The 72089-nt window shown below is 37.1% G+C and overlaps 1 protein-coding gene and 1 long non-coding RNA gene across 6 annotated transcripts; one reads left to right on the top strand and one right to left on the bottom strand.

The window, feature by feature from the left end:
• Positions 1-9107: 9107 nt before the first annotated feature.
• Positions 9108-11724, bottom strand: LOC118480575. 5 transcript variants are annotated; one of them, XR_004863367.1, is made up of 6 exons: positions 11400-11724; positions 10936-11062; positions 10448-10838; positions 10275-10350; positions 9627-9765; positions 9108-9425 (listed from the first exon to the last, which is right to left on the bottom strand). It is a non-coding gene; the product is annotated as an uncharacterized LOC118480575 (long non-coding RNA). The 5 variants fall into 5 exon arrangements; XR_004863366.1 differs by having other exon boundaries at positions 9627-9804; XR_004863368.1 differs by lacking the exons at positions 9108-9425; positions 9627-9765 and having other exon boundaries at positions 9811-10350; positions 10448-10596; positions 10674-10838.
• A 15950-nt stretch (positions 11725-27674) lies between these two features.
• LOC110894586 (phytoene synthase 2, chloroplastic) lies at positions 27675-32391 on the top strand. The gene is made up of 6 exons (XM_022141810.2): positions 27675-28712; positions 29331-29381; positions 30523-30695; positions 30829-31064; positions 31458-31650; positions 32065-32391. The coding sequence occupies exons 1-6, from the start codon at positions 28289-28291 to the stop codon at positions 32248-32250; spliced, it is 1263 nt and encodes a 420-aa protein (XP_021997502.1). The 5' UTR covers positions 27675-28288; the 3' UTR covers positions 32251-32391.
• The last annotated feature ends 39698 nt before the right edge of the window (positions 32392-72089 follow it).

The following is a 72089-nucleotide window of genomic DNA, read 5'->3' on the forward strand; positions in this document are numbered from 1 at the left end:
CATTTTTTTCCTCTTGTGATATTAATGATTTATTCAACGGACATAAATATAACTGGACCAGCCTTAAACTGTATTTGGGTATTATTATTGTTATAACTTTGTAAATATTTAGTAGTTATATACGTAAGTATCTAAATAAGATCACACTTAATCTAAATAGTATTGAGTTATAATTAACAAATTATATACCTAAATAAGTTTATAATCTAAATAAGTTTATAATTAACAAATTCAAAAAATTAATGCAAGTCTAGAAAAATTATATACCTAAATAAGTTTATAATCTAAATAAGTTTATAATTAACAAATTCAAAAAATTAATGCAAGTCTAGAAAAATTATATACCTAAATAAGTTTATAATTAACAAATTCAAAAACTTGATTTTGGACTGATCTAGCAACTTGAATCAAACCTCAGGGACGAATTTAGCAGTTTTACCCATTTATTAACTGAGGTTCTAACGGTGTTAATTTATTGGACTGAAATAGCAACAGAAACTAGGCTTAGGGACTGTTTTAACAACAAAACTTGATTTTGGACTGATCTAGCAATTTGAGTCAAATCTCAGGGACGAATTTAGCAGTTTACTCATAATAATAATAATAATAATAATAATAATAAGAAGGATAACAATATAATATTAAAATTGAAATTAAGAGATTTATAGATAATAATAATAATAATAATAATAATAATAATAACAACAAAATATTTTTAAATAAAAATATAATTGTGAAGTTGAAGAAGAAATTACCACGTGACATTAATTGTAGTTTTTTATTAATATTTTAGATTAGATTAGAACAAATGTTGTAAACATATAAGATCCCACTATCAAAGTTCGATCTTATAGATGTTAGCATCTCGATGTTACATGTTAAAACTTGTTTTCTTTGCTAAAGTACTTAATCAGAGTGGGACACCTCCATGTACACATATTCATGAAGGAGGGGGCAGCCGCCCAAAAAATAATGTAGTGTATTCTTTTAGGAAAATACTAGCCTAAGATCCCGCGAGTTTCGCGGGTGGCTTAATACAAACATATAATATCTACTGGCATTGAAGCCCATGTAGATCGTCATTTTTGTTCTAGGCCTTTCCAAACCTAGGCGTCACGTCTAAGGGTTAAAACAGGTCCCAAACAGACAATACACGACCCTAACCGGTTGATAAAAGCAAATATCTTTATTATCACTGTTGATATAAAATTATGATTTTATACACGTTAAAACACAAGGGAATATATTAGAGTACATAAACTTTGAAATAAAAGAAAGTTCCATTACTTATGTAGATATTAAACTAAAATGAATCGGAAAAAAAAATGAATACAAAAAATCACAAACCCTTAAATCTATCTCTTATATTAAAGCAAAATAATGTTGACCATTTGACCATGATGTGGCAATGGTCTTTGGCCAGATAATTGTGATTTAGGCGCCATTTACCTCATTCTCTCAATTCTCAATCAATTCCTTCATTCTTCTTTCAAAAGCTTCTTGAATTATATATGGAAAGTTGAATAATTTATCAATTACCGGAAGATCTTTTGCGAAAATATGGAAGCGTTTCCATTCTTAATCTATTAAAGATAGATTGGTTCCTTTTCTTCATTCTATCTAAAAGTGGTTTGTTATTCATCTGTCTCTGAGTTATGGTTTCTTTCAATCGGCATTACAGACTTACAATCATCGATCGTTTCTTTCAATCGGTGTTTCAAACTCTTTGATCGTACCATATACAGTTGATTTCAACAGGTATGTTTATCAGACACACTAATTTTAGGGTTTCTGATGTAAAATTGTTCATCAGACACACTAATTTTTTGTTGAAGAAAATACAAATTGTATTTTTTTTGTTGATTCAAGCATAAATACGGATTCCTCAGGAGCGGGTTGGATTAGTCCCGTGAGTTCATCTCTCTTGCTTCTTATTTGATTGCTAAAACTAGGGTTAGGATTTTGATTTTTGTTGATTTAAGCACCTACTAATTTTTTTTTGTTCAATTTGTGTGGTTTCAGGAGACAAGAACGATTAGATATTCTTGTACGATTATGGCTTATCTGTAGGAAAGGGAAATTCTGATTGGATATTTTTGTTCAATTTGATAATTTATTTGTTAATTTCTAATTCAAGATACACAAAATATGAGATTATATGTTTATTTTTTAATTTTTGTATTTGATGTGATGTCTTCTAGGTGTTTGATGAAATGCTACATATGATCAAGTGGAGCAGTTGTTAAAATTCTCATTGTTTTATGATTCTTATGTTTTCCAATTGCCTTTTTTTCTACTAATATAATTATATAACATGTACACTTGCAGACAGTTTGTGCGTATACAGAATGCACCAACAACAGAGTATGTCTTTCTAACGCGTCTCGCCTGGCTATTAAGGTAACCACCATATCCATTATTCATGATACCAGTTAATTTTGTATTTGGTAAATGTTGTGAGTCACACATGATTGGTTATAACTAGATACATGATGTTTGATACTTTGATGTAATGCCTCACTGATCCGCTAACAAGTGTGGCTGAGTTTTAGTATTCTTCATAAGAAATATGTCAACTGATAATGATCCAAAGGTACGGTTGTAGTCGAGTTTATAAATGATAATTTATATATTGTGGATTTTTTTGTGTTATGATGTTTGTTTGATGATTTTTTGTTTTCTTCTTTCCACTAGCTGGTGGTTTAGGTATCAATCTTGCACACCAGATATTGTCATCATTTTTGAATCAGATTGGAATCCTCAGAATGATCTGCAGGTTTGGGAGTGTATGATATCTATCTCTATTTATAGTCACTACATACTAATTTCATGACTTTTGTTAGGCAATGTGTAGCGCTCACAGAATTGGACAACAAGAAGTCGTTATAACATATTATAAAGTAGTATAGATTATGTATGATTATGAAGGCTTCAAACTTTGCATTGACATTTGAAAAGTTCTTATTTTGTTGGCTTATCGCCATTCTCTAATTTACTAATGCTATATTATTACAGCAAGCTGCTATTGCAATTGTCATGGATGTAGATGCCACCTTGGGGAAGAAAAAAATTGCAGAGCAGATGGGTTTTTCATGGTCTACATTGACCTTTTGAATGAGGACCTTCATGAACATCAGGTTTGGTTTGGTTAGGTTTGATTCTTATTTCAATTTTTTTTCGTCTGTTACAGGATTATTTCGTTTGAGTGTAAGAAAACCCTTATACTATTGCTATTGGGTTGTGTTTTATGTATTTTGAATTAACTTGATAGTTTAATTATGTTTAGTTTTGTTTCTTAGTTCTTTAATTTTAGTATGAAGATTCTGCCCACCAGGTCTTCAGTTATGTTAAAGTTGGCATTTTGAAGCTTATTTGATCTATTGTTTTTACTTATTTCTGATTTGAAAAAGGTAGTGGGGCTTGATAGTTTGATTACGTTCTATTTCTTTGTAAGTTCTTCAATTATAGCTTGAGGAGTTTGCCCATCAGGAGCACCAGGTGTGTGTCAAAAGTCATCAGTTATGTTAAAGTTGACATTTTAGGCTTATTTGTTCTAATTTTTACTGATTCTGACTAAAAGGGATTTGGATATTAATAGTTTGATTCTGCTTGGTTTTTTGTTAGTTCTTAAACTTTAGTACGTAGAGTTTGCCCACCAGATGTTTCAAAAGACATTAATTATGTTTAAATTTTCATTTTAAAGTTTTTTTGGTCTAATTTTTTTACTAACTTTTTCAATGCAGTGCATTCTGATTGCTTTGAACCTGCTTCTTAACCAGGTATTTTTCAACTCGATCCTCTCAGATCGTTATTGATGTTCTCGATCATATATATCTGTAATGTTTTTCGTTTATTTCTTCTGAAATAATTTATCGCGTTTGAGATTTTTCGTGATTTTAATTTATCATTCATTCATACATATGTTCATCATTTAGGTTTTAAAAAATTAAACCCTATTTGGTGATTTTGATAAGATATGGAAACATAATTTTGGTGTTTTATTGGTGATCTTATTTTTTATTGATTTCAATTATTGTTTTGGTAAATATCTCAGTAAATTTTTTGAGCTTTTATTTCAATTTGCTTTCTATTCGTTGATCGAATGAATCATTCCTTTAATATAATTCCATGGATCCAAATGAAATGATTTAATTATACCTTTGAATGGAATAAACATTTACATTGTATTTTATTATCTGAACCTAATTGATCCTTTGGTATACAAGGTTCATTGAAATTAACCTGGTCACAAGCATGTTTGCTTGGTAAACAAGCCCGACGTTCGATGCAATGATTCCGCTCTAATTAGTGCAGGTACCTCATCTATTTCAATGACTGAAACAACCATTGAATCTTGGTTTATTAAGATAAAAAAAACTCAATCCATTATGTGTCCTCAATTTTTTTTGCTGTTTAAGAAAAAAAAAATATGGATTGCATTACTATTGTAATATGAAACCTATTGTAATGTTTTTTTTGGCTAAATTTGTTGCATATAGGAATTGTTTTAGTAACATAAACATCATGGTAAAGTTCATAGTTTATGATAATAAGTTTTCCTATTTATATTATATGAGTTTGGAGGATAAAAACAAATTAGTTTTGAAAAAAAAATGAAAACAACGCGTATATTTGAATTGACAGTTTCACTATTGTTAAGATATGGAAAGTATTGTGGGATATTATAAAGTGGATGCCCAATAGAGAAGCCTTGTGATGAACTTGATGCAAGTTGTATGAAGCATGATGCCTTGCATTTCAGCAAACAATAGTGAGTATCATCACTCTTTTAATGGTTTTATATAATGATTTTAAATAACCATTACCGAATTTAAGATGAAATTGGCCATTTGAAAAAAAAAAGTATCCGCTAAGTGCTGGTTAAATTGTAAATATCCTTAGAACTTTATGCAAAAGTTCTCATTATTATTGGTAGAATCAGTGTCTTAAAAAATTCTAACATTTTGATTTTTTTTTAGTATACTTAAAACTAATTTATATGTAATTATTGGGATGATGGCTATTAAACTAGCAAAAATAATGATATTAAGGCTTTTGTTATGGTCCCTTGAAAGACAGCGATGTTAAAGGTGTGTTTCTCCTAGATGTGGTCAAATGGGCGAATTGTATACTTGGTCTGAGCTGTTCTGCCCGTTGACCCATTTTGATATAGTTTTTTTTTTTTTTTTTTACAAATATATCATTTGGTTTGACTCGCTAGAGATTAAACATAAACTTTGTCAACCCATTCATAATTATATAGGTTGAAAATGTCACTTTTTAACTTTAACTTTTGTTTCAAAAATTAAGGTTCCAACTGCCATATTAGAAGGCAAGCTTGACCAGTTACACCCAGAAGAAGATGTCAAACATGGAACCTTAATTAGAAAATCAAGAAGTAAGTTCCATGATTTATGGTAAAAGATATGAAGGGTTATATTTTTCTCTGTTTAGGGTTAGGGTTTTAAAGTTCAGTGAATAAAATAGTTTTTGACAAAAGCTAGATTGAGAGCTTTGTGAAGATATTCAAAGGTGTTGGTCATGGATGGGCTTCAAGATATAGCGAGGATAATGAATTTGTTGAGAGGAGTGCTGAGGTGGCCAAGCATGTGATTTTTTAAGCGGGTCGAGTGATTATTTTTCTTATCTCACTTATGAAGGTGTAACATGATATACTTGAAGCCAAGAACCTTACACTCTCATTCATCATTGTAAAGCATTGTGCTTTGGAGTAGAATGTCGAGTTAGCTTCTGAAGTTGGAGACTTTACTTAATGATAGCGTGGGGCAAAATGTCGAGTTGGAATTTGAAAGGAGTGGCACGTCTTTGACCGTTCAGTTGGTGGTGAGTGACCGACCTTTACATCTAGGTTATATGCTTTACATTTATCATGTGTTCTTTATTTCAGGCTGAAGATTTACACTCAATAACTCTTTTGGAGTTAGGAGTGGCACGTCTTTGTGATGTACATTTTAGATGTGAGATTTTTAACCTGTTTACCTACAAAAGTGTTGACTTAAGTTACGTTGTATGTCTAATTAGTTTAACGATTTCAGGTAAAAGCTTTAACCGAATAGGAAACCATTTGAAAGTCTCTATAAGAGTACGCCTAGCTGAGTAGCCGTAGAATAATCATTTTTGTTACTTGAACGATTTGATAAACTTATGTCTATTTTTTTATTGCCAGCAAACTTGATCAGATATTGATGGTAGTATGGTACGTTGTCAATTCATAGGCAAGTGCTAAGTGATATGGTGGGTTTACTTTATAAAATTTATATTTTTCAATTTGTTGTTATGATCCTTGTGTTGGGCGTTTTTTGGCAGCGGAGCCGCCAGTGAAGGCGGCTGACCATACGGGACAGAACTATATCAGGTTTGGTCCAACTCTTTAGCCGCGTTTATTTGATTATACGTCAAGCCGATCTCTTTGAAGAGCGGTGGTTCATCAATTGCTTTGACAAATTATATTTTTGGTTTCATTAAAACATTAATAGTATAGTTTCGACTCAGTTTTTTTAATCTTACTTTTGATCTTTTCCTTATCTAGCCTTAGGAGGACATGCTAAAGAATGCAAATAATCAAGGAACAACCATCCTCCATAATCTGAAGGTAGATTATACTTTGGGAGATTTCGAGGTAAATCAAAATATTCATTTGGTAGAATATTTCCAAGTTTTGTATTTAGTTATAACAAAGTTATGCCATAATGCAATACAATACTAACAAAAAAATGAAAGATATCCTCTAAGGTGGATCTTTTACAGTGGTTATTTGCTATGTTTTAATTTTCTTGCTTTTGGTCAATTAAAGATGCTAACATTAGTTAGCATGAATTCTCGGACCCTTTGTGATCTTTTACAGTGATTATTTGCTACTACCCCCGTCCCATTAAAAGTGTCCTGTTTTGAATTTTCAAAGTCTTTATTTATACACTTTGACTTTAATTATATATTTTTGTGTTATATAAAACTTGATGAAAATTAACCCGATAAAAACATTTGTAAAACACACTCTAATCATATAACTTTCATCAAGTATTATCTAACACAAACAAAATTATTTAAGGTCAAAGTTTATAAATAAAGACTTTGAAAATTCAAAATAGGACACTTTTAGTCGGACGGAGGGAGTATAATTTAATTTTCTTGCTTTTGTGAATTAAAGATGCTAACATCAGTTAGCATTACACGTTTTGTAGGTAATTTTATGGAGCTACACATATTGGTGGTTGTTTAGGGGAGTTAACGGGCTCTCATATTCATCGCTTTTCTTTTCATGGAGGTAAGTTGATTTCTTATATCATTTCATATCATTTTTTGTTGAGCTGGGTAAAAGGTCAAGATGGGTTGAGCCAGGTTGGTGACCTGTTCAGTACAGTTGACCCGTTATAATATATATTTGCATTAAAGGCATCATGCAAGCTGGTTGGATAATCGTCTTTTTTCAAATAATTTGACCCGTTATAATTAGTTTTCCAGTTGAGGATAACCATAATGTAGTGAATGTAGAAAGCATATTGTTATCATTCTATAGTTTTGTTTGGTGCTTTAATATTTGGTGCAGAAGGTATCTATCCGGCAACCCTTAGACGTGAAGCCCAACTTTGGAAAGGTCTAGAACAAAAATGATGATCTACACGGGCTTCAATGCCGGTAGATATTATATGTTTATGCATTTTTGGTTTTCCTATAGCTTTCTACTTTGATTCATGATTTATTTTGTAAATGAAATCACTTAAAGTTTCAACCAATTGTTTAGTTTTTGGCATGAAATTTGTGGACTTGGGATTAAACTCACATTGAATGTTTATTTACTGATAGGTAAATGCAGGTTATTGGACTTGGGTTTGACTTGGATGATGGCTAGAAGCTTGAAGTTTGTTGCTGATGCGTATGAAAGACGATAGAGTTTTGAAGATTGATGTTTTTTGTTTGAACTGTATTCAATCTTGATTTTGGTTGTTTTCGTTTATTTTTTGTTTGGATTTTGAATAGGTTTTATGTTTGTAATACTTGGGTTGTGTATGGTCGCGAGTAGAGTTAGAAGTAGTAATTGTTATTGGTTAGAGTGGTTGGGGTAGGGATTTGTTAAAACCCGTTATGTAAGGCCTTAGGCGTTTTTGAGGTTGGTGTTCTTGGGGTATGTCTTGGAAGACCCAATGCTCTTTAGGTGTAACTATTATTTTCTAATTTTATTAATAAAGTTTTGACGGGGTGCCGTCCCCGTTTAGAAAAACAAAAGATTGAATTAATTACTTTAGTTTTATGCCTAATTTGAGGTTTTCTTTGTAAATAGGCTTCCTTGATTTTTTTTATGGTATGGGATGAGTCGGGTTGGTTTGACACGCAAACACAACTCCGATCATCGGATATTGCAACTAGATACAATGTTGGGGCCTTTTTGTTTCTACTCTCAGGGGAATTATTGCTTATGTAATGTGGAAGACCTTCAGCACTAATTCGAGGTTGGATCATTATTTATTTTATATCCATGGTAAAATTATGTTTACGATCAATATACATAACTTCAGGATGTCAAAGAGAAGCACTCAGTTACTCTCTTATAGCTCAATATCATCAGGATGTAATAAAGTATTTACGTATTAAAGTATAATTTTTTTTTGTTGTCTACCCACCCGTGTATTACACGGGAACTTAGACTAGTATGTAAATAGATGATAAAATATATAAACAGATGATATGTAGGTTTAAACATAATTAACCAAAAAAGCTAAAAAAATTATAGTACTCTTGTAAAGTGCAAATCAACTATTAAAAAATTATAGACCTGCATATACATGTAATATCCAATGCGATCAACCACTGCTCTAGCCATTAGCATGATAAAGGGTCGAAATTGTCTTCTTCCATCAACCATTGGATCAAGTTGGTGCACTTGATTTTTGTTTCAATAGAACCATCATTTAACATGTCTACAACCAATCACACTTTTTTCAATAGAAGTAGGAAAATAGACCTGCATATGCACTTTTTAAATTTTTGATTAACACATATGTAAAATATCAATTTTACTATTTATGTAATTAGATGGCCTGTTTGAGAATTTACATATATGTAAATAGTGTGATTTGAAAAGTAAAGGATTAGCATGAAATTTACATACATATATTTCTAATCTATTTGTCTTAGAAATATATAATTCAACCAATACAAATATAGAATTGTTCAAGTAATACTTTAAGCATGAACCATGCACAGGGATCTCTTGCAAGTATTCCAAACAGTGGGAGGGAGAGATAGATAAAGGACCTTGGACAGTGCAAACAGTTGAGAGTGCATGCCACTCTGATCACGGTTGAAATTTGGCCCAAGTCGTTCCAATAGAGAAACAAAACACCAGAATGCTTCTGATTCATCCCGCATTATGAATAATATATTGGAGATAGGAGATCAGTCATGCCCTAACAAAATTATGATATTTATTAGCAAAAAGATTGTGAATATCTACGGTGAGTGAAAGCATATGCTTTTACATAGGAACCAACATATCTAAAACATAAGCATAGTAAATCAGTTGAACAAAAAACTTCAAAAAGTAAATCAAAATAGTAAAGACCGATATCAGCTATTTACTTATCAACGGGTAGGTCAAAGTAGCATACCTTAGCAAGTAAATCCTCAAATAGACTACAGAATCCAATCCAGCATGATCAATGAGCTCCAGTTCCAGCATCTTTAGCGCGTCCGGCATCCAGTTAAGGAATAGTAAATACGATCGATAATCCAAATTCACAAACTTGCCTGCAAATGCCCCAGATGTTGCAGGGCTTGTTCTTAACCCTTTAAGATACCATTTTGGAAAATAAACTCTATCATTAAAAGGTCTATTCGTAAGACACTACACCAAACAAAACGTTTACATTATTTATCTTTAATGTACCCTTTGAAAGAAAAAAAGAGAGCTTCCAGCACTCTTGACGTTAATAAAAGTTTTTTTTTTCTTGAATGAGCTCTCAAACCTGGGTACATTATTTATCTTTAATAATCTCTCACAATTTTCTTATATTTCAATCACCAAATCAGATATGAAGCATTATACAAATATATACAATACATACATGACTAAAACCAAGTAACTCCTACGACCATCTAAATCGTACTCTGCTTATGAAAATTCAGACAACAAAATTGAAAACCCAATAGTTTAAACTAACAACATAGTTAACTTCAATTCAATTTGTGAAAAGGTTCAAATTAGGTCAATAAAATTGAAAAAAAATGCAAGAAAAAGAAACTGATTCTTTGCATACATCAACAGCTTCATCTTTGACCATGACCTTTAAATCTTTTGAATTCAAACCCATGAAATCCCTTTCCATCTTTCAACTACAAATAACAATTAAGATCAACATTAACGGATTAAAAACGCCCAAAAATCTTAAAAGAATTGAAACCCAGAGATCTTGAAGAACCTTTGAATTACCTTGAAATTTAGAACCCGGATTACAGCTCAACGCTTGAAATCCTCGGTCAGAACCCTAGATGATTGATCTGACATCACTTTAACCCCTGTTCCTGGCCACTATCGCATCTCCTTCTCTCTTTATTTCTTGGGTTGTATACTCATATATTCTAAACTGTAAGACGCACAATTGGAATGGACACGTGTGAATGTATTTGTCCTAATATATTAAAGCAACGAAACTCACCAGTTGACTCATTCTCCAAGAACTCCTTAGGTTAGCAAAACGGAAAAACACTATGTAGTTACCATCTGATTGCTTCTCTTGTAGCACCACACCAGTTACCATGTACCACCAGAAGCCTTTCAAGAACCAAAATTGTCCGATCGCAAAGTTACCTGCCATCGTAGCCTACATAAATAACATCAAGTTTTTAAAGCCATTTTTACTCAACAATTTCCCACTCAAAACAAATTTTAGAAATCAATGATATGAAGAGACGGTGCACATTTTCATAATATGACAAACATGTATCCCTTCAACAGCACTTTTTCCAATGCCAATATATGCGTCTTGAATCATTCCAACATCATTTGCACCATCTCCAAAGCGCTTTATTTCACCAATCTTGTAACCTTATTTTAAAAATAATATCAATTATAGTATACCAGAACAAAAATAAAAGAAATCAAAAACTGATAACAGATTAAAATCGAAGCAGCTAACAATAACCCTAACCCTAATACGATAGTGAAATCGAAGGTTACAATCGATGAATCAAAGATATATAGGGTCTTATAAAAAAATATCATCAGAATGAAAACCTAAATTCAGAATTAATGAATGAAACCCTATGAGAAGACAAAATGAAATCAGAATAAAACCCTAAAATTAGAATGAACCCTTAAAATCTTATAACAAAAAAAAATACAAAATTAACATCAATTAATCATTAATCTGATGGAGTAGTACCTATGAGCTGATAAGTTGTTGATAAGGAACAAACATGGATCAATGGAAGAAGATGAAAGAAGATGAAGAGAGAATAACGAACAGAAGAACGAAGTTGATTGTTGCCGAAAAAACCTTCACGGTGATGAGAGAAGATGAGAAAGAATTCTGGCTAAATCGCAAATGTGGAAGATTGAGATTTAGGGTTTGTGATTTGAAAAAAAAAAGTTTGAAAAGAGAGGGTTTCATAATTATGGAAACAACAATTACATTGGAAGAGAAAGCGTGTGATTGAATAGTATGTGAGGGAAAAGAGAGTAGAGCAACCCCTCCTTGAATTGCCGCTCAAAATTGCTCAGGAAGGAGTATCACATTGCCAGGTGGCAATAAAAGGGATAAAAATATGCCAAGTGGCATAAGTTTGTTTTGTTTTATTATAAGGTATAGATTATCATTGATACCCTTAAAAGTTTGGTTGAACTCTTTGATTTCCCTCTTTAAAAACAAATCATGGGTCCGCCAAGTGTCTATCTGAACAGATTTTTATAAGAATAAAAATCTAATCATAAGCAAATTAAGTATAAAAAATAGTCTATTAAGGGCATTAACCTAAACTATGCCACATAATATTTTAGGAAATTAATATACAGTAGTTGTATCTTCTTATGATCAAGGTTTTATTCGTTCTACTTTTTATTTTTCTTTTAACTAAAGTGTAATTTGCATCTTAGGGGTATGATGGCGGGATCAATTTGGGTCTCCAATGTGAAAAAAAACGGATACCGAGCCTCCGTGGTTTGTTTTTCGTTACACTATGAGTCCTTTTGTCAACTTGTCGTTTGTTTAACCGTCAACGTAATTCAGTATCTTGCAACTAGGTGTGCCAACAAGCCGAGCCCGAGCTCGATTAACTTATGAGAGCTCGAGCTTGGCTCGTTGGTAGTTTCTCAAGCTCAAGCTCGTCTCGTTTATAATATATTAAGTAAAGATAATATAAATAGTAGACTCGTTTAGTCTCGCGAGATCGATAAGTGAAGCTCATGTTCGACTCGTTTACTCAGGGCCGACCCAAGCCCAAGTCAAATGAGGCTTGGGCCTAGGGCCACCAAAACTATAGGGCCTCCACGATTTGATGAAACCACAGTCCATTTATAAAAGCTTTAGAGTATGGGTTATCAATAGATTGATGGTTGGTAGTGTAGTGGCTTTGTGTATGTATGGATGTTGGTGAGACCCGGGTTCGAATCCCTGGTTCATCATTTTCTTCCATTTTTTTTTCTTGTTTTTAAATTTTAACACAATCTTTCAAATAATTACACTTGGACCCTTCAAGTTTAACTTTCAATTACATACGTTTTTTGGGAAAAAGGCCACAAGCTTTTACTTCGCCTTAGGCCACCAAAATGGTTGAGTCGGCTGTGTTTACTAGACAACTTTAAATAAGGGGTAAATGTTATTAAATATTAATAAAAACTAATATTACACTAAGGCTTGATAAGGCTCGACGAGCTTCACATGTGAGGCTCGAGCTCGGGCTTGATAAATAAACGAGCTTTATTTTAGACTCAAGCTCGGCTTGGGCTCGATAAAGCTTGGTAAAGTCCAAACCCTAAATTTGAAATCTACATTCACTCATTCAGCCCCTCTTTCCACTCTCTACGATTTACCGATGTCCATCCGAATCTAACCATCACCGCGGTAAGGGCGTCATCACTCATTCAGCCGCTCATTCCATTCTTTCCGATTTGTAAGTTAGGAACTCTGTTAGTGCCCCCTTGTAAGTTCATTTTGTTTGACAACAATGGTGGACCTAGAAATTATTTGTTGGGCGTGCGGATGAGGCGTTCAATCTATTTTCAAGGTGCGGTCAGGTTTTTGGCTATAACACTAATTTTTTTTTTCAAGGGGTGCGGCCGCCTACCCACGACTGTGGGTAGGTCCGCCACTGTTTGACAATGCGTTTTGTTTTGACTACTATTTTCATTTGATTTTAAAATTTAAAACCATATGAGCTTATGTGTTACTGTTAGTTTGATATTAGCTTATTAACTGTCTGGGGTACCTCCTACGGTTGTTCAACCATGTTATCTCCATTTTCAAGTAACTTAATGTTTAAATGCGGGATGATAATTGAAGTTGTGAGATATGAAAATGTTATTTTCACAAGTCATACTTAACATGTTCCTTAATGGCTAAATATCAAATATGTAATAACAGGTCGTGTTTGTGTCTTAACAGGTCGTATGATAACGCTAGTAAGTTTTTGGTGTCATAACATGTTGTTTTCATGTAACCTATTTATTATCAGGTTCGTGTTCATGTTTTTGTTTGGAAAAACTGACACAATAAGATTTTGTGTCGTGTTCGTGTCTTATCGTGTTTGTGTCTTAAAAGGTTGTATCTAATAGTGATGACGGGGGTAGCCCAAGACTAAATAAAGTGACTAAACATGCAAGTTCTTAAAGGGTTAAACGGTTCAATGGTTGAAAAGCTGTGAAATGGAAAAAGCGAGGAGGGAACAGTAATCAATCACATCCAAGCTCGCTTCACCAACCCACGCTCGCAAAAGCAAAGCAGGTCTGCACAATACATGCTATTATCCAGGGGACAAAAGCCTTCAACCCCAAAAGGGGAAACCCTCCACTGCAAACAGGTTTTACTAGTCTTGTACATACTATTTGAGGAGATGTCTTCCCCTATAAGAAGACAGCTCATTCACCCCAAAAGACATTCTTCGATCAGTTGAGATTCCCTCATTTCTGGTCATTCGTGGAGTACTTGCTCACTCTCAAGTTACTCCTTATCACATCCACCACACACATTCTGTTTGCTTTCACTTCTGGATTCGAGCACGTCTCGGAGAAAGAACTCTCAGCAAACAACAATTACATACTAGTGAATCTCCTTCCACGTTTTGCAAACGTGGGGGGACCCCGCGACCTGCGTTAGGCAAGGTTGAACCCTTCAACCTCTTTGCCTAACCAACTCAGCTACCATCTTTGGTCTCGTGTTTGTTGCATCAACAAGTTGGCGCCCACCGTGGGGCTACGCCGCTATTTCTTCTCAAAAAAGACCTAGTAGTGTAGCTCTCTTCACTCAAAGTCACCATGTCTGAAAATGGATCTCCGGGAGAAGTGAACCAGATCCCTAACACTTCCACCCCGGGTAGTGGCCAAGCTCATACGACTATAACAACACCTTTCTCGACTCCGGGGAGCACACCCGAGTTCCTTACCTTCAACACCCCAACCCCATCCAGATCCGGGGCTCCATCCCCCAATGTCGGTGTATCTGACACCCCGGCGCGTGTTGAACTTACCCCCGAGGGGGTCGCTAATAATTTCCTCGAGTTAAGGTCACTTCTTAACCAACATGTGAGTAAAGAAAGGGAAAAGGGTATAAGGATTCGTTTAGATTATGACGAACCTGAGCCAACGCTGTCTCCCGGGCCACCCCTACCTCCTTTTACCACAAGAAGTGAGGCTGGTCCCAGCAACCCTCCAAACCCTCACCCCTATCTGTCCACTATGACAAATCCTACGGTACATCCTATCCTCTCTTCCCAACCAATTACTAGTGGTACTCCTCTGGGACATGAGCTAATGCTTGACCAGCTCCTACAGTCCCCGGTGACAAGCTATCTAGCTTCTTTAACAACCACATGGGAGCAAGCTCTGTCCGTGCTTCCTTTAGCACGAAGTGCTGTTACTAGCACCCCTCTTGGAATAAACTGCTCGGGTGGTCCAGGAAGCCTTCAAGGCTTCAACCTCATACCCAATATGATGTCCCAGATGATGGCCAACTTCCCGTGGCAACACTTCATTAATCAAGTGCTAGCCACTCAGGGGAATCATGGCAATAGTAACAACGTGGATACAAGGACTGAAGAGGACTTGGCTAAACCCTATAAGCCAAGCAACCTCTCATGCTTCTCAAGGCAGATAGTCGATTATGATTTTCAATCAAAAATCAAGATGCCAACCCACATCAAGACGTATGATGGGACTGAAGATCCTGAGGACCATCTCCAGATCTTCACCGGTGCAGCTCGAATAGAAAAATGGTCAAACGTTGAATGTTGCCTAATGTTCATGCAGACTCTTGTTGGATCCGCCAGAATCTGGTTCAACGACCTACCTGCTCAAAGCATTCGAAGCTTTGATGATCTCAGCAGGGGTTTTCTGGCAAACTTCTCCCAGCAAAGGCGATATGTCAAAGACGCAACAGTAATCTTCCAGATAAAACAACGTGATGATGAAAGTCTTCGAGCCTTCATTGAACGATATAAGAAGGAAGGTCTGACCTATGTAGGGGCAGATGAGAAAATGAGAGTGGCTGGCTTTATGAATGCCATAACCTCTAAGTACCTCACACGAGATTTCAACAAGTCTCTGCCCAAAACCCTGGAAGAAGCCCTTGAAAGGGCCGAAGCTCACATTCGGGGAGAGGAAGCTGTAGACATCAAGGAACAAAGGAAAAGAGGGTCCGGCTGGCGAAGCAATAGCCCGGTTAGAAAAAGGGGAAACTTCAACTCCTATGACAGGCGCCTAAAGGGTTCAGACTCACGAAGGACTGAAGGTCGAAACCTTCCAAGCAGAGACAAAGGCACAAGTTTCACTCCCCTCACCAAGACCCCTCAGGAAATCCTGGCAACAGAAGAAGTTAAACAAAGCTTTAGACCTCCCAGGCCTCTCCCCAAAAGCAGAAAAAATGAGAACTCCACACAATTCTGCGAGTTTCATGAAGAAAAGGGACACCACACCAACGATTGCTTCCAACTAAAAAAGAGAATTGAAGAGGCTGTTAAGTCAGGAGAACTCGCCCATTTGGTAAATGGAGTTCGAGACAGGATGGCTGAAAGCAAAGGGAAGGAAGTCAATATGGTGTACTCTGATGAGAAGTTCCTCACAAAAGGCAGCGGTTGGAAGCTTGGGAGCTTCAGTGTGTTTGCTTCCCCCCTACGAAGAAGAACCCGCTTCCCAGTCCCCTTATGGTAGAAGCCACAGTGGGAACACTGCAAACATGTAAAGCATACATAGATATAGGGGCAGCCACTGAAATCATGTTTGAAAAGTTCTTCAACCGTTTAAGCAATGAAGAACGTTCAAGGCTTCAACCTTCCGGAGCCTCCATAAAAGGTATCGCCGATATACCCCTCAAGCCTCTGGGGCAGCTAACCCTTGATGTTCGTTTCAGCGAAGGATCGAAAGAGAGAACCCAATCATTAACCTTTGTGGTTATCAACATCCCCTCAAGTTATGACGTAATCATAGGGAGGCCCGGACAATGTGCATTTTACATGGCAGTGTCTGTTGGCCATGGCACAGTCAAATTCCCTACTGAAAGGGGGATAGCAACCCTTCAACCCTCGCAGGAAGCTTACATAATTGAGGGCGAAAGCTCGAACAGTGAGGAAGACAGGCAAGGGTTGGTCATAAACCCTAAATACCCTAAGCAACGAATAAGGGTCAACCCAAACCTTTCCCAAGAGACCCTTTCATACCTTGAAAAGCTGCTAACACATCACAGTGATGTATTCGCTTGGTGTCCTGAAGATATGACTGGGATCCCTCGGAACATTGCCGAGCACGAGTTAAGAATACCACCGGATGTCAAACCGGTGGTCCAAAAGAAAAGAAGCCTGGCACCCGAAAGAAGCCTGGCAGCTTGCCAAGAAGTTGAAAAACTTGTGTCGGCCGGCATTCTCCGAGAAGTCAAGTACCAATCATGGGTTGCAAACCCGGTTATGGTCAAGAAACCCGACAACTCTTGGAGAATGTGCATAGATTTTAAAGATCTTAACAAAGCTTGTCCCAAAGATTGTTACCCGCTACCGGAAATTGATCTCAAGGTCGATTCCCTCACAGGATATTCGTTTAAATGCTTTCTTGATGCATACAAAGGGTATCACCAAATCCTCATGAAGAAGGAGGATGAAGAAAAGACAGCCTTTCACACAGACAAAGGTATCTTTTATTATCAAAAGATGCCTTTTGGCCTCAAAAATGCAGGTGCCACCTATCAACGACTCGTCGACAAGGCCTTCGAAAACCAAATCGGCAAAAACATGGAGGCATACGTTGATGACTTGGTTATTAAAAGCAAGACGGAACACCAAATGCTTGACGATATTCAAGAAACTTTCAAGAACCTCAGAAAGGTAAACATGAAGCTCAATCCGGAGAAATGCTCGTTTGGATTTGAGGAAGGAAAATTCTTGGGTCACATCGTCGGAAAGCAAAGCATCAAGGCCAACCCTAACAAGGTAAAAGCTGTCCTCGAAGCTAAACCACCAAGAACCAAGAAAGAGGTTGAAAGCTTAAATGGGAAGCTTGCAGCCTTGAAGCGTTTTACCTCAAAATTGGCCGAAAGATCTCTGCCCTTCTACAAAACGCTCAAGAACTGCTCAGACAAGAAGGATTTCAAATGGACTGATGAAGCTGAAGAAGCTTTCAATCAAATGAAGCAGCACTTGGCCTCCCTACCAGATATTGCAGCACCAGAAACCGGGGAGGTAATATCGGTGTACCTTTCAATTGCTGACGAAGCCATCAGCGCAGTCCTCACCATTGAAAGAGACAAGGCTCAGGTACCCGTTTATTTTTTCAGCAAAACTCTAAAATTAGCTGAAACCAAATACCCTCCCCTCGAAAAACTTGCCCTAGCTCTGGTTCAAACAGCTAGAAGGCTTAGGAGGTACTTCCAAGCACATCCTATACAAGTGGTCACTGACCAACCTGTCAAGAATGTGCTTGAAAAACCTGAAAACTCTGGAAGGCTAGCAAAATGGGCAGTGGAACTAGGTGAACACAACATCACCTATGTCCCACGAAAAGCCATTAAAGCTCAGGTTCTGGCTGATTTCCTGGTAGAAGTCCCAAGCCAAACAGTTGACGAAGTAAACACCACAACCACTGAACCCTCCAACCCTGAAGCCTGGAAATTATTCACTGATGGAGCTTCAAGCGTTGAAGGGTCAGGAGCCGGTTTAGTTCTAATCAACCCTGAAGGGTTAGAATTTACATATGCCCTCCGTTTTAATTTTCAGACCACCAATAACGAGGCTGAATACAAGGCATTGATCGCTGGTCTAAGACTGGCCAACGAAATGAAAGTTCAGAAGCTTGAAGTGTTCACAGACTCATTGCTAGTCTCAAGCCAAGTTAACGACAGCTATATTGCTAAAGAACCCAACATGAGGAGATATAAAGAGAAGTCCAAGGAGTTAAGGAACACCTTCCAAACATGCAGCATCAAGCAAATTCCAAGGTCTCAAAATAAAAAGGCCGATGCCTTGAGTAAATTAGCATCCCTCACCTTCGCCCACCTCACTAAAAAGGTGTTGGTTGAAGTGTTGAAGGCCCCATCGATCAATGAATTGGAAGTACAAGATGTGGTCACCGAGGAAGATCCAAATTGGATGACTCCCATCAAAAAATTCCTCCAAAGTAATGAACTACCCAATGATCAAATAGAAGCCGAAAGGGTTAAAATCAAAGCAAGACAATATGTGTTGCAAGGAGAAACCCTCTACAAAAAAGGTTACCTTGCCCCCTTGCTAAGATGTGTTGGTCCCGAACAAAGCAAGTATTTGATCAAGGAAATACATGAAGGAATATGCGGAGCTCATTTTGGAGCTAGGTCGGTGGTCGCAAAGCTCATGAACCTTGGATATTTCTGGCCGTCGATGCATCGTGACACCGTTGAACAATTAAAGAAATGTGATGCTTGTCAAATCCATGCCCCAATTCCAAGAAGTCCCAAACATGATCTTGTTCCAATAACCTCGGCATGGCCATTCCATAAATGGGGAATGGACATTGTTGGGCCATTCCCTCCAAGCAAAGGGGGAGTAAAATTCTTGTTAGTAGCAATCGACTACTTTAGCAAGTGGCCAGAGGTCAAACCCCTTGCCAAGATCACAGGAAAACAAGTCATAGACTTCGTTTGGGAAAACATCATCTGCCGCTATGGGTTGCCGGGGGTAATTGTCACCGACAATGGAAAGCAATTTGCTGAGAAACCTTTCAGCCTTTGGTGCAAGGAATACAGAATCAACCAGATCTTTAGCTCAGTGGCTTACCCGCAGTCAAACGGCCAGGTCGAAAGAGCCAACCGAAGTATTGTGGAAGGCATCAAGACGAGATTGGGAAGATATGAAAGCAATTGGCTGGAAGAATTGCCTAGCGTTCTATGGGCAATTAGAACAACCGAAAAAACAAGTCACAAGAAAACACCTTATAGTTTGGTATTTGGATCCGAGGCCGTAATCCCTGCTAAAATAGGAGTTGTAACCCAACGAATTGTCAACATGGATCCCGAAACAAATCAACATGAGACCATGTTGAAGTTACAACTCCTAGAGGAAGCCCGAGATCAAGCGGCAATACAAGAAGCCAAATACAAACAAAAGATGGAAGCCTACTAGAACAAGAGGGTTAAGAATGAACGATTCAAACCATGGGATCTAGTCCTCAGAAACAATGAAGCTAGCAAAAAGGAAAATCAAGGGAAGCTAGGCCCAAAATGGGAAGGTCCATATACCATCCTCGAAGCACACAAGGGCGGATCCTACAAGCTAGCAGACTCAGAAGGCAAAAGGCTTCCAAGGCATTGGAACGGAAAAACCCTGAGAAAATTCTATATGTAGACAGAAAGTTTAGTTTGTATCAAAATGAAAACCTTTTGTAAAAAGCAGGTACTGCTTGAATGAATGAAGTTGATTTATCAAACTTGTCTTTCTATCCTAATATCAGGTTGAGAACCTAGCAACAAACTCCATGGCAAGGGCCATGTAAGGGGATGAGCTCCCAGGCCATATCGCTCAATAGGTTCAAGGGTTGAATGAACCTATATAAGGGGTGAGTTCCTAAATCAATACAACTCCATGAGACTTATTAAGCGAAAATAACAATGTCTCATAGACAGGTTTGAACAGCCTACACCAATCGTTCCTTAAGTCTTAGAAATACAATCAACAAATAGGCTTACGAAATCAAGTAAATCACAAAGAAATAATGAAAAGGATAGATACTACGTCTTCTTGTTCATAAACACTAAGGCTAAGTGTCTGCAGCACTGAACCCTTTAAAGTGTAAAAAACAAAAGACAAAGTAAACTCAACAAAAGACAAGGCTAAGAAAGAATGATAATTGACAAAGGGAAAATAAGCAGGACCATCAATAAAACATGCAAACCAAACCAAAAGCTATCAAGGCTTCAAGCCACCCAGATAATAAGCTCGAAACGTTGAAGGCTTCAACCCAAAAACAGCTAACCAAAAGGCTTGAAGGGTTAAGAGCCTACTGAACAAATCAAGCAAAGCAAGTAAACAAACATAACACAAGTAACATAATAACCATCATACCATAACTAGGAAGGTCATAAGAGACCTTCAGAAAAGAGTTAAAGCAAGTTCTAGTAACTTGCAAGAGAAACTATTGTTCAAATGGCCATACAGGCCCAACAAACCACCAACAGGAACCTTAAGGGTTCCTGAAAACCTAATATTGTTTAAAACATTACAGACATAAAGTGTTTTGCTAAGAAAGCTACGAATAAATGTCAGATGGCAGAAGGCTTGGAACCTTCAGCTTTGGACTTCTTGGCTTTCTTAGACTTCTTGGCCTTAGCGCCATCACCACCACCAACCGCGGAGGCCTCTAAACCAACATCCTTTGAAGCATCAGGCAGACTGGAAAGGGTATCATCACTATCTCCGGAATAAGATCTCTTCTTTGAAAGGGAGCCCAAAACCTCAGCACACACCTTTTCATTCAGACCCTCAGGTTTCATATCCTGTAAAACAGATAAAGGCTTACCAAAGCAAGAGGAAACCTGATGAACATAGGGATAGGTTAGCCTCTCCATTTGTTCAACTGAGCTCTTGAATACATCAGAAGAATCCGGGCGAAATAAGGGAGACTTTTCCAGAGCATGCCCAGCTTCATGCAGTTTATAACCAGCAATAAGACCTTGGTGTTTTCCCAAGTTGAGCAATTTTGTATACACTTCACCAAGAGCAGAATTAAACTCAGTAGAGTGAAGTAGGTAAGTGACAACCTGTTGAAAGCCCTGCTCAATCAACCACTGGTTATCGCTAGTGGCACGAGACACTGAAGCCTTCAAACTCTTTTTCTCCTCATCAAAGGCTTTCTGGGCAACAGACAAAGCCTCCCTGTCCGCCTTTAGCTTCAACCGATCAGCCTTGAAGTTCTTCTTAAAATCAGTCATTTCAATTTCATGCTGCCTGGATAAGCCTTCAACCTTCTTAGACCAAGCCTCCTCCTTCTCAGCAAAGCTGCTTATCTCCTTTCTCATTGACGCCATTGAAGACTTCATTTTATCTTTCTTTTTGGAAAAGTCTTCATACTCTCGCATCCTTTGGCGAAAACGAGCAACCCCCTGAGGAAGCATGGCTGCAAGGTTGCAAGTACTAAGAATCATCCGGGATAGCATCACATCATCGTCCATCTCAGAGATAGTCTTGTGAACCGAAGGAGGAGCAATATGACTAAGGGCCTCTTCACAGACAGAAGCATCTTTAAAGCTATCATCAACCTTCACCGACCAGCTTGGCACATAAACGGCATCAGGATTCAACCCTTCAACGTCCATACTCGAAGAACCTTGAACAGGTGTAGCAGCAACCTTTCTGGCCGAATCCTTTTTGTCACGAACAACTAAGTTCCCTTCCCTTTCGGAACCCGCCTCAACACCTTGGTCCTCAGACTCTTCAATATCATCACTCAAATCCACCGGTTCAGTAGAGGTGGATTGAGGAGCAGCTTTCAAACGACGAGTAGATCGTTGAGTTGAAGCCTTGGGAGCAAGAGGCTTAGAGAAACCTTTCACAGTCGACACACTAACATACCCACCACCCTCAAACCTTTGCTCAGCAGTCCTAACAACAACATTCTCACCCGGAACAGATGGAGCATCCTCAAACACAACGTCAGAAGTGTCATCACTCTTGATGAAATCCAAGGCAGACATAACTGCAAAGAACAAATGGACAAAACATGAGACAAAAATTTGAAAGATAAAAGAAAAAAGAAAACAAAAATGCATACCCGTGCCATCTCTCATCAGAACCGGATCCCGGTCAGCTTTTTCCCACAACTTACTAACCCCTAATAGAACCAGCAAATGCTCAGGAAAGGGACGAACCCTCGCAGGGCATTTACGAATACATTACAGAAAAACATCGTTTAAATCAGACTCAAGGGGTTCCGGTTCATTGAGAACAGCATCCGGGTGACGCCACACAGTTTTAAACGGAACAATAGTGTCTGAAACCCAGAAAAAACGATTCTTCCAAGTTCCAAGCGTGGTAACCATCGATGAAATAAGGCCAGAATCAACCTTAGATGCTTCAAAAGTAAACCAATCACCATTCTTGGCGAGTCGGAAAAAGCGACGGAATAACAATAAAGAGGGATCATATCCGAGGGCACGACACAAAACCTCGAAGTGTAAAACCCTAGCCATGCCCTTCGGATGAATCTGACCAAAGGAAACCCGATAATACTCTAACAAATTCAAAACAAACAGAGAAAACGGATAGCGAAGGTTTGAAAATTCAAAGTGACGGCAATAAAGGGCGATGGAACCAGCCGGACATTTATCAATCGAAGCATCACCCGCAGGAGCAGTAGGTGTAAATTCAGTCCCAATGCCATAATCTTTACAAAACAACTCTACTTCCTCTTGGGTTAACCGGGAAAAGGATCTTGCTAAATCCTTAAGGGCACCCATTTTTGAAAGAAAATTATGAAGCAAAAGTAAAGCAAAGGATGAACAAACACTAACCTTGAAAGAAAGGGGAGAGATTTGTAGAAAACACTTGATGCAAAATGAAACGTTAGTAAAGGAAAATATAAAACGAGTTAATATAGGGGCAAAAAAGTAATTAATGTCTTCTGCAAAACCGCCACCCTATCTACTGCCATACATCAATCAAATCAACTGTCAATCATTTAAAATTCAAATTCAAATATTAACTGCCTTCAGCCTTTCAACCCATCAAGCAACGAACCATTGAAACCTTCAAGCAATAACACACATGCATAAAAGTCAGAAGTCTTTGAGTATACTACCCAAAAGCCTCTGACTTGGGGGGCTGATGACGGGGGTAGCCCAAGACTAAATAAAGTGACTAAACATGCAAGTGCTTAAAGGGTTAAACGGTTCAATGGTTGAAAAGCTGTGAAATGGGAAAAGCGAGGAGGGAACAGTAATCAATCACATCCGAGCTCGCTTCACCAACCCACGCTCGCAAAAGCAAAGCAGGTCTGCACAATACATGCTATTATCCACGGGACAAAAGCCTTCAACCCCAAAAGGGGAAACCCTCCACTGCAAACAGGTTTTACTAGTCTTGTACATACTATTTGAGGAGATGTCTTCCCCTATAAGAAGACAACTCATTCACCCCAAAAGACATTCTTCGATCAGTTGAGATTCCCTCATTTCTGGTCATTCGTGGAGTACTTGCTCACTCTCAAGTTACTCCTTATCACATCCACCACACACATTCTGTTTGCTTTCACTTCTGGATTCGAGCACGTCTCGGAGAAAGAACTCTCAACAAACAACAATTACATACTAGTGAACCTCCTTCCACGTTTTGCAAACGTGGGGGACCCCGCGACCTGCGTTAGGCAAGGTTGAACCCTTCAACCTCTTTACCTAACCAACTCAGCTACCATCTTTGGTCTCGTGTTTGTTGCATCAACAAATAGGATATGCCAACCCTACTTTCTAAACAAATAAGTAAGCACTAAAACAATTCAACACAGGGAACCTTACACCCTCCTATAAAAAAAAAGCCATAAATCTATTCATAACTTGCAAGTAACTCATTTGACGAACTTTCACGAGTCAAAAAAGGTAATAAAAAACTAACTCTAAAAAAATCATATGTTAAAAATAAAAGAGTTTGCAAGAAGGGTCTTACAATGAGTTTTGCTTTTCTTTTAAAACAAATCTTAGTTATCTACGTAAAAAATTCTTAGATTTGATAAGTAAAAAAATGTAAATAACTAGGTAAACTTTTTAAAACCTTATGGCTTATACATGAAGTTAGGTGGTGCGTATCATTGCCTGCCATAACCATTCTCTCTTTCAGACAAGTGTTACATCAAAAAATGCTACATAGAGGGTGTGGTATAAAGCCTCTAGTGGCTTTATCACGTCATGTCAGATCCATCTAGACGTCACGTCATATGATATGGGGGACTTTAAAGCCCCTCTCTTTAACTTGCATGGTGTGGTATAAAGCCCCCTATTAAACAAATTAAAAAAAAAAAGATTTTATTGGTCGAAAAGAGGTGAGCCGCACCTGCACACCCCTTTTTGCTCTTTATCACGGTGGCAGACAAGGGTTGGCGCCCCCCTTTTAACAACCTGGGGGTGGTCGCTGACAGACAAGGGCGCTAAACATGGCCGATGTGGCGGGTGGTGCTAAACCACATCGCAGAGCCTTACAAATCACAAAAAAATGCTACACACTTCATACACCTTTCTTGTCACAATCAAACCAAAATGTGATTAATTAGATTTTGAAACAAGCCCACCTCTCCCTCAGAGTTTTATCAACACACATACCACCAAACATGATATGCTTGTTGACGAGTGGGTTTGTCAAACCCACTCGTAGCAGCAATTACAGTTCTACACCTATATATCTTTATAAAACTAGTTTTTTTATTAGTTTTTATACACATGAGTTTGTTACTTTGTTATATAATAAAATAAAATAAAATTTCATCAATTGTCTCAAAACGATATTTTAATGTGTTTAATCTGATATTTACTTTTGTAATTACTCTAAACCAATATCTATTTAATTAAGCCCCAAAAAGCACCGTCCTTTGCGCTTTTCCGACATATAACTTTGACCTTATTCTTTTAGTGGGTCCATCACTTAAACTTGCTTTTTGTACTTTTTTACAACCAATGGGAAACTGCCACGTGTCGGTAAGATCCACGTCATCATAAAATGGGATCTAACTTTGATAATGTTATCGTTCTCTCATTGGTTGTGCTGTCCACGTGTCCATATCCACCCAGATTGTGTTCACATGCTCAAATGGATTTACTACCATATTAAATAATATGGTCACATGTATTACAACAAAATATATTTGTCATTTTATTATAGAATTTCTTTTGTTTTTTAATATTTGTCATTTTATTATAGAATTTCTTTTGTTTTTTAATGAATGTTGGTTAGTTCTAGAAAATAGACACTATAATTAAATATTCCACTTATGAACAAAGAAACTTAAGGCATCATGCGATAAGTACATAAATGTTTGATTCAAAATAAAGTTGTAATATCAAATTATGCATGCAAATATTACAATTTAGTCTCAAACACCTTCACGTTGGTTAACTATACTCATTAAAATGATTATAAGTTTAAATTTTGGTAAATTACTAAAATGTTAATTGTTATGAACGAGGGAGCCAAAAATTGAACGATCTTTTTTTGAGCAAGCATAGCGAGTTACTTAGACAACTCTACTCACAACCCGATTTCCAAAAAAAAAAAAAAAAAAAACTATATCAACATGTAGATAAAAATTGGCACGTCGCAACTACATACTTGGAATTTTATAAAATATCGTACCTTAAGAATTATAAGAGAAACAAAAAAAATATGCTCAAAGTTATAATCATAAAATAACAATAACAAAATTTAAAACTTGATAAAAAGTTAAATAAAATACATAAATTGTTCACGTCGTTGGAAAAAATGTAGATAGTATATAATATTTGTTTATAAGTGCTAAAGAAAAACACATCTTTAGATGACCGACGATGACCAGATTGAACAAAAGGAGTTAACCAGATTTTTGGTTTTTTGGTCCTGTAGATCGAAACTCTTTGTAGCAAGAGGCGTTTCTGAAAATTCACGTACCATGTTCGAGTCTGAGAGGATGGAGAATCACACTTTGTTCTTTCTCTTGAACCTAGATCTACAATGGAGAAGAGATAATAGTGGGGATGTAAAGACAACCGGAGAAGAATCCCATTTCCAACTACAAAACGTGTGTTTGCCCCATATCTCTTACCCTAATAATGATGTGAAGACATCCTTATATAGAAGACATGAAAAACCCTAACCTCAATGGGTCACACCCAGTTAGGGGTTGTCTCTACAAGCCCACAGCCTAGTGTAGTGAAAACTACCACGCGCTGGGTTTGGCGGGTTAGTACGCAATAATAAATAACATAATATAAAAGGCGATAAGTGACGGAAATGTCCGGTCGTTCGGGCCGGGTCAAATATCATACCCCATCAGATGCTTTAGGACAGAATACTACGATTTATGTTACATATTTAGTTTTTAGTTAAAATAAATAGTGAGGGCTTATAACTTGCTATTTTCACCCAATTGGTATAAAATGACATAAACACCCCTAATTTAACGGTAAAAATCAAATGAGGTTAACAAAGTATATGAAAATAGCAAGTTCTGGATTCTGGAAACCATGAGGATAGTCAAGTCACAAATATTTTGTTGGATGAAAATGATGAAATTGACCAAACCAGTGGAAATGATAGTTTACTCTTAAAATAAACTAAAAAACATATAAAGATTTTTTTTATGTCCACACACCTCAAAGTAATATTTAGAACAATGAAACATGCAATTCCAAACACCCCTTATAGGCGCTCATGCAACTAACCCCTCAAGAAAGGAAATAAAAACAAATAAGTCTTTAAAGCAAGAAGGCAACAAAAATGAGATTGTACAAATCCCATGAAAACAACTAACAACTAAACATTTTTCACACGAAAGGAAAACAAAACTTTAGTGCCATAATAATCCCTACCAAAGAAAAACAATGTGTAAATCTTGTGGTGGGTGCTCTTGAGCGGAAGCATAAAAGAAAGTATACAATGTTTTAGCACTATGCATATGCATATCCATATACATACACATACACACATACGTACACACGTAAAAAAAATTCATATTGTTAGAATTTTTAAAATCAAGATTGACGCTCAAAGATGAAAATTAAATGGCTAAATAAACGGGCATATTAATGAAATCCATAATTCATGTGGTTTTACAATCAAAACAGATACTCAATCAAAGTCATAAACAAGTTAAAAGTAAATCTGTAAGTTGGTCATCTTTCTAGCGGTTAAAAGTTAAACCGTTTTAAATCGGTAATCATTCTAGCCCACTTGCTTTTATCACGGTCTAGTTTCGTCACCCATATTTACGATGTTCATCCATTTGTAGTTTCTATTGAATGGCTCACACCCATTAGAACAAGTTGGCTACCTTATTTGTATTTTTCCATGTCCTTTTCTACCCGTCCAAATTTCCATAAAACAATTTCACAACATTCTTGTAGAATATAAAGCATAAACCCTCTTTTTATGCTTCTTTTATTTCATTTTTATTAAAAGTTTTTCCCCTAGAAAGATCATGAAACAACCTAACATGTGGTGACTGTCCAAATCTAGTCTTTTTTAATGAGTGGCCCAAAAATAGGCAGCACCCATTCCTCAAGTAGAATGAATTTGGGGGGGTTTGTCCCACTTGTTTTAATCTTTGTTCTCATTTAGTTGTATACTCTCATCCATTTAGATCCACAGTTTCTTTAAATTTGTTATCTCTTCACTCTGCTATTTTTGTTAATTTTTAACCTCAACCAATTGATCATCAACAAGAACCCTTCATTTTCACCATTTTCAATCATAAAGCTTCAATCTTTGTGGAAAATTCATCATCTTTCCACTGAATGTGAAGTGGGGTTTCAATATTTTTTTTAAAAAAAAACAAGTTTTTTTTAGTGGGTATTTCTAGTATGTGCTTTCTACACCAAAATCTTTATTGAAAGCACAAAACTTTTATCTTTTTTATCACATTCAAGTACCCACCATGTCTGTTGCTCTGATTTGGGTTGTTTGCAATAGATTTGGATTCTTGGAGACCACAAAGTTTGAAACTTTATCAAAATCAAGAACCCTTTTGAGGAGTGAAAGAATCAAGAATCTTGGTAAGAAACATGAATGTAAATCCAGCTACATGAATGCAGATTTTATGGGATTGAATTATGGGACAAAAAAAGAATTTGTTTCAAGGGTGGTGGCTAACCCAAGTGGGGAATTGGCTGTTTCATCTGAACAGTTGGTTTATGAAGTGGTGTTGAAGCAAGCAGCTTTGGTTAAAGAGCAGATGAGAGAGAAGGAAGATGTTGAGGTGAAACCTGATGTTGTGCTTCCTGGAACACTTGGGCTGTTGAGTGAAGCTTATGATAGGTGTGGTGAAGTTTGTGCAGAGTATGCTAAAACTTTTTATTTAGGTTGGTTTGTTTTCTTTTTTATTTTATTTTTTGAATTAGTTTGCTTGAATTGTTTGGATTAACTGATTTTTTTTATATTTTTTGCTTGAATTGTTTTGGATTAACTGATTTTTAAATTTTTTTTTGCTTGAATTAACAGATTTTTTTTTTTAAAATTGCTTGAATTGTTTGGATTAACTGATTTTTTTTGAATTAGTTTGCTTGAATTATTTGGATTAACTGATTTTTTTTGAATTAGTTTGCTTGAATTGTTTTGGATTAACTGATTTTTTAATTTTTTTGCTTGAATTAACAGATTTTTTTTTTTAAATTGCTTGAATTGTTTGAATTAACTGATTTTTTTTTTAATTAGTTTGCTTGAATTGTTTGGATTAACTGATTTTTTTGAATTAGTTTGCTTGAATTGTTTGGATTAACTGATTTTTTTTTATATTTTTTGCTTGAATTGTTTTGGATTAACTGATTTTTTTTTTAATTTTTTGCTTGAATTAACAGATTTTTTTTTTTAAATTGCTTGAATTGTTTGAATTAACTGATTTTTTTTAATGTTTTTGCTTGAATCAATTGATCTTTTTTTGCTTGAATTAATTGAATTATTTATTAATATAATGTTTACAGGGACACTGCTAATGACACCGGAGAGGCGAAAAGCGATATGGGCAATTTACGGTGAGGATTATCGTCGATTATGTCTACGACCTATATAGATTTTTTTAGATATTTTTTATGTTGATGTTGTTATGACATAAGAACACTAAGTATGATCAACCTGGAAAAATATCTTGTGTGTATGGTGATAACTCGGAGATTGCGGGTCCCGGTATCTTCTCTGTTTGCAGATTCAAGAGAAGAGATTGGTGTAGCATACACCTTTTGGTGACTTTATTCTTAAAAATCTTAATGTTTGGTTGTTAGATATGATCATGTGAACATTTTTTTAATTTGTTTTTAGTCATTTTCAAGAAAATTACCTACTTTCTTGGTCAACTTAAAGTCTACTTGTGCCATGATACCAGTTTTCCACTAATTGGTAGATTGTTCACTACATAATCCTTGATTTCAGCTTTGACTTTTGTGCTTTTGGCCTAACTATTTCATTAGAATCTTTGATTTGAGTCTAATAGTACTTTTTAAATGCAAAAGTGATATGGATTCTATTGATCCGAATCTTTTCGCGCATATTTGTGTATCGAAAGGAAAGGCGTAAACTACTAATAGAATTTCGAGTAAAGTACATGGATGGTCCTTGTGGTTTACCAAAAATTTAGATTCGGTCCCTAGCTTTTCAAAAGTACACGGATGGTCCATGTAGTTTGCACTTTGTAACGCATTTAGTCCCCAACCAACACATCTAAAGGTTACAGAAGGTCCAAGTTAGAGACTAAATGCGTAACAAAGTGCAAATCACAGGGACTATCTATGTACTTCTGGAGAAAGCTTGGGACTAAATGTGTCACCAAGTGCAAACTACACGGACCATCTTTGTACTTTTTCAAAGCTTGGGACCAAAACCAAAATTTTTGTAAACCACAAGGACCATCCGTGTACAGTACTCTCAAGAATTTTACTAGATTTATTCTGGTTGATTACACCAAAAAGAACATACAATAAACTTGTTTGACTTTGACCCCATAAGTCAAAGTATATATATTATAAGAAGGAAATGAAGTAGGCTCTTTGATTCTTAATAATCTTAAACTTCTGCACACTTAAATACACATGAACTTAATTATTATAGATAAAGTGGATATGTTAAATAAATTGGGAAATGGTCAACAGTTTTCATGTTATCCTCTGTTGTTTGAAACAGTGTGGTGTAGGAGAACCGATGAGCTAGTTGACGGGCCAAACGCGTCACATATAACACCGAAAGCTTTAGATAGATGGGAATCAAGGCTGGAAGATCTTTTCAACGGTCGCCCTTTTGACATGCTCGATGCAGCTTTATCCGATACCGTCTCCAAGTTCCCAGTTGACATTCAGGTCAAAATTAACAAATTTAATAAAACGGACAAAAAAGTGTTACAAGTCAACCCGACCTTCATATCTTGTCACTTTTGTTTTTAATAAATTGTTTTGTTGCGTATGTTGTTGACGGTTTTTAAAACGTTTGCAGCCTTTTAAGGATATGATTGAAGGGATGAGGATGGACCTTAGAAAGTCGAGATACAAGACTTTCGATGAGCTTTATTTGTATTGCTATTATGTGGCTGGTACAGTTGGATTGATGAGCGTTCCTATAATGGGAATTGCTCCTGAATCTCGAGCATCAACCGAAAGTGTGTACAATGCTGCTTTGGCTTTGGGGATTGCTAATCAACTCACCAACATCCTACGCGATGTGGGAGAAGAGTACGCGCTTTTTATCTATTTTTTTTATTTTTTTGGAAAAATTTTTTGTTTGGGTTTTTAGATCTAGGAGACAATATTCAATATGAGTTAGAAACATTACAACAAAATCTTGATTGTTACTTGATATCTATAGCAAATACCGTAAATAGTAAGTGTTCGGTGTCATCGTGTGAGAGACTTTTAGTGTATATCAAAACAATTTGTTATGAATTTCAATATTTTCAAGAAAATCTTGATCACAACATTGAAGTTTGAAGCAAATACATCAAACAATTATCTTTGCATGCTAAAAATTTGACTTTTGGTCAAACAGGCTAATCTTTATATAGCAAATACTATAAATAGTAAATATATATATGCATGGTTCTTATGATGTGGTTGCTTTTGGTATAGTGCAAGAAGAGGAAGAGTGTATCTACCACAAGATGAACTAGCACAAGCAGGACTATCAGATGAGGATATATTTGCCGGGAAAGTAACCGATAAATGGAGAAACTTCATGAAAAAGCAGATTAAAAGGGCAAGAGCTTTCTTTGATGAAGCACAACAAGGCGTCACACAACTAAGCTCGGCTAGTAGATGGCCGGTAAGTAACTAACAACTTAATCTTATTATTCGGGTAATCATCCATTCCTTCAAAACACATGCTTAACCTGGTAAACACTTGAGTCCCTTTGGCAGAGGTCTTAGGTTACCAGACCACCTGCCCAACGCAAGTTGCGTTTTACCTGATCTCATTGGTTAGCAGAGTATTGGTGTGGTCCCATGAGTTTTCTAGTAACAGATTCTCATGGTTACTTGAAAAAAATAAAATAAACACAAGCTTGGTTTAAGGGGTGCTTGGATTTGTGTTTCGAATTTGATTATCACAATGATCGGTTTTTTAATCATTATTTGATTATTATAACTTCAAACAACAAAATCTTGTGATTAATAAAGTTGCTTTAAAAACGAGTGTTCAAACATTTTTTTTAACTAAATATGATCTTGGTGTTATTAGGTGTGGGCATCGTTGTTACTGTATCGTCAAATCTTGGATGAGATCGAAGCGAATGATTATAATAACTTCACTAGAAGGGCATATGTAAGTAAACCCAAGAAGCTGGTTTCTTTGCCAGTTGCTTATGCCAAGTCACTTGTTCCTCCATCAAGAAATGCAGCTCTTTCAAAGGCCATTGACTTGTAGATATATGATATCATATTTATATACACAATATATGTATGTATTAGGATATAGGGTGAATATCTGTAAATTTTATGTTAAATGTTGTAATATGAATAATGGATATTGATTATATCAGATGTAGAATAGCCTTTGCTTTCTTAAGTTACAAGTAGTAACTGAAAACCGAAACAAACCAAATTCAAATTTTACAAACCAAACCATAAACATATCAATTCGAATATGACGCTGAGCGAAAGCAGAAATAAACAAAGAGAATACTTTTGAGGTAATATGATAATAGTATCTATGCTAATACTGTTACATCAAATCCATTTGACACGATTCTAATCTTGTCATAGTATAAGAGGTTAACTAGTAAGTTTTATTTATAGAGTCCTATTTTAGATAAAAATATGGAGTTTTTATTTAGCTTCCTATTTAAGTGGTTAATCAGTAATGTTTCTTGTTTTCCAAGATTTTAGTTTAGTATAAATAAATAGTTAAAGTTATTGTAACGGATGGGCTTTTTGGTTTATTAATAAAAAAGAGTCGATCAAAGGTTTTGATCAAAACCGAGTATTATGTGTTTTGTTCGTGTGTTATTTTGTTCCGCATTCAAGTTCTATACCGTTAAAGTCCACATTTGGTAGGTCTAGCTAGAGGTGCACAAAAAACCCAGTTCCGGACCTGACTCAAAACCGATTCCTACCCTACCCGAGCCAAGGGTACAGACCCGTTCCAGACCCGACCGAAGAAAAAGGAACCAAAATCGAACCACCGGAACCGGTTCCACCTCTACCCAGTCAAAAACCCGGACCCGAACCGGCCAAAACCCAGAAAAAACCTGTTTTGTGCACCTCTCGTCTAGCTAAACTATAAAATAATTAAATTAACCTCTTAAATAAACGCATAAATTACTCAAATAAAATATTCACGTATATTAGGCCTTGGAAACCGAGCCCATGCAGGCTGAAGATGGGTCAAACCCAGGAACTGTGGGCTTCAGGCCCAATGTAGTTGATGATTCATAGTCAAGATGGGAGTAGAAATGGGCATAATAACCGGTTCCAAACCCGACCCGGTAAACCCGACCTGGAACCGGTTCCAGTTCCTACCCGCTTTATTGAAGAACCGGTTCCGGGTTTAAAATACCCATAGGTTCTTATCCGGTTCCACCTTTTATCAAAAAATTTGTCTGTACCCGGTTCCTCCGTAACCAAGCAATATATTTGTCTTTTTTTTAAAATTACATAAAATTAGATAAAACATACATAAAACATACATAAAATTAGAACCGGTTACATTACATAAAACACTAAACATTTATTTAACAACTAAACATAACTTAACTCCTAAACATTCGAGGAACCGGTTCCAGATGCTTCACCGACTTCATTTTTCTTCGCCGTTGTAACCGGACAATGACGATCGGTGTGTTTTTTTAACGTGGAGTTGGCCGTAGCCTTCATGAATTATGCTTTGCACCGTGCCATCTCGTGGCTATCGCTCATTAAGCACAAATCAAAATGCTTCCAAACTGCAAGGTTTCTCTTTGTTTCCAAAACCATAACGACCTCATCGTTGCACACCATTTTAATTGTGGAGCTTTGAAAATATAGGTGTTTGAAAATGAAAGGTGTAAGTGAATATATATAGAAAAAAAAATCGATCATAATTAAACATTATAAAGAAGCAACAACTTTATGCATATAAGAGTTGTAACTTTGGTTTAGGGTGTTTTTCAAAAAAAAATTGGAATTTTTCTTTTTTAACCCTAAAGTTTTATTCTTTGACAATTTAAGTTTAAAGTTTTAATTTTAATTTCCTTTTTAACCCTAAAGTTTTAATCTTTGACAATTTAAGTTTAAAGTTTTAATCTTTGATAATTTAACCTCTTTGATTAATTTGATTTTTCACTTCTAATTCAAAATTTTCCATCTTATACAATTTAACCCCTTGATTAATTTGAGTTTTCACTTCTAATTCAAAAGTTTTCATCTTTTGCGATTTAACCACTTTGATTTTTAACTTATGTGTTGTAATCTTGGCTTTGGGGGTTTTTCAAAGGAAAAATGGTTATGCATATGGTTGTTGTAATCTTGGCTTTAGGGGTTTTAAAAAAAATGATTTTTTTTACTTTTCACACAAAAGTGTTTCATAAATTATTTTTAACTAAAACTATTTGTTTTTTTTACTTTAAACACAAAACTTTTTAATCTGTCCTCACAACTTTTCTTACTTTCAACTTTGTCCTTTGTAGTTTTCATTTTCCGTAAATTTTTCGCTTTATGCTTCGTTCTAAATTTTGTGACTTAACACATCGTAACATGCGTCTTTGGTTTAACGTTTTTACGTTTCGTTCTAAATTTTGCAAGTTAATATGACGCAACGTGCGTGTGTGGGCGAACGTTTTTACATCGTCTATTTTTTTCCTGTTTGACAGGTTCAACATAATGTGCGCGTCCTAAATCAACTTAGTTATAACTAAAGAATACCCGCCGCAATGCGGCGGGTCGTAAATCTAGTTGCCATTAATCGGTTCTAACGGCATTATAGCCGTTGGAATCGATTCCTACAGGCTTTGCAGCTTTTTCATTGAATTACCCGAAGGAACCGGTTCTTCCGAGGAAACTGTTACAACTCTAACCGAAATCGGTTACTATCGGTTCTAGTATTAATGGTCTAAAACCAGGTAGGATCTGGAACTGGTTCCTACAAGAACCGGTTCCATTCACATTCATTTAAGAACCGGGTATGGTTAGGAACCGGTTCCGGGTGTAAATAAATACCGATATTCCCATCTTTAGATGGGAGAATTCAAAGTTGGCGAATGGATGATGATGCTAATGGATATCTACAATGTTTAGATTTTAAAGTTATAGGAGAATTCAAAGTTGGAGGGATGATGCGAATGGATATCTTCAATGTTTAAATTTTAAAGTTAAATCCTTTTGTCCTTTTTATTTTTATTTTGGCTATTTTATAATTGGTACTTGTCTTTTTTTACTAGTAAAAGGTCTCGTGCTTTGTGACAGTCAGTCGCAACCACTTGATTTTACATATCGAAATGTAAATAACAAAACACAGCTCGTGACATATGTTCGCAAAGCACAAAATATTTACGTCGTAGTTTGAACTTGATAAAACCGTGACCTATCCAAATTTATTATAATTAATTACAATCTTTAGAAAGACGACGGTCCTTGAGAAGATGATGCCAACAATGTTAGGTGGCGATGAGAACTTTTTTAAAACTACGATTTACGAAGGTTGTGAAGCCTAAATTGTTTAAAGGTATGTAATATACAATACACTAATATTTATTAAGAGTTAAGTTCCTGTACAAATAAAGTAAACGTACTAAACGTACGAATGACAGTTTTTGGCGGTAGCATTTTAATAATTAAACATACTCGTACAATTTGTCTTATTTCGGTATTTCCTCCATTTTTTCCACAAAAACCATCATTTCAAAAGCTCAAAGCCCTAAAAAACTTCCAAACGCTCTGATTCAAAGTCTCCAAATCTTCAAAATACTCTTTGATTCTACCATTAGTCATGTCTACAAAAGGTAATTTCAACGACAATCAAGCATTTGTAGGGTAATTTTGAATTAGTTTTTCCTCAAACCGCTATTCATCTGATCTTCTTTTTGGTTTTTTTACAGATGCTACAATAACGTTGAAGGATAATTACGAAAAAAAGGCGAAAACTGTTGATTCTGGTAATTAATATTCATAATTTTGTTGCATTTGTAGGGTAATTTTGAATGAGCTGTAGCCTGATGCACTAGTAGGGTTATTTTGAGTGATATTTTGATTTAGTGTACAGTTGTTTTGGTTGTAGGGTAAATGTTTTGTACTTGTAGGGTAATTTTGAGTGTTATTTTGATTGAGTGTAATTTGTTCTGATTGTAGGGTAATTATGAATGAGTTGTTGTTAAGGCACTTGTAGGGTTATTTTGAGTGTTTTTTTTATTTAGTGTACTATTGTTGATGTTGTAGGGTAATTCTGAGTGTTATTTTGATTCAGTGTAATTTGTTCTGATTGTAGGGTAATTTTGTTCTATTGCAGGGTAATTATGAATGAGTTGTTGTCTGATGCACTTCTAGGGTAATTTTGAGTGTTTTTTCGATTTAGTGTACTGTTGTTGATGTTGTAGGGTAATTTAGTTGCACCTGTAGGGTAATTTTGAGTGTTTTATTGATTTATCGTACTGTTGTAGTGGCTGTAGGGTAATTTTGTGCAACTGTAGGGTAATTTTGAATGAATTATTGCCTGATGCACTTATAGGGTAAATTTGTTCCACCTATAGAGTAATTTTGAATGAGTTGTTGCCTGTTGCACCTGTAGGGTAATTTTTGTGTGTTCTATTGATTTATTATACTATTTTTGTGGTTGTAGGGTAATTTTGTGCACCTGTAGGGTAATTTTGAAAGAGTTGTTGCCTTATGCACTGGTAGTGTACAGTTGTTGTGTTTGTAGGGTAATTTTGTGCACCGTACGGGTTGTCATGCACATATTGCATTATCTTCTGATGATGGCGAATCGTATAATCTATACATGTTTGTAGAACAACATAATCATACTTTGATTTCTCAAGAAGATATGCAATTTGTTCCGTCATCAAGGAATTTAACGGTTATGAAACAAAAGAGGATATATTCTTTGTCAACGTTAAACCTAGGTCCTGTAAAGTCATTTCACATTACGAGGACCGAATATGTTGGTTTTGAAGAGGTTGGTGCAACTGTACACTACCAGTGCATAAGGCATCAACTCATTCGTAATTACCCTACAATAGAACAAAATTACCCAACAAGTCCTACAAAATTACCCTACAACCACAACACAGTACACTAAATCAATATAACACTCAAAATTACCCAACAAGTCCTACAAAAGTACCCTACAACCATAACAACTGTACACTAAATCAAAATAACACAAAAAACAACCCCTACAAGTGCATCAGGAAACAACTTATTAAAAATTACCCTACAACCACAACACAGTACACTAAATCAATATAGCACTCAAAATTACCCAACAAGTCCTACAAAATTACCCTACAACCATAACAACTGTACACTAAATAAAAAAAAAACACAAGAAACAACCCCTACAAGTGCATCAGGAAACAACTCATTAAAAATTACCCTACAACCAAAACAACTGTACAGTAAATCAAAAATAACACTCAAAAAAACCTTTAGACATAATTACTCTACGTATATAAAAACAAAAACTAAATAAATTACTCTATAAAAATTCCTCTACAGATGTAAAATTGCAATACATATGTGAATGTAGGTGTACAAAGAAAAATCACTCTACATATTCCAAAAAAGAAACATGTCTATATGCATAATGTTAAAATTACTCTACATCAGCGACGTTGATTTGTAGCTGATTCTTCAAAATACAATCAGCTGATGTGAAATTATATCAATTCCAACAATAAAAACAACACAAACCTTCAAAATTAGAGTTCAAATGTTCTTCAGCCATTGATGATAAAAACAACGAAACGATCAATAGAATAGAATTAGGGACGTTGATTTGTAAGTTTGTATGAATTGAGATGAAGGAGAATCGTAATAAACCCTAAATATAAAATGGGGCAACTCAATCTGATTAAATCGTAGATGAATTTAAAACAGAATCAGGAGCGTTGTTTATAGGAGAAAAAAGATATTTGCATAATTACAAGATTGCCACCGCCCCTTTTTTACTTTTCCCCCAATGCGTACGTTTTGTATGTTAATTTTATTTGTATTTCATCTTTTGTCTATTTATTAAATATTATATTAATAGGAATTTTGAAGTATTTAATAAATACAAAAGTTTTGAAACACTAATGAACTATCGAACACACATTCGAACATAAATGAATGAACACATTATCGAACGTTCACGATCATAAATGAACCATTGTGGCTATGTTTGTTCATTTAGTTAAACGAAGGAAATTTCTTGTTCGTGTTCATTCTTTTGTTAGACGAACGAACACAAACGAACTTTTCGTTGAACGGTTCACAAATTATTCACTGAATGTTCGATTCGTTTGCAGGCCATGTTTTCTATGCTTTCAGATGATTTTTTTATTTGTAATTTAGGAAAATTTTTTATTTTGTATAAAAACAAATTCCTAAAATAACCTCTATCTTTGAATTCAATCATTTACAGTAAATTCAAAATGCTTTACCATCATCGTTTTAGGTTTATCTAACACCTCTTTTTTAATGATCAATGAATACTATACAAGCGCGGCTATCCGGACAAATCCACTGGCCAAAGGTCACTCATGCCCTGCGTATACAAACAACGTTGGTGATCAGACCCGCCATCATTACAGGAGAAACTCACTGTCCTAAGGTCCACTGTTATAAAATCCCTGGCCCATCCAGAAAATATTGCACCAAGTGGGACTCCAACCCATGACCTCCACATTGGAAGGCCATGGGGTGTCTCCTCCCAAACCAAATAATCTAGGACTCATTGGCGGTTTATCGAAATCTCTATTTGCCCTTATTATTCATATTGCATAAATAAGTGTATATATTGTTGGAAATATTAAAGAGGCAAACATACAAGTTGGTATGTTTCCTTCATCCCACATTGGTGGAGTGAGTGAAGTTTGAGTGGTTTATAAGGTAATACCCCTTATGGGCCTCCATAGTGTTAAATGGGTTGAGAAGTGGATGAAGCCCACACGCGCGCCGAGCCGCGAGCTCGCGAATGGTCGCGTTTGAGGCGCGAATGAGGCGCACTTTGCACTTCGCACGTACGCATCGTCGCTAGGAGCTAAGGAGCTTTTATTTTTAGCTAAGGTCTGGTCAGGTGGGTCAGATCTGGGGATCGAATCAGATAGGGAGATAGAGATGAGTTCGAAACCAGTGGGGGTTATCTCATTATCTCTAGTGAACCAAATTCGTATGAGATATATATCCAGTAACATGAATTCGTTTGGGATTTTCATCCAGCAACTGAATTCGTATCAGATATATATTGAGGAACTCGAATTGGTTATGGATTGGTATATCACTCCCTATTTTTCTCATTCTCTGGTATAACCAAACCTATAAATAAAAGCTTCCTGCTACCTATTCTACACACCAAATTTCGCAGCTCTCTCTCTCTCTATTGTGTGTTCCTGTTTTCGTTCCAGCTTCTGCGTTTTCTGGTTTCCATTGCTGTTGGAATACCAGATCAGTTCTGCATTAAATCCTGGGAGTTTACGCTGCAGCTCACAGCAATACGAGCGCGTAAAATCCTTTAAGGACGGGAATCATCCGTGCAGTTCAAGGCTTTCGTTCAAGGATCTTCGTTCTCACTCGCCAGGTTGGTTTTAGTTTACATGTTCTTTAAATTCGTCTGACAACGGGACAGTCTCCTTCTACCTTTCTTTAATCAGTTTGCTCAAGTTGGAACAAACTGGTTTGGCTGATAACTCGGTAATTAATAAAGTAATATTAATTTATTGTTGATTAATTTAATTTTCAACAATCTTGAAGGATTTTATTTTTTGTGTTTTAATCAACAGAACAAATGGACTCTGAACTACCAACAGCCAATCTGAGATTCATGAATCAAGAGTTTGTCAAGTTGGACAGATTCGATGGTCAGAACTATACCCGCTGGGCGGACAAGGTTAAGTTCATGCTAGTTGTGCTGAAACTTTACTATATCCTTGATCCTGACTTGCCTGCAATCCCTGATGACCCTCCTGGTGAAGCAGGAGAGCTCCCAAATGAAGATTTGGCAAGGCAAAGACTTATCCGTAAGGAAGCTGAAGATCTTTGCCTGGGCCACATCAAAAATTCCCTTTCGGATCGTCTCTATGACTTGTACGCGCCGATAAAAAGTGCTAGAGAATTGTGGAAAGCTTTGGAAGATAAGTACAAGGCTCATGAAGAAGGTACTAACAAATACCTTATTGCCAAGTACTTAGACTTCCAAATGGTCGATGACAAGTCAATCCTGGAGCAGGTGCATGAACTCCAAGTTCTTGTTAACAAATTGACTGCACTTTCTATTCCGCTGCCAGAAATATTTCAAGTAGGGGTCATTATTGCAAAATTGCCTCCTAATTGGAAAGATTTCTCAAAGAGAATGATGCACAAGTCTGAGGACTACTCTTTGGATGAACTGTTGAAGCACCTTCGAATTGAGGAGGAAACGCGCAACAGGGACAAAAGAGGTAAAGTCGGATCGAGTGTGAATCATGTTGCTGGAGGATCTGGTCAAAAGGGAAAAGGGGCATCATCAAAGAATAAGAAGTTTACAGCACCAAGGAATTCAAGAAGTCACAACACACTAACAACCATCAACCAAAGAGGTCTGGTAAATGTCATGTTTGTGGAGAAATAGGGCATTATGCACGAGAGTGCTCTCAGAGGAAATCTGGATCTACGGTTGGTTCTACAAGTGCTATTGATGTTGAGAAAGTCACCAATCTAGTGGCCAGTGTGGGTATTGGTGAAGTTAATATGCTTTCTCAATATACACGCATTGTGGCATGTAGAGGATGGTTCTTGGATTCTGGAGCCACTGTTCATGTTTGTGGGAATCGTGGCTCGTTTCTTACTTATGCTCCTGTTCCTCAAGGAACAGTGGTGGTATGTGCTGATGGACATCGTGTAGAAGTACATGGTAAAGGCATGGTGCGACTAAACTTTAGAGATGGTCAAGTGGTTACCCTTCAGGACGTGTTGCATGTTCCTGGTGTCACCAAAGGTCTGGTTTCTGCTGATCAGTTCGATCGGAATGGTTACAAGATGGTTATCAAGAATCTTCGTGTGAAGTTTTCTCTTAATGACATCTATGTGGGTCAAGCAAAGAACACGGGTGGAATGTATCGTCTTGACTTAGCTGAAGATGGGATTGATGAAGAAGAAGATTCGGATGAAGGGGGCGTTTCAGTGATTGATGGGTTTGGGAATGAAAGTGATAGTGATAGTGGTGGTAGTGATAGTACTAGTATTGGTGAATGTAATGAAATTGGTTTTGATTTGAATGAAATTATGTCTTCTGATTATATCGCTTGTTAAATTTCTTTATGGCATAAACGTTTAGCTCATACAAATATTAAAATATTGAAAAAATGCAAACTAAAGGTTTATTAAAATTAAAAGATAAAGACTTTGAAAAATGCGAAACTTGTGTGAAATCAAAATTCACAAAGAAACCTTTTCCAAGTGTCCATAAACGCAATACATCACTACTAGAACTAATTCATTCAGATATTTGTGAACTGAATGGAGTTCTTACTCGTGGAGGTAAGAGATATTTTATCACTTTCTGCGATGACTCGAGCCGATACTTATATGTTTATTTGTTGCATTCAAAAGACGAAGCTTTTGAGGCATTTAAAATATATAAGGCTGAGGTTGAAAAACAAAAGGAGAAACGCATTAAAATTCTTCGCTCGGACAGAGGCGGAGAATACTTTAACCGAAAGTTTGATTCATTCTGCGAAGAAGAAGGCATCGTACATGAGAGAACTGCACTTATACTCCCCAACAAAATGGTTTGGCTGAGAGAAAGAACCGAACCTTGGTAGAGATGGCTAACTGTATGTTAAACCAATCGGGTCTACCTCGTAATATGTGGGGGGAAGCTGTGTTAACCGCATGTTATGTTCATAATAGGATCACTAGTCGTGTGATACCTACGAGTCCATATGAGTTATGGAAAGGAAGAAAACCAAACCTAGAGCATTTGAGGGTTTGGGGTTGTCTTGCTTACTATCGCGTACCTGATCCAAAGACACTCAAACTGGGAGAACGAGCTTTCAAGAGTGTATTCATTGGATATGCTTCGCATAGTAAATCTTACCGATTGTTGGATGACGAATCAGGTATAGTTGTAGAATCCAGAGATGTGGAATTCTTTTAGAACAAGTTTTCTAGAGATGATGAAAACTCAAATGGCACCACAACTTCTAGTACTTCTGAGAAAAGGGTTCCACCCTCACCAATAGTTGAAGAACCAAGGAAAAGTACTAGAGTTAGAAAAGAGAAAAGTTATGGAGATGATTTCTTTTCTTACCTGGTTGAAGGAACTCAAAAGAAAGTGACGAGAGAGGTCATTTTTGCTGTAAATTTGGATGATGATCCTAAAACTTTCAACGAGGCAATGTCATCAAGAGATGCTCCTTTGTGGAAGGAGGCAGTCAATGATGAAATGGATTCCATTATGGGAAATGGAACTTGGGAGTTAGCTGATCTACCCAAGGGAAAGAAACCTATTGGATCCAAATGGATTTTCAAAAGGAAGTATCATCCAGATGGATCCATCTCTGCCTATAAAGCGAGATTAGTTGCTAAAGGGTATAGGCAGAGAGAAGGGATCGACTATTTTGATACCTATGCACCTGTGGCTAGAATAAGTTCTATCAGAACTCTAATAGCGGTGTCTGATTTGAAAGGGCTGTACATCCATCAAATGGATGTAAAGACAGCATTTCTAAATGGGTATCTAAATGAGGAGATTTATTTGGAGCAACCAGAAGGGTTTGTGATGCCTGGACAAGAGAACAAAGTGTGTAGACTTATTAAATCTCTGTATGGTTTGAAGCAGGCTCCTAAACAGTGGCATGAGAGATTTGACACCACTGTGACTGCTTTCGGGTTTCGACACAACAGTGCTGACAGATGTATTTATACTAAATGCGAACCCGGTTATACAGTCGTGATTTGTCTCTATGTTGATGATATGTTGATCATCAGCACTCACCTTGAAGGTATTTCTGAAACTAAGAAATATTTGTCCTTAAACTTTAAGATGAAAGATCTAGGAGAAGTTGATACCATTCTTGGGATCAAGGTGAAGAGAACTGGAAGTCAGATTTCTCTTAGTCAATCTCATTACATAGAGAAAATTCTGACTAAGTTTCAACACTTAAATATTAAAGAGTTTAATACTCCGTTTGATCCAAGTGTGAAACTTAATGTGAACTCTGGAAGAGCAGTGGCTCAACTGGAGTATGCGAGTGCTATTGGAAGTATGATGTATGCAACGCATTGCACTCATCCTGATATTGCTTTTGCTGTAAGCAAACTGAGTCAGTATACTGTTAATCCAGGGACAGAACACTGGAAGGCAGTGGGTAGAGTACTTGGATACCTGAAAAGGACCAGTAACTTAGAACTAACATACACGTCTTCTTCCAGAATACTTGAAGGTTATTCTGATGCAAGCTGGATTGATCGCACTAATGATTCAAAATCTACAAGTGGGTGGATTTTCACTCTAGCAGGAGGAGCAGTTTTGTCACACCCCAACCGATGGCGGAAACATCGGGATGAGATGAACAAATTGCTCAAAACATCATAACACTACATGTGACAATATAATTAAATTTCATTTATTAAAATTGCAAAGTTTCATACATTGTCATAAAAGGAAATAACAAACATTAAACATAGTTTATTTCAAAAGTGGGTTTCTAGGCCATCCTATTCATTTCTTCAAATCTTGACTTCCTCATCCTGCAGTATGCATTTAAAATAAAGTCAACAAAACATGTTGGCGAGTACACAAGTTTGAATATAGTATAATATGTTTGAAATAGTTTAACATGCTCAAATCCACGTGACTATATGAGTTCATATTAACAGTTATACTCGTAACGATGATATCTATGTGTTCAAACCAAAGTTTAACGCAATTAACATAGCCTAACCCTAGAAGGGTGGTAACATGAGTAACATAGAATAAACCTAACAATACCCATAATATTATGGGAGGGGCGTTTCTCAACCTACAGCGCTGCCATTGTTAGGGGAGGCTTACAAAGTTAATGAACACACAGTCATAAATGTTTAACAGTAGCATAACGTGATTAACATGAGTCAAATAGATTCACATGAAATGTGGATTGAGGGTGCAAAATGTTTAACATAGTGTGTTTGATATAGAAATGCATACAGCACCCAAAATGTGATAAAATAGAAAATGGGTCATGTATACTCACCTTGGAGTGCGTTGCGTGTTTCTTGGTAAAGAATAAGAATTGAGTCCAAGAGATTTGCAAGAGATTTACCCTATTTGATTTGGGAATTCGTTAAATTGGTAAAGTGATTAATGTGATAAAAAGGATTTAGTGGAAATTAATAATAACAAATAATAATAAAAATGGAAATGTTTAAAATGAGAAATGATAATATAATTTTTGATTTTATAGTTTATAATATATAGTAATAATAATACTATTTTGGATAAAATCCTATACACATTATTAATAAATTTGATTAATATATAATGTTTATATTATATTTGTATAAAAATATTAGTAAATCTGATCAATATATATATTTATGTTAATAATAATGACTTTTGGTTAATAATAATATTAAATCTGATATGTATATATACTAATAATAATAATAATGATTTTGTAAACAATAAAAAGAAAAATTCTGATAATATATATATTAATCTGAAAATGATATATATATATATATATATATATATATAGATTCTGAAATAATAAATAGTAATAATAATTTGTTTATAAGTATAATATTATATATGATATATATATGTACAAAAATTATGAAATAATAAATCTGATTATAGTAATATTCCGGATTATAAATTTATAAAGTAATACTAAAAATTCTGAGTTTTATGATAATATTAAATATAAAATTAATAAATCTGATTATAATAATGATATTTAATAAAATAAATTCTGATTTATAACAAAATTAATAATAATCTTGATTAATAATAAAATTCTACTTTATAAATAAAGTAATAATTCTGATTATATAAAATAATTTAAATATTAATATTAATAATACTTCTGTTATATATATATATATATATATTGTTAATAATATTAATAATGATAATACTGATTTTATATATAATTATAACTAACAATTCTGAATAATATTAATAATAATGATAATAATAATAATAATAGTAAATATATAACAGTAAGCAATAAAAAAAAAGAAAGGAAAGAAAGAAAGAACAGAAACCGACGATACCGGTGATTGAAACGACTCCGGTGACGTCTTCAGCGGACTCCGGTGATGGGTTGTCTTCTCCGGCGAAGGTAGTGGCTCCGGTGGTTCGCAGGGAGCTCCGGCGGTTGGCCGTGAAGGAGAAAGGTTGTGAGCGGTTTCGGTATTACGGGTTAGTCGATGTTCGTTTCGGTGATCTGGTGTGAAAGGAACGAACATGGAGGTTTAGTCGGGTTATATAGAGAAGTAGGACGTCGGTTTCAGACATGAAGGGTCGAGAGTTCCGGTCATCAACTCAACAGTCGGAGAAGACGAACCAGTTTTACGGTTTCTGATTTAAATTCGCGCATTTAATTTGATGTTAAATACAATTCGGTTTCATGATATGCCGGATGTGGCATGCCCGGCCGAGTGGTTGAGTTGTTGCTTGTTAACCGAGAGGTCCCGAGTTCGATCCTTGTTCCACGCGGTTCAACCCCCTTTTTTATTAAAAGTTAGTCTGACTAACTGGGTTAGTCACTAACTAAGTTTTCTAACTCAGTTAGTGCTGCCCTTTGATAAAATTAACCTGGTTAGCTGATTTAACCAGGATTAGCTAACCAGGTTAGTTTAACTAACCAAAATGATCAAAAATCATAAAAAAATTCAGTTTTAAATATTTATTTATTAAATTTTAATTATTAGTTTACTTATTTAAAATATTAATAAAATAATATAAAAATTATTTTAACCCAAATTTTGATATTTTTACCGAATTAACGTATAAATTCCCGATTTTTGTACGGTTTAGGGTAATCTCTTGGCAATGATGAATTTGAGAGCTGAGATTAAGATGTATTTTCACTGTTTTTACGTGTTTAACATAGTTTAACATGTTATCAATTGTTTTGACAATACATAGTATTCAAACACAAATATGAATAATATAATGCACTTTCATTATGATTTCAAGTCTCGAGTACAATTTGGGAATAAAACCAAATACCACAAAGGTACAACTTACAAAAATAGAAAGTACAAGTAGACTTGCCAAAAATGGAAAGATCGAAAATACGAGGTGTCACAAGTTTCTTGGGCGAGCAAGAAACAGACGTGTATTGCCCACTCAACTATGGAAGCTGAGCTCATAGCGCTAGCTGCGGCTGGTAAGAAAGCAGAGTGGATTAGAGATCTACTTACTGACATCCGTCTGTGGGATGTTCCAATGCCGTCTATTCCCATGTATTGTGATAGTGAGGCCACACTATCTACAGTATACAACACAGTGTATAATGGGAGATCAAGACACATAGGTCTTCGGCACAATTATGTGAGACAACTGCTTGAAAGTGGTACCATCAAGGTTGTCTATGTCAAGACAAGTAAGAACTTGGCAGATTCGTTTACTAAACCTTTGACGAGAGATTTGGTTGTGAATACCGCGAGAGACATGGGTCTAAAACCACAATAGAATCGTTTGTGATGGAAACCCAACTTGAACTTAGTGCTCCTATTTCTCAAGTTTAATGGGTAAAAACGAAGTCACTTAACGATAGAAGGTACTATCAAATTTGATAGATCCATGTGAGGTATGATAGTACGTCGTTGCCGAGAACAAGGGTGAGCTTATGCTCTTAACAAAGTTTTGGAGGCATCCAAGCAACGTGGATGATGTAAAACTTTGCCTATATGATCTAGGGGTGGTGCCGCCTCGAGTGAAGATTAGTGGTTTATCTTCTAAAGGGTCATGAAAAGGATTTATAGCGCACGACCATATTCACGCTCAGTAAGAACGCAAAGTCAGCTGGTGATGTGTGGGGGTAAACCGAAGGGGGCTATCAGGTTAATGGTTTAATTCCATAGGACACCATCTAATATGTCTCTTCTTGTTTATCAACATAAACTGGGTTTAATCTTCGTGACAGCTAGTGACATCATTAGTGTAAGTGAAAGGAAACATTCCAACTTGGTGGGGGATTGTTGGAAATATTAAAGAGGCAAACATACAAGTTGGTATGTTTCCTTCATCCCACATTGGTGGAGTGAGTGAAGTTTGAGTGGTTTATAAGGGATTACCCCTTATGGGCCTTCATAGTGTTAAATGGGTTGAGAAGTGGATGAAGCCCACACGCGCGCCGAGCCGAGCCGAGCCGCGAGCTCGCGAATGGTCGCGTTTGAGGCGCACTTTGCACTTCGCACGTACGCATCGTCGCTAGGAGCTAAGGAGCTTTTATTTTTAGCTAAGGTGGGTCAGATCTGGGGATCGAATCAGATAAGGAGATAGAGATGAGTTCGAAACCAGTGGGGGTTATCTCATTATCTCTAGTGAACCGAATTCGTATGAGATATATATCCAGTAACATGAATTCGTTTGGGATTTTCATCCAGCAACTGAATTCGTATCAGATATATATTCAGGAATTCGAATTGGTTATGGATTGGTATATCACTCCCTATTTTTCTCATTCTCTGGTATAACCAAACCTATAAATAAAATCTTCCTGCTACCTATTCTACACACCAATTTTCGCAGCTCTCTCTCTCTATTGTGTGTTCCTGTTTTCGTTCCAGCTTCTGCGTTTTCTGGTTTCCATTGCTGTTGGAATACCAGATCAGTTCTGCATTAAATCCTGGGAGTTTACGCTGCAGCTCACAACAATACGAGCGCGTAAAATCCTTTAAGGACAGGAATCATCCGTGTAGTTCAAGGCTTTCGTTCAAGGATCTTCGTTCTCACTCGCCAGGTTGGTTTTAGTTTACGTGTTCTTTAAATTCGTCCGACAACGGGACAGTCTCCTTCTACCTTTCTTTAATCAGTTTGCTCAAGTTGGAACAAACTGGTTTGGCTGATAACTCGGTAATTAGTAAAGTAATATTTATTTATTGTTGATTAATTTAATTTTGAACATATATAATACTAGGTTAGCATCTTAGATATCTGTGTGCTACACGGATTAAACAGTAAAAACCATAAAATTCATAAACATCACGGGTACATAAGTGAACAAAAGATGCTATGGTGTTTTCAAAAGATATGATTACTCTCTCTAAACCGCATCTTATGGTTGTTTTAAAAAAACATGGGCTAAAAGATACGATTCTTATGTAACCGCATTTTATGGGTGCTTTGAAAAAAAATCAAGAGCCAAAAGATGCGGTTCTATAACTGATATAACGGTAATAAATACAAACTAATAATAAAAAATAAGTATTAAATAAATACTAGTATTGATTAATAAATAAAAACTAATGATAAAAATAAGTATTAAGTAATACTAGTATTGATTAACGAATAATAATGAATAATAAACAAGTAAATATTAATTGTATATGTAGGATTGATTTCTTTATTAACGATACTAAATAACAAAAATATAAAAAAAAAAAAAGTTTAAACATACACACCGATCATATGCATGTTGTTTAAATATACAGTGTGACGATGGTCAATTAAGGTTGTTCATGCTACATTTTGTCAATTAATGTTGGTTAGGATGATTAATGGTCCATTAGGATGACTGATAGGTCAATTAGGGACAGTGATGGTCAAATAGGGTTGTTCATACGTCATTTTTGTCAATGAATTGGCGTTAAGAATGATCAATGGTCCATTAGGATGATTGATGAATCAATCATAACTAGGGTTGTTTACGCTACATTAGTATCAATAAAGGTTGTTTAAGATGATTAATGGTCTATAGGATGATTGATAGATCAATTAGAACAATGGTAGTTGTTCATGCTACATTTTTGTTAATGAAGGACATTTAGGATGATTAGTGGTTCATTAAGATGATTGATAGGTTAATTTTGTTAACAAGGTCTACTTCGGATTGTTTTTATTGTTTTTGTAGGTGTGGGTTGATTGCGAGTGACGACAATTGAAAAGAATGATTGATTATAGAATGAAGAAACTAAGATACGAAGGGAACGTATCTATCTATACTATATAATAAAAGAAAATAATATGGGACACGATCATCCATTTAAGTCATCAACCTTTTTGTTTTCCCGTCTCTTTCTCTTACTTAATTTATGATTACTTATTTTTTAATCAAAGATAGTTATTATATCATTAATCAATTGAATTTAGTATGAAATTAATAATTTTTTTTAAGTAATCTTATTTTTTTATTTAAAATCTTCACCAAGTTTAAAACTATGTTGGTTAAAATATTAAAAAACGAAGAACAATGATGTAAGTGTTTTTGTGAGTAATTTCTAAAAGGAAATCAAATATTAAATGTGGTTTGATGATAAGAATGGTAAAAATACAATATGTTAATAAATATATCAAAGTTAATACCGAGTTGAAAGAAATATGTTTTAAAAATAACTGATAAAAATCTATCATTGTCACGTCAATGTTTATTTTTAAATACATATCTTAACGATTGTATATGTTAACAAATTACATTATATTTTATTATATTATATACATATAAAATATAATATATATATATATATATATATATATATATATATATATATATATAATTGCAGAAGTTGTTAGCTATAATAGAAATTAAAGTAACTTGTTTGTGACTCATAAACACAATCATATTCACCCATATGAGATAGAAGAATATACGACACTTTTTTTGATGTATGAATGACATGTATAAAATATATTAAACATTATACTACCTTCATATATTTTATCCTTATATTTGTTAATGATCCCTATTATATAAAGGCAAATTGGAAATAAATAATACCACCTAACTCAATTTGGCCGATAATAATTCCAAGTCAGTTATTGGCCGATAATAATCCGAAATGATCAAATTTTTTTTGTAAAATAGTCCGCCGTTAAAATAGCTTAACGGAGTTAAGTTTTTTTCCGAATTACAAACCGATGTTTTAGGGCTTTTGATCAGAACGAGGATACGAGTCGACTGATGTAAAGTTACCTTGAAATACTGCCCCAACCCACGAAAACGCTGCTTTAATTCGGGTGTTTAAACTTCCAATTAACAAAAATCAAGCCATTTCGAGCACAATTTCGAGGTAAGTTTTACATCAATCGATTCGTATCCTCGTTGTGATCAAAAGCCCTAAAATATCGGTTTGTAATTCGAAAAAAAACGTAACTCCGTTAAGCCATTTTAACGGCGGACTATTTTACGAAAAAAATTGACCAGTTCGGATTATTATCGGCCAATAACTGACTTGAGATTATTATCGACCAAATTGAGTTATGTGGGATTATTTATTTCCAATTCGGCTTATATAAAAGAAAATAAGAATACATTATTCGTTATATTAATTTACAATTCCTTATTTGCAACCATTAGGTATAATAGCGCTTTCTTTTATTTATTTTCTTTAAATGGTTAAATAGAATCGTTGTAAATAAAGTTTTATTTAAAAGAGCGATAATAGCGGTACAACTATTGGTATTATCGGATCCATTACCATTATATGGCTATTCCAAAGTAAATTAAGATTTTTGATCGATGAAAAACACGTAACGATATCTATTTAGGCCGTGTACCGTGCCAAAACAAAACCGATAGTGTTTGGACAACATCAGTACTGATGCAGGTGGTCATTTGTATCTCTTTCGGTTGCTATACCAAGTCCCGATATTGTAATGGTGTTGTAACTTACCGAACCGATATCGATCGAAAGTCCGTTGCGAAGCACGGAATATCCCACTAGTTAGTATAATACACCAATTTATTCAACCATACAATACATATTTTTTAAACATAACCTTTTCTATTGCTACTAAATTAATAATATAACAAAACTTTTATCAACTCGTGTAATACGCATAATAATATTACATCAACATGGATGAAATGATTAAAGAGGAATTGCGATTAATTATGGGATGCTAGAACAAAAACGTACGCGGGAGGGGGGTTTAAGGAAAATTCTACTGTGTATGGCACTATGGCCGTATGGGCTAATATAATTGGGTTTTAATAAATAAATAAAAAACACATGTGTGAACTTTGTTGTTGGACTGCTCACGTGAAGATAAAAAGATTAAAAGGTTTGGGCTTCTTAGCCCACTAAATAATGTAGGCCACTTGATATCACGGTGGCAATAAAAGAAACAAAAAACAAGGGCAATTTTTTTTAGTGATAAAGCTTTCTCTTACTATATCACTCTCAATAATCCTAAATTATTCTTTCTTATAATTTAAGGTTGGAGAACAATTTAATTCTTTGGTTTAGCTCTCAGGTGTTTAGCAACTTTGTTTTGTTTAATAACTGATATAGCCATCATGTTCGGCTAAATCAATTTAATCCTGATACTAGTGTTTGGTTTAATTCGAACACTTATGTGAAATGGTTATGAGATTTGATTATTATATTTTTATGTGTTTCTTGATCTTAAATCCAAATTTTTTTCCGGCCCGAGCTTAGAGTAGCGGGATGACTCTAACCAATGAACTGTGCTTGTATAGACTTTTAGATGGAGTGGATGTCCGAACAACATAACGTCTAGTATTGATACAAACTATTTAAATTAAAATATCATTGCACCATAATTGTTAATGATGAATTTGCCTTAGTGTTGATATTAGTTTTTACTGTCTTAATCGTCTTAGTTACTAATTTTGTTTTTGTCAATTTTTAATCTAAATCAAAAACCCCTCTCTGAAACAATCGTATATGTGCTTGAAAACGTTTTCAATAATTGGTTAATTTGTATCATAAGGACACAAATTGTTGAAATGTATACGTTACATATCTTCAATTTAATGTCAAACACATTAATATTTACTAATATGAGTTTTTTTGTTTTATTGTCTTGGGTTGGCTGGAGCGTTTGGGCTCACACACAAGGCTGGGCTTAAGGAATACAGAGTTAAATCAATATAAAAGAAGTGGTATAGGTTGTTTGTTAGATTAGAGAGTCTGAAGACAGAGATAACAACCTGTTGTTCGTTCCAGAAGATCAGAAGACTTCTAGGGTTTTATTCTGTTGTTCATCCTTTCTTGCACTAGACTCCATATCATTCTGTTGGCGATCAGAGAAGTTTATGTGTTGTTGATCATCTCTTACATTTTTTTCTCTCAGTCGTTAGGGTTTGTTGCATTGATTGAATCCTGCGTGATTCTGGTTTCTTTTGTATGTTCATCAACTGATATTGTTATCAGTTGATTGTATTGAACTTCTGCTCATTATTGATCTTACAAGTTGTAAGATCAAAGGGTTTCTGGGGGGAAATTATTTTGATTTGGGTTAATAAGAGTTTTCTCCATGTTTTGTCACTATATTATATGTTCTTGCTCTTTTATTTGTTCATATCATGATTGTTGACACAAACCCTACTTTTACTCATACTAGTAGGTTACTTTACTATTTATTTGCTATATTCGACAAAAGCAATTGTGTGTAGGCCTGCAAACGAACCGAACAAACATGAATACAACATTGTTCGTGTTCGTTTGTTAAGAAAATAATGTTTTCACGAATTGTTCATGAACATTTACCAAACCAGATTTTTTGTTCATGAATCATGAACATAAACGAACATAAACTACCCTTATCTTGTACTGAGAATGACAAAGAACACCAGCCCAAAAACACTTAATCAAAGACTGGAATGTGAGGGGGGGGGGGCATAGTTGCGTCGCGTTTGCTTGGAATGAGAGCGGGAACGATAATTTATAACTAGGGTTTCGAGGAAGTAAGGAGTAACACATATACGTAATACACTATCTAATAAATAATTTATTTATGAAAATTTTGAAGTACTTAAATAAAAGCTAAAAACCTTGATAAACTATCGAACACAAACGAACACGTTATCGAAAGTTCACAAACATAAACGAACGATCGCAACCCCTGTTCATGTTCGTTTGTTTAACTAAATGACAAAATTTTTTGTTCGTGTTCGTTCATTTATTAAACGAACGAATACAAACAGACTTCTCATCAAACGGTTCATGAACGGTTTTGCTAAATGATTGATTTGTTTACAGCCCTGTTTGAGTTCCAAGAAGGGTACTTTGGTTTTTTTTTTCTTACACACGGCACATGTCTAATTGATTAAAAAAAAAAAAAACAAGTAAGCCAGCTCTATTAACACGTAATTCATTCCACTTTAATAAAATAAAATATAATTACAATATTATTTTTTCTGGAACAAGCATAAAAACTAGTTTGTGTAAAATATATTATATTTGGTTTCAATGATTACAGTACTGGATTATTCGATTGGATATTATATGTGGTTTTCAATGATTAAAGTAATGGATTGTTCGATGGGTTAGGGTGGTCGTAGGAGTACTATTTACGTTGAGAACGATGGAACTTTGAATAATAATATATATGAAACAAAGACGTCTAACGCTGAAGGGTGTGGGGTATGGGTTAGGTTAGGTCATTAATCGTCACGTGGGATCATTAATGGATTGCTATATTACCCTCTTGTCACATTCATCACGGTTGACATAGATTAAACCATGGCAACCATAGACCTCCTTTCCTTTTTTTAATTTCTCCCTTTCCTTTTCACAAAAATAAATTAAAATAAGATAATAGTGGTTTGGGTAATGACCACACCCTTAGGGTAGTAGTTTGGATGATGGATTAAAAGTGGGTGACATGACGCTGATGTTTTGGTCAAAAATCAAGCAATGATAATGCAACCAAACTCTCTGTTACGGGGTATGATGCTTGAATTAATGAACAATATTAAGGATCACTATGAAATGTAATGAACAAGTGACACAGAGATTTATACGAGGAAAAAACCCTTGATCAATAAATGATTTCCGGCATAAAAAACCTCGGGTGATGGAAACTACCGATCACCAACTCAGATTAAACAAGAAATGTATTACAACTTCGGATGATAGCGAGCTAATTACAAGGATCACTATGGTGTAACGTGTATAAAAGTGTGTAATCGCCAAGTGAATGGTTACGAGCTGGTGAGAACAGTTACTAGTGTGTGTGATAAGCTAAAAATAGCCAAGTGTTTCTATTTAGCTCGCTATCCCCTTTAAAAATAGAAAATATCCAAGCTAACAAACATTCCGCAATTCATGCAAGTCTCCCACGAACTCCATAACGTCCATATTGGTCAAGCACGTGCGGAATAAACATGGAATATGCCCCAGGAATATCGCCAAGACCAAGTCCAAGCTCGTACTCCTGCAAAACAACATCATATTCAAAGCAGACAATCGTTAGTATAAGGATCCTTATGATGATCCATGATCCTGATCCTGCAATACTTCTGAGGATCACTAGCTCAAACATAAGTGAGGATCACTAAACCCAACAACAATTGAGGATCACAAATCATTAGAAAATCCTCCCCTAACAATTGCCCCCCAAAATATAAGGAGTAATGATGCAAATAACGAGTTATATTTTCTCGTCCTTATCTGCAACGAATCAACCAGGAAACTAGCCGTTTGTAACACCTCGAAAAATTTCGTCCAATAATGTCTTGACACGTGTCATAAGGTTCCGGTATGTGAAAACAAACTTTAGAGGGACTAAAAGTGACAAACAGTGAAAACTATGGAACGTAAGGGTCCAAAGTGTCAACAATGGATAAATAGACTCTATGATAACCCTACATAATGTTTATAACCTTAAACGGATGGTTCATGGATCATACGAAGCGGAAATTGCACAAAAGTGGGGAATTACAAACTATAGGGGCCAAAAGTGTCAACATGTTGAATTTATACCTCCGAGTGAACTTTTGGCAGACCCGAAGCATTGTAATTCTAAAATATACTCACTAGAATATGTGGTAAAAATTTCGTGAAGTTTCGATAACGTATGAGAAAGTTATGGCCAAAACCGTACTTGAGGGGTTAAAAGCGTCAACGTCGAATTTCATGGCTTTTCGGTTGAGCGCAAAGTTATCCGAGGACATTACCATGTTGGTAAATGTCCCAAGGTTCTTAGAAACCAAGTTTGGGGGTTTACGCGTCATGATAAATAGCCGAAACATCAATTGCGAAGACAGGGACCAAAACTGCCAATGTTTGGCAAAGTTTGACAGCAGCAGAAGCCAGGCGGCCCGCCTGGGCTGCCTAATGCGGGCCGCGACCCAAGCCCAGTAACAACAAATCGCGAACTGATGTGTTTTGGCCCGAAATTTGAGTTGGAACCAGCTGTGTGCACCTCCCTTTTGCTCCAATAAGAGTGCTTGCATGCCTAGGCTACTGAGAACTCCCTTTATCAGCTGAATTTCCTCCATATAACAGATCATTCATTCATTTCATTGAGCTCTTACATTGTGATCAAGAACACCAAACTTGCAAAACTCTCAAGACAACTTCTGGAGCAATTCTGAACGACAAGGCAGCCTCCTAGTGTTAACTAAGCTTCATTAGGACCTTTGTAAGCCTCTATATCATTCTATAATTCGTTCTAGCATAGATTAATTGTTAAAAGTCAAACCGTTGTTCTTATAATTTGACTTTTCGATTAAACGAGTTTAGCTCTGTCATTTCTCAAATTGAAACCACTGATATGTTGGTATTTATGTGGGAAACAAACCCTCAAAAGGGTATTCTCTGATTCCCACTTTATGCATGCTAATTGTCGAGTCAAAGGTGTTATTAAAAAGTCAACAGAAATCGTTTTTGCAAAAAATAGCTTAAATGGTAATGTAGATGACATGCAATCAGTTTGATCATCAAAAATAACTTATAATGAATATAAGAATGTGTTTTATCATAATAAACTCGACAATCTTTAGTATAAATACGAATTGGAACCGAAAGTCTTGTAAAACGACTTTTTCGTAGACAATCGATTCGGATCCGTGCATGCATGTTTGAGATCTGTATTGGAGCTTATTTTTGACTATTTTTATTTTGGTTAAACTTTCTGGAATTTTTATATCTCGAGTCTATACTTAGCCGATTCATTTGCATGTCTCCGATTTATGCTTAAAGTTGACTATTTTGCCCTTTTTGATATAAAACGTGATTTTTGGAAAAGTGAAAGAGTAGAAATCTTTATTTCTAATATATAAACTTGCACCGAAAATTTGAGTCAGTTAGTGGTCCAGATTTTGAGTTATGGCCGATATCGTAAAACTATATCTTAAAGTTACATAAACGGCGCATATAACGTATAACCTATTTCAGGCCACGTTTTGATATAAAACTTTTTACCCACAGATGTTATATAATATTTTGGGATTTTTGATGATTTTTATTTGATTTTTGGCTGAACGGATCATACGTCGCTAAGTCGATTCGGTTAATGCCGGTTTTGACCGTTTAAGCCATAAAATGAGTTTTATACATCCTTTTGACCCGAAACCTTTTTCTACTGATTTAATATGTTAAATAAATTATTTTGAGCATTTTGGAAATATAAAAGTCTCAGCTTTCTTTTAAAAACCCGGAAACGGCTCTAAATCGCATTTTTAGCGTTTTTAGCGCATAGTAAGCGTTATACTCATACTAAGCATATAAGACTCATACCTACTGATGTATTTAGCATATTTTCATATAATAACAATAAGTATAAATTTTTGAACTCAGATTTCCAGTTTTGACAGTTTTAGCCCTTGTGAAATTACTAAAATACCCCTACGGTGCATAGTTTGATTTTAAATGATAAGTTTTGTATATGGGTCATACCCTACTGTTATAACATGTCAAATTAAGTATATTTACTGTATAAATCAGACCTGTAACTCAGATTTCCAAATTTACACTTTTATAATCTTTTAAATGACCAAAATGCCCTTATAAGGCATAAATTGAGTTTAAATTCATTCGGGGCATAATAGAACATAACTTACTGATATTATATCATATTTAAAGCATATTATCTCAGGGAACTTGCATTTGACTCTTTTGGCTACCCGTAACGCCCTTTTAGCGATCGGTTCGGTTTACGTAACTAGTTTGCGTAAATTGACCGAAACGGGTCAAACGTTATCATTTTTATCTCAAAATCCAGAATGTATTTAGTATACCCATATTATACAAGTATTCAAACTTGTCGGGTCTAAATCACATTCTATCCGGTCTTTCGCTTAATCGTGCGCTTGTACCGTATCGGCCTTAAAACTAACCGGTCAAGCTTAGGCTTAAATAAAAGACCCGTTAGGAATCTAATAGGTTATTATAAACCTTTGTTCCAGATTAGGAGGCCCAGTAAAAGCTACCTACACTTACCAATTGTGATTCATACTTACTCAGGTAAATACATTTTGACTTATTTTCCCTATACGGGCTTGGGGTACGGTATATAGAATACCGCCTGATCGAGCGCACAAATCCTGCGCCCTTGGGGTGTACAGTCTTGAATAGTTTGTTCGACTCGTTTAAACAGTTTTGTTTTACTTTAAGGGTTTGGGGGGTTATTGACCGTGTCCCGGATATCCTTGGCATTATCTTACGAGATGGCCACGACCAGAGCACAGGGTGTAGGCGTACACCCGACGTGTATAACTCTTTAATGTGGTGTGTCATTTAATCTTTAGCCCGGACAGCAGATCCCGGGCCACCAAATGTACGAGTAACATGTAATTCGTTCACAAGTTTATATTGCATAATTATCCCAAGTTAATAAAAATATTTATGCCTTGTGCATTTAAATCAATTTTCAATCATTTTCAAAATGAGTCAGTTGATTTGTATTTACCAGTGTAAACTGACGTATTTTCCCAAAAGGTTAAGTGCAGGTACTAAACGAACTAGGCTGGCTGTTTCCTAAGAGCGTCCATTATAGTCTCGCAAGCTCGGACGACAAATAAACTGTTGAACAATTTATCTTATTTATTTGATCCGCCTGTGGATCCGTTTCAACTATTTATGATGTTTATTAATACATTTTATATAAAGTTGAAATGAATCTATTTCTGCTTCCGCTGTGCATTATTATATTGTGTTGTTTGTCTATGACGATGCCAACCACGTCACTGTACCCCACACCGGGCCCACCGGTGACACGTGAAGATCGGGGTGTGACAGGTTGGTATCAGAGCCAACGCTGAGTGAATTAAACACTAGTCTTTTGTGTTTGATCTCAGTTACACAATTGCACATTCCTCGATTTTCGAGTCTAGACAAAGAACTTAGGAAATGTTCAAAATTTCGTTTATTTTTTTTTTCATTTTCATTTTCTAACTTTGTCTCATATATATATTTTTGTTGTGCAACTTGTTTGATTTTTGACAGGTTCATCATGCCGCCACGTATGCGAGGACGAGGAGGATTCGCCACATCACATGACCACGAGGCAGGGCCTTCGCACAGGCGAGCCCCATCAGCATCGCACAACACTGCTGCCCACGATCTTTGGAGATCATTTGCTGAACCAGCCAGGCACTCGGTATCACTGAGTACCTCACCATCCCTACCTCACTCCTTTGGGCCACATTCTGAAAATGGGCCCCATGACTCCCATGGATCTTTCATACCCCTACACCAGTCACCTCACCACTACCCAGCACCAGTTTATCAGGGCCTGTATAACCCTGATGCCTATTTGGATGAACCAGTGGGTCATAACCCACTAGGACCTGAAGACCACTTCTCTGGTGGTAACGAGATGGAGGTCGACGAGGACACTGACCCTTCCCTGCCACCGTCCGGCACGCCTAACCATCCCATTGAGATATCGGATGGGTCACCATACAGGGGATCACCATTCAATGGTGTTGACAGCTACGAGGAGAGGTTTAAGCAACATGATTGGTTTTATACCCCCAGCCACCACAACTCTCCCATGCACCAGTCTTATCACGGTTCTCCCGTGCACTCTCAGCACCACTCCCAGCAGCAGCAGCAGCTTCAGCAGCCGCCTCTGCAGCAGGACCCATCTGAGGCCTTTTGGCGCGACGTGGTCACTCCGTTGCCCCCACCACCACCGGTTTTGCCTCCTCCGCCTCAGAGTCCAAGGAGGAACGCGCGTATGTCTACGCGAGGAGGGATTCGCATTGCCACCCCTCGACATTCAGGTAGCGGCCGCTACTCGCCGCTCCACGAGGAGTCAGAGATGGGAGAGTCTCAGCATCCCGTCTCAGAGGTTACTTCTGCGACTATTGCGCCACTACCGCCGCAGAACTTTGGAGAGCCCATCCCTGCGTATGCTAGCGCAGCACAGTTCAACCCTTTCGAGCCGACTTTTCCTCCCGGTTATGATTATACGGGAGATCCCTACTGGTTAGCTTCAGGCTATAACCCTCTCAACCAGGAGAGTGCTTTTGGAGGTCCCTGGGCTACGGGAGAATCAGCTTTTGGATTCCCACCGCAGGGATACCAGCAGCCGCAGCCTCCACAGCCACCGCAGTATCAGCCACCGCCGCCGGCGCCGATGATGTCGCCACCACAAGTCCAAGAAATCCTGCAAGGGATACACGACGTGCGACGGGAATTGCAAAATGATCGCCGACACAACCGCGGTATGTTCAAGAAGATGGTTGACTTGATTAAGGGTAAGAGTAAGAAGGATTATTAAATCCTGTGTTGTTAGCTCTTTTACTCATGTCCCTGCGTGGACATTTATTCCTGTATTCTACCCCTGCGTGGGTATATTTCTCCTATTCTACCCCTGCGTGGGTATGTTATTTCTGTTTAACCCCTGCGTGGGTTTGTTTTGTTTGTTTTGTCTGTTATTTGGTTTAGCCCCTGCGTGGGCATGTTATTTGAATTAAAGTCCCGTTTAGGGCAAAAGTTGTACTAGTTTACTTTAATTTAAATGGTTAATTTAGATTTTTCATTTTATCTATGTGCATGAATTTAATATTCAAATAAATGGAAAATATCAATTTTTATTTGATTTGCCACTTTAATAAGAATCTTAGTAAGGTAGAACCTAGCTTGAATGTCTTATTAACAGGCCTGGCCAATATGGTAAAACCTGGTTGAAAAGATTCAACTCTCTGTTAACGTCTGAAAACATGTTAACATTCTTGACTAAGCGTGATTCGTAAAATCACACATGTCACCCTTTTTAATAAATTATCTACAGATTATATCTGTATACAAGCCTGATTATGACTTGATACCTACGGGTTATGACTATGTCATATACAGCAAAAGGCAGTTGTGGTTTATGACTCTCTGCCAAGTAAAGGATTATTTGTTTAATTATACAATGCTAATCCTATACAAATCTAAATTTATAATTTAGTAGTTGTCCGTAGTGACTAGGCCTATTGTGCCAATATATATATTTCATTCCCTAATATAGTTGCTAATAAAAGCCCTGAATGAAATTAAATGAATTAACTATTATGATTCTTAGTATCATGGTTAATAAATCGTCTAGAACGATAATACTGTTAGGTTTCTAAATAAGTCCCCTTGTCCTTTTATGTAGCTTAAAGCTACATGGCCAAATCGGAGGAGACCAACAGTCATTCTGGAGAACACCCAGATGATACAAAGATTCACGTCACTGGTGCGGAACTGCAAGCACTGGTTGAAAACGCTGTTGCCAAAGCTATGGATAGGCAATTCAGGGAATCTAGCGGGACTCGGAGTAGGACCCGAACTGTAACGCATGTAAAGCCCAAGACTCATTCGAAGGCTCATAGTAAGCCACCTTCTAAAAAGAATGAGCCGAAGAAGGATGAGGAGGATAATCACTCCTCCAACCATAGCAGTATTCCTAAATAAGAAATCAAGCTGAAGCATGATATGCACAGCAAGTCCTGTACGTACAAGTATTTCGTTTCATGCAAACCCAGGGATTTTACTGGGGAAAAAGGAGCAGTTGACTGCATGACATGGATTGATGAGATGGATACAGTTGTTGACATCAGCGGGTGTGCTGATAGGGACGTTGTGAAGTACGTGTCCCAGTCATTCAAGGGAGATGCTCTAGCATGGTGGAAGTCTCTTCTACAAGCTGCCGGTAAGGCCGCTCTGTACAACTTGACATGGGATCAGTTTGTAGCCCTAATCAAAGAGAATTTCTGCCCGCAGCACGAGGTCGAAAGGATTGAGTCGGATTTCGTATCCCTGGTAATGAAGAACCTCGATTGTCAGGCATATCTCACCACGTTCAACACCTTATCTCGATTAGTGCCGTATTTGGTGACCCCGGAACCGCGAAGGATTGCTCGATTTATTGGGGGTCTGGCACCAGAGATCAAAACGAGCGTTAAGGCATCAAGGCCTACGACATTCAGATCCGTAGCTGATCTATCCCTCTCCCTCACTCAAGATGTAGTCAGATTGAGAGCTATGAAGAGCTCAGAGGAAAACAAGAGGAAACGTGAGGATGACACCTCACGAAGATCGGAGAAACGATACAGAGGGAACAACGACCATAAGAAAGGGTCGGGATTTAAGAAGGGAGATCATCAATCGGGTGAAAAACCCAGATGCAAGACCTGCAAGAGACACCATTTTGGGAAATGTCGTTTGGAAGCGAAATCCCAGTCGCACGAGAAACGATGTGGAATCTGCAAGTCCACAGACCATAAAGCCTTAGATTGCAAGAAGATTAAGGATGCAACTTGTTTTGGTTGCAACGAGAAAGGGCACATCCGGCCAAATTGCCCAAAGAATGCAAAGAAAGCCGATGAAGGAAAGAAGACTAATGCGAGAGTCTTCAGAATGGACGCCAAGGAAGCAGTTCTAGACGACAACGTCATTACAGGTACTTTTCTTGTAAATGATGTTTTTGCTAGAGTCCTATTTGATTCAGGAGCTGATAAGTCATTTGTAGATGATAAGTTTTGTAAATTGTTAAACCTTCCTGTTAAAACCTTAAGTGTGAAATATGAGGTGGAATTAGCCGACGGAACCATAGAAACCGCCTCGACTGTTCTAGATGGATGTGTTATATCCATTAGGAATCATTCTTTCCCGTTATCCTTGCTTCCCTTTAAGCTAGCTGGATTCGATATAGTGATAGACATGGATTGTTTAGCGCAAAACCAAGCCCAGATTGTGTGCAACAGAAAGCAAGTAGTAGTGAAGACTCCGTCTGGTGAGTCACTCACTATTCAAGGAGATACCCAGCATGGATTGCCTGAGCAAGTGTCCATGCTCAAGGCATCCAGATGCATGCAGAAGGGATGTGTCATTTATATGGCACAAGTTACCGTTGATGAGCCGAAGCCGAAGATTGAAGATATCCCTGTTATCTCAGAATACCCTGAAGTATTCCCTGAAGAACTACCCGGTTTGCCACCGGATAGGCAAGTGGAGTTTCGGATAGACATCATTCCAGGTGCTGCGCCTGTAGCAAGAGCACCATACAGATTGGCACCAACGGAGATGAAGGAGTTGAGGACGCAGTTGGATGATTTGTTAGCTAAAGGTTTTATTAGACCTAGCTCGTCTCCTTGGGGAGCACCAATCTTGTTCGTTAAAAAGAAGGATGGATCGATGCGTCTGTGCATCGATTACCGTGAGCTTAACAAGGTCACTATCAAGAATAGATATCCGTTACCCAGGATCGACGATCTGTTCGATCAGTTGCAAGGAGCAAGCTATTTCTCCAAGATCGACCTGAGGTCCGATTATCATCAGTTGAAGGTCAAAGACGAAGATGTGCACAAGACAACGTTTAGGACTCGTTATGGACATTACGAGTTCCTAGTGATGCCGTTTGGGCTCACTAACGCACCAGCCGCGTTCATGGATCTCATGAACCGTGTCTGCAAGCCCTATTTAGATAAATTCGTTATCGTCTTTATTGACGACATCCTTATCTACTCGAAGAGCCAAGCTGACCATGAGAAACACCTTCGTTGTATTCTCAAGCTTCTGCATCAGGAGAAGCTTTATGCCAAATTTTCGAAGTGTGAATTTTGGCTTCGAGAAGTCCAATTCCTTGGACATGTAGTGAGCGAGCGTGGTATCCAAGTAGATCCCGCTAAAGTAGAAGCAGTCATGAACTGGCAGGAGCCGAAGACTCCTACCGAGATTCGCAGTTTCCTCGGATTGGCAGGATATTATAGGCGATTTATCGAGAACTTTTCAAGAATTGCTGCGCCCCTAACTTCGTTGACTCGTAAGAAGATTAAGTTCGATTGGGGCCCTAAGCAGCAGGAATCCTTCGATATTTTGAAGAAGAAGTTGAGCAATGCTCCAGTGTTGACATTGCCCGATGGCATAGAGGAATTTGTGGTGTATTGTGACGCGTCACACACTGGCATGGGCTGTGTACTCATGCAGAAAGGCAAAGTCATTGCCTACGCTTCTCGACAGCTAAAGGTGCACGAGAAGAACTACACCACCCACGATTTGGAATTGGGTGCAGTTGTATTTGCTTTGAAGCTATGGAGACATTAGTTGTATGGAACCAAGTGTATAATATATTCAGATCACAAGAGTCTTCAGCATCTGTTCAATCAGAAGGAATTGAACATGCGTCAAAGGCGATGGATGGAGACTTTAAATAATTATGACTGCGAGATAAGATACCATCCAGGCAAGGCAAATGTAGTTGCCGACGCCTTAAGCAGAAAGGAAAGGGTGAAACCAATCAGAATCAATGCCAAGCGCATTGAAATAAGAAATAATTTGAATGAAAGGGTGTTAGCTGCACAGAAGGAAGCTGTGTTGGAAGCTAACTATCCTGCAGAGAAGTTAGGAGTAACTGAGGAGCAGTTATCCTACGACAAAGATGGAATGCTACGACTAAACGGACGAATATGGGTTCCAGTTTATGGAGGACTCCGGGATGTTATCCTCCAGGAAGCCCACAGCTCTAAATATTCCGTTCATCCTGGAGCTGATAAGATGTGCCAGGATTTGAAAGCAAACTACTGGTGGATTGGTTTGAAAAAGTCAGTAGCTGAGCATGTAGCTAAATGTTTGACTTGTGCGCAAGTCAAGGCTGAGCATCAGAAACCGTCAGGTTTGCTTCAACAACCTGAAATTCCCAAGTGGAAATGGGAAATGGTGACAATGGATTTCATCACCAAGTTGCCGAAGACGAAAAAGGGAAATGATACCATATGGGTCATAGTAGATAGACTGACTAAGTCAGCTCATTTTCTACCCATCAAGGAGACGTATAGCTCCGATATGTTAGCTCAATTATACGTCGATAAGATTGTAGCGTTGCATGGTATACCTGTATCTATTATCTCCGATAGAGATACTAGATATACGTCGCATTTTTGGAAAAGTTTCCAGCAATCGTTGGGCACTCGTTTGAATTTTAGTACGGCTTATCATCCTCAGACCGATGGTCAGAGTGACCGTACTATTCAAACTTTGGAAGACATGCTTCGTGCATGTGCGATCGATTTGGGTGGTAGTTGGGATAAGAACCTACCACTGATTGAATTCTCCTACAACAATAGCTACCATTCCAGCATAAAAGCTGCGCCTTTTGAGGCCTTATACGGTAGAAAGTGTAGATCGCCCATTTGTTGGGCAGAAGTTGGAGATGTCCATGTCACACCCCAACCAATGGCGGAAACATCGGGATGAGACGAAGTGTGAAGATTGCTAGAGACATCATAACGCTATTTGTGACAATATTTAATAAACCGATTTCATTTCATAGATAGATTGTCAAACATACAAGGAAATTCAAATAACAACATGTTCAAAGGAAATACGTAACAACATAATCAAAATTGATACAACATATTAAACCTAAACGTCTATATGTGTATCTAGGCATCAACGCTACTTCTTTTCATAGCATCGTCATCATCAACCTGTAACATGTTTAAAATACAATTCAATGCAAAAGCAAAGGCGAGTATACAAGTTTAAGCATAAGTATAAGTATAAGTGTAAAGGTTTAAAAACGAATCCACATGGCAACTTAGTTTATACGAGATCAACCTAACATGGCATGCAATATTTCTAGCCAATCCTCTGTTTACGCAAGAAAGTTTAGTTAATTCAACATGACCCAAGTTTAAAGGGGGCGGTGCGTTACTCCTATAGCACTATACATGTCGAAGGGAGGCTCGTGAGAGCTAATGACTAAAACATATCACATAAGAATGGTCCACGTAAGCATCAAGTATCATAACATAGTATTCATGTATAAGGATTGTTTTGTGCATTGCATAAAGAATAAGTTTAAGTGTAGTTTAATAGTAAAACATGTTACACCCCAAAAAGTGGTAAACATAAAAAGGGGGTTGCGAGTATACTCACGGTTTTGCAAGTCTTCTACTTGATTCCGCGAGTGAGTTGGTTGATTAGGAAGTTGGAACACCAAGTCCTTCTACACAAGGAAACATAGGTGCGTGAGTTTGGGCATTCGGAGGATTTAGAGATTTTAGGAAGTTAAAACACAAGAATGTATATATTCGAAAGTAATCATCCTTCAACATTAAGTACTTGTTCTTGACACTATGAAACCTCAAGGGTTAATGTTTTCATGAGTAGTACACTCATTAGAATCGTAACAAGTCTTGTGTTTTAGATGATGTATTCTAATACCTTGACGAATGAACACAAGTCCATCATCAAGAGTTCGAATAGTAAATATATGTATAAGTATTATATGGATCATTTAGTCTAATATTCAAGCATGAGGTAGAAGATAAATCTTCATTTAGGTACCTCTATTGTGTCATAGAAATCATGTAGGAGGTAGGAAGAACAAGCTTCCATTTAGGCACCTCGTATATGTTCACCACTACACTTGTTGTAACAACAAACAAGGAGGGTCATGAACTAAGATTAATACAATAATGAAAACAATCTATGCTATGAGAAATCATCAAATCATGTGGGGATTTTATGTTGGAAAAACCCAAGTTGTTCCATAATCACTCCTATATCAAGTTTGAAACTTGAACATGATTTGTGGGTTAAAAACCCTAAACAAAACATTAAGTATTTGAGGATTAACCTCTGATTTTGTATGTCTCAACCTTGTTTTTAAGCCTAACTAACCATAGAAGTGGTTATAAGCATAAGGACATAGGTTTGAGATGAGTTAGACTCAAGTTGAACAAGTTTAGTAAAGAATAGATGAAATCAGAAATGAACAGTGAACTTTCGAGCCTTTTTGCCGGAGTTCCAGGGACTTATTTACTGTGAAAAACCCATGGAATCGAAGGTAAGGTCGATCCAAGCACATAGGAAAAAGAATGGACTAAATCGGACAAGTATTGAGTGAGTTATGCTCACTTTAGTGAAGCTTGCTGAATCTGTCCGAAATTCTGATTATAGCTGCGAATTTAGGGAGTTTGAGAGAATTTTGAGAGTGAGATTTGAGTTTGTAAAGTGGAAAAGTGGCTGGGATTAGAGTGGTATTTATAGGGAAGGATTAGGGTTAAAGTTGGTTGGCATTTAATATAATTGGTTGGGGGGTTTAAGTAAAAAAAAAAAAACAACAATAAACCAGCCAATATGCTGTCCGCTCGGAAGGTTGTCAACAGCCTTTGTGTTATTATATTTTTTTTTTGCTTTTGAACATTAAACTAAGTGCTTGCATAGTCTATTATGTACAATGTGTGTTGGTGAAGAATTAATACGTATGTATAGTGGTTAAATAATGGGAAACAACAAAATAATTTAGCCTTGGCAGTCTTGGTTGCATGGGACTGTGTAACACCCATGTGTTTATTTATTTATTTTTTTTTTCTAAAGTTGCAACATTTACGTTCATAATGTTATATTATTTTTATTATTATTATTATTATTATTATTATTATTATTATTATTAGAGGTATTATTATATTATTATTAAAATTATTATTATATTAATACTAGAATTTAATCACGTATTTATTAGTTAACAAACATGTATAAGTTAGGAGTACTAGTATGTCGAGTATCGGTCGCGCGTATGCATTCGAGATTGGTAACGTATAACCCGAGTATTGTGACACATATAAGCATGTAAAAAAATATAATTTTATTACGATCGAAGTCTCGGGTTTACAACGGTTTGAAACGAAATACGAAATACAAAAAGAACAAGACTTCCAAAAATTAGATTATGAACAAAACTTCTATAAATGGAAAGTACAAATTAGCCGGGCGTTACAGTCTCCCCTCCTTTAGGAAATTTCGTCCCGAAATTTAGGAAGACGTAGGGAAAAGATGTGGATACTTCGTCTTCATTTCACTCTCGAGTTCCCAAGTAAATTCAGCGCCACGTTTTCCTTCCCATCGAACCTTGACAATAGGAATTCGACTGCGCCTTAGTTGCTTGGCTCCTCGGTCCATGATTTCGACCGGTTTTTCCACAAAGTGAAGCGTTTCGTTGACTTGCATGTCTTCGAGAGGAACGTGGAGTCCTTCGTCAGCTAGACATTTCTTTAAGTTGGACACGTGGAAGACAGGGTGTACATTGCTGAGTTCTTCGGGCAGGTCCAGTCTATACGCAACCTCGCCAATCCTCTCGAGAATTTTGAAAGGACCAACGTAGCGAGGTGCGAGTTTCCCTTTCTTGCCAAATCGAACCACGCCCTTCCAAGGGGATACCTTGAGAAGCACGAAGTCACCTGTCTCGAATTCCATAGGTTTGCGTCCTTTGTCAGCGTAACTCTTTTGTCGGCTCCTGGCTTTCAATAAGTTGTCTCGAACCTGTAAAATCTTGTCCGTCGTCTCTTGTATAAGCTCGGGACCGGTGATTTGGGCTTGCCCAATCTCGTGCCAACAAATAGGCGAACGGCACTTGCGACCATACAATGCTTCGAAAGGTGCCATTTGAATACTCGCGTGATAACTGTTATTGTACGAGAATTCGACCAAGGGCAAGTGTGAATCCCAGTTGCCACCAAAATCTATTACGCATGAACGAAGCATATCCTCTAGGGTTTGGATAGTACGCTCGGTTTGACCGTCAGTCTGAGGATGGAAGGCAGTGCTAAGGTTGAGTTTAGTACCCATAGCAGATTGAAAAGTTTGCCAGAGACGAGACGTAAAGCGAGCATCACGATCAGAAATGATGTCGATAGGAATACCATGACGACAGATTATCTCCTTCATGTAGACCTTAGCCAATTTCTCGACTTTGAAATCTTCACGAATAGGGAGGAAGTGAGCTGACTTGGTCAATCGATCAACGATTACCCAAATGCTGTCATGACCAGCCGTAGTGCGAGGAAGCTTAGTGATAAAATCCATGGCAATGCTCTCCCATTTCCAGATAGGAATTCTTGGTTGTTTGAGTAAGCCAGAGGGACGTTGATGTTCAGCTTTCACCTTGGAACATGTGAGACATTTTGAGACGAAAGTGGCTATATCCTTCTTCATTCCGGGCCACCAGTAGGATGTACGCATATCATGGTACATCTTGTCGGCACCAGGGTGAATAGAATACTTTGTGTTATGGGCCTCCTTCATCAGGAATTTGCGAAGATCATCACGGTCGGGGATCCAGATACGATTGAGATAGTATAAGATGCCATCAGATTTGGACACGAGACTATTTTCAGCACCACATTGCATCTCGTTGTAGAGGTTACCCTCATTAACGGATGTGTACTGAGCGTTACGTATGCGATTTTGAAGGTCGTGGACGAGTTGGTAACAACGGATACTCTTAACGTGAGTTTTACGACTAAGAGCGTCGGCTACTACATTCGCTTTACCTGGGTGGTATTTGATTTCGCAATCGTAGTCATTTAACAATTCCACCCAACGACGTTGACGCATATTCAGTTCTTTTTGGTTGAAGATGTGTTGAAGGCTCTTATGGTCGGTGAAGACCACACATTTAGTACCATAGAGGTAGTGTCGCCAAATCTTCAATGCAAAAACGACTGCACCAAGTTCAAGGTCGTGGGTAGTATAGTTTTTCTCATGAGTTTTGAGTTGTCTCGATGCGTAAGCGATAACCTTGTCACGTTGCATAAGGACGCAACCAAGGCCAAGGTTGGAAGCGTCGCAATACACGACAAAGTCATCGTTACCATCAGGAAGCGTTAGGATAGGAGCATTGCAAAGCATGTCCTTGAGCGTTTGAAAAGATTCCTCTTGTTCGGGACCCCAAACAAAAGGTCTCTCTTTCTGAGTCAAGGAGGTCAAAGGAACAGCGATTTTAGAAAAGTTGGAGATGAAACGACGATAGTAACCAGCAAGACCAAGAAACGAGCGAATTTCAGACGGAGATTTAGGTGCGATCCAGTTTTTCACAGCCTTGATTTTTGCGGGGTCAACGTGAATTCCAAGTTCGTTGACAGTATGACCAAGGAATTGAACCTCTTTTAGCCAAAATTCACACTTGGAGAATTTGGCGTATAGACGTTCAGAACGAAGAAGTTCAAGGATAAGGTGCAGGTGTCGCTTATGCTCTTCTTGCGTCTTGGAATAGATGAGAATATCGTCGATGAAGACGATCACAAAACGGTCCAAGTATGCTTTGCACACGCGGTTCATTAAATCCATGAAGACAGCAGGTGCGTTGGTCAAACCAAAGGGCATGACCACGAACTCGTAATGACCATAACGTGTACGGAAAGCGGTTTTAGGTACATCTTCTTCGAGTACTCGAAGTTGATGATACCCAGAACGAAGATCGATCTTTGAAAAGCAGGTCGCGCCTTGCAATTGATCGAAGAGGTCATCAATGCGAGGAAGAGGGTATCGATTTTTTATGGTAAGCTTGTTGAGCTCACGATAGTCAATACACATACGAAATGACCCATCTTTCTTTTTGACAAACAAAACGGGAGCGCCCCAAGGAGATGTACTAGGGCGTATAAAGCCTTTGTCAAGAAGCTCTTGAAGTTGACTCGAGAGCTCTTGCATCTCAGAGGGTGCTAGACGATAGGGGGATTTAGCGACGGGCGTAGCGCCAGGCACTAAGTCGATGCGAAAATCGACAGAACGAGCAGGAGGCGGACCAGGAAGATCGTCGGGGAATACATCCGGAAAGTTGCGTACAACAGGAACGTCGCTTATGCTTGGGCCTTTGTCCTTCTTTTCCACAATGTGGGCGAGAAAGGCGAAGGTACCCTTGCGCAAGCACTTGTTTGCTTTGATACACGACATAAGCTTAAGGCCTTGAGAAGGCTTTTCACCATAGACGTGTAGGGAATCACCGTTTGGAAGAGGAAGGCGGATAAACTTTTCAGAACAAACAACTTCAGCACGAACTCGCCTAAGCCAGTCCATGCCTACTATGATGTCAAAGCTACCCATTTGCATAGGTATAAGGTTGATCGAAAACGTATGATCGTTGAGAATCAAGGAACAATTGGGAAGAACGGAATCAACAGTGACGGATTTACCATTAGCGACTTCGACAGCGAAAGATTTTGGCAACTTAGAGCGTTTACACTTAAGCAATTGCTCGAATTCTAGCGACACAAAACTCTTATCGGCGCCAGTATCAAATAGACAAGAAGCGTAAATATGGTTCACAAGAAACGTACCGGTAATGACGTCGTTTGCGTTTTGAGCCTGAGCAGCGGTGATGACAAAAGCTCGGCCTCTAGCAGGTTGCTGAGCTTGTTGTTGCTGAGGTGGTGGTTGTTGCGGTTGCTGTAGTTGCTGCTGTTGTTGAGGTTGATAGCGTTGGGGACAAACATTGGCGAGATGACTGAGGTCGCCGCACTTGTAGCATGCTCGCACAGGGGCATTTGAAGCTTGCGGGAAGTTTCGGCATCGGTTAGCAAAATGACCATACCTCTGACAGTTGGCGCATTTGCGACAGGGTACATTGGCAGGATGATGGTACAGACAGGTGGTGCATTTGGGATGAGTTCCAACATAACCTTGTTTTGGTGGTTCGGTGTTTGCGGGTGCAGCGGCGGCTAAGGCTTGTAAGGGTTGAGGGTTTGGCGGAGTGACGACCGCACAATTTTGGCTCGAAGCCTTCCGCTTCTTGCCTTGGTTTTTCTTGGACGATTGGGAGGGTGAGGGCTCAACAGTGGTAGTTTCAGTTGTAGCTTGGCGTGCATTCTTCGTTGAAACTTTATCATAGGTTCCATGGATAACGCAGTTGTTGTTAAGTTCCGTGGCTATACGAAAAGCATCTTCAATGGTTTGGGGATTAGCAGAGGCAAGGTGGTTTGTTAGGGAAGGTGCAACACAACGGACGAATTTAGCTATGGTTTTGGGAACGGTCTCGACTTGTCCAGGACAAAGAACACTGAGTTGTTTGAAGCGCGTAATCAGGCCATCCATGTCACTCCCCTTCTGAGTAAGGTTCCAAAATTCATTCTCCAATTTTTGGAGTTCATGAGGAGGACAGAAGTGGTCTCTCATAAGCTGTTTGAGATCGTCCCAAGGCATAGCATGTGCGACCTCGTTTCCTCTTTTGTTACGTTCAGTCGTCCACCACTCGAGTGCCTTTTCACGAAACACCCCAGTTGCATTCAAGGTTCTTAGTTCGTCAGGGCAACCACTTTGCAAGAAGGTAAGCTCGATGGCATCAAACCAGTTCATCATGGTGGTAGCGCCATTCTTGCCAGTAAATTCTAAGGGTTTACAAGCCATGAATTGCTTAAACTGGAAGGTCGGTTTGGGTTTGTCTGCCTTTGAGTCAACAGAGCCATGCGGTGAATCGTTTTGAATCTTGCTAACGATGTCGGGTAGGACTTTAGCAAATTGCTTAGCCATAAATTTCATGCAATCTTTTTGAGACATGGCGGTGGAAGTCGAACCCTTCTTTGACTTGCGTCTCTTGGAGGAACTAGACGACATCTAAAAGATTGAAAGAGAAGGAAAGGATGAGACTTGATCATTAATTGAAAATAAGGTTTGTGTATGTAAAAGCAAGTAAGTGTTCATGTATCAAGTAAAGTTCACATAGAGCATAAGTTTCCAACATACATTCAACAAGTATAACACATAAGTTGCGTAAAGAGGTATAAATTTAGTTTGTTCACGAGAATTATTATTGTTTGTGATTGCGGTAACGTGCGAAATGATTAAAACGACATTTCGAAACGAATGAACGTTCAAGTATAAAATCACATATAAATTGAGTTACATAAAAGAGAGGCTCAATAAAACATAGGATTGTTTCGGGTAGAGAAACGTCGACAATTCCAAAGTGGGTCGAAAGTCCTTTCGATTTAGAGATATTGTGCTTTGGCCTAT

This window comes from Helianthus annuus, chromosome 7 (assembly GCF_002127325.2).
Source record: "Helianthus annuus cultivar XRQ/B chromosome 7, HanXRQr2.0-SUNRISE, whole genome shotgun sequence".
NCBI classification, from domain to species: domain Eukaryota; kingdom Viridiplantae; phylum Streptophyta; class Magnoliopsida; order Asterales; family Asteraceae; genus Helianthus; species Helianthus annuus.

Bases quoted from the DNA above. Each gene is read 5' to 3' on its own strand.
- LOC110894586 (XM_022141810.2), top strand. From the start codon at position 28,289: ATGTCTGTTGCTCTGATTTGGGTTGTTTGCAATAGATTTGGATTCTTG. The intron at 29,382-30,522 runs GTGAGGATTATC...TGTTTGAAACAG, and splicing joins AGCGATATGGGCAATTTACG to TGTGGTGTAGGAGAACCGAT. The intron at 30,696-30,828 runs GTCAAAATTAAC...AAACGTTTGCAG, and splicing joins AGTTCCCAGTTGACATTCAG to CCTTTTAAGGATATGATTGA.